Source organism: Papaver somniferum, chromosome 5 (assembly GCF_003573695.1).
Source record: "Papaver somniferum cultivar HN1 chromosome 5, ASM357369v1, whole genome shotgun sequence".
Lineage (NCBI taxonomy): Eukaryota > Viridiplantae > Streptophyta > Magnoliopsida > Ranunculales > Papaveraceae > Papaver > Papaver somniferum.
The window spans coordinates 125,441,084-125,513,172 of NC_039362.1; the positions used below are offsets into that span (position 1 = coordinate 125,441,084).

A 72,089-nucleotide genomic window follows, 5' to 3' on the forward strand; every position below is an offset into this window, starting at 1 on the left:
TTGTGTTTGATGTTCTCGCCTTTGTCAGCTTTGGAAGACTTGTGTTCATCCACATGCGCCTGGTAGCCATGTTCCTTTTTCAATTTCATGTCACAAACTTCGTTTATACTCTGACCACGGACACGGTAATTTCCCAATCACCTAATACACCATATCTCACAAACCTTAGTTCAGATAAAATATGAGTTTTGAAGATAATATCTAGATTTATAAACTTCGTTTAAACCACCATATCAAAAAACTCATGGTTACCCCATAAAAACTACTTTAGTTAACAAAATTTTGCCCGTCAGAATTTTTCAGGAACGTTTCTCAGTTTTGTAAAATATCAAAAAAATACTTTTACAACTCCAAAATTTCTGAAATTTTACGCGGGTAACTATCAGAATGTTTACTACTTTTTTTCAAAAGGGTTCATCGAAATTCCTTCTAGGTTAAGAGATAAACTCGAAACTCTACAGCTGACCAAAAATTCGTTTTTGTTTTTCACTCCACAATTAACATCCATGATTTACAAACCAACCAAACATTTTTTTATTATTACAAATACTAATGTCTTAAGATTGTTGGGTGCAATAATCAAAAACAAGGAAAAATCAAATAAGCAAAAGTTATTGATACTTAGCTCCTTTATAATGGAAGTGATCGATTTGATGAAACGAATGAGCTCCCCATATCTCCGCAACAGCAACAAGGAAAAACTTTGGAAAAACAGAGTGAGTCACGTGTTCAACACGTTGCCCTTAAGACATTAACGCCCGGCTATACTCAAGAGTGATGCTATAGCCCTCACAGGACGGATATCTCCAGGATAAAACACCCTAATACACCTACTACTAACATATGTAGTAGATGCTCAACTTGAGCTTGGCAACTCCGAAAAAACCATAAAGGAAAATCTCGAACGCTTGAGAAAACAATATAAAATATTTTTTCCCCTTGGGGGGTCCCTCTAAATATAGATCAACCCCTTTCCCATAGATTTTACAAAAAAAGTGAATTTGTTTATATAATTGAGAAATACAACTTAAGAAGAAAAACTCCCCGATGTGGGACTAAAAGGTTTATATAGTTTCTTAAAACTACTAAAAATTGGAAACTCCACGATGTGGGATCAAAAAGTTTCATTCACAAAATAAAACAATAAATTATAATTTTTATTAAAACTTTAAAAAATTATTTTTTTATTAATCGTTTTCCAACACTTCTCACGTCCAAATTCGTTAACAGAGGTAGTTTGAATTTGAAGACAGGTGGTTGTTGGAGATTGGTGGGAACAGAGGAATAAAGATATTTCGTAACAGAGGATCCGGAGTCGGTAGACAATGTCAAGGGGAGTGTGGGAAACTAGACATTCCCCTTGACATTTTCTCCATAAAGTCATGCATACATTGATTTATGACATCCGGGGTTGGATAATGAATTTAGAGAAAATGGATGTGCATCCTAGGTGGATTTTGACATTTATCTCCACACGCATGCCATTGGAGAAGCTCTTAGACTGAATTCCGTTATTTGATTTTTTTTTCTTTTAGTAAGTATTGCATAAATGTCGACAGTTTTGGTGATGATGTTTGGTTCATCAACTCTAGTTGCAAACTAACTCTAGTCGTCCAAATGTGTTGTGAGAGAAAACCAACTGTGGACCACTAGTGTTATTTGCTTACAACTATGGTTGATGTACCTGACTACGTTACCAATATTATCAGCATTTTTGCAATATTTGACTAAAAGAAAAAACCTCACTAAGAAAACCAAGTAGTGGACAGTCAAAAAAATTCTATGAAAAAAGAAAAAGATCACGATATTTGACAGAGTGCTTCAACTGAATAGTAATGTACATAGCTTTCCCTATAGAATTTGAATCCCAGAAGATAAAAAGATTGGGTAGTGTAGATGGGGAAAAACGATTTGCTAGTTTTTAAGGAATTGAGGAGACGACCGTACGGAGGAGACTCCTCGAACCGAGCGAAATGTTAAACCTCACACAGATGCACCGCTGCAAAGGGGGTGCTTTAGATTCGAGAGATCAATATGTAGTACTCCGACCTAAATCAAGACAATGACCGTTCCGGAGTAAATTCGGTCACAAGAGAGGATGGGTTGATCTGTAGGAGGGAAGCTGGAAAATGTGTGGAATCAATGGTAATCAAAGATTTTGGGTGTGTGAATTCTGAATATGATAAGCTCTGAATGATTGAAATTGCTTAATTGAGAGTAGTTTCTCAATTGATGAGTTGATGATCTCGTGTTGTCGATGAGACGTGATATTGATGATACTGTTGATGCTGATTCAATCATGATTCAGAGACTTATTTATATTGTTGGAATTGTAGACACCATGATCCCATGAAGTGTGACAGTTGACAGAATCAAGGAGTGGGGAAGTGGAGATCGTGTTTGAAACCAGTTGCTCAACATGTGGAGACTTGGTCGATTTTCCACCCACTACCTCGTGAATTCCTTCAACTGATTGCACGACTTGCTCACATTCCATCGTGTGTTTGAACACACGTGCCGTAGACTGCCAGACCAAAACCCTAAGTGATATCCCCCAAAGTGACACGATTGACGTCTTGTGGTTTGTTAGTCAATTGATGACTTCGTGGTTTGATGGGACGATGAGTCCATGTAGTTGTTGAGTTGAACATGATGTTCTGAAACTCATGAATTGAACATGTCATGAGACAGAGGTATTGTTCTTACGATGAAGTGAGCAAGTATTGCTCATTCGATGGATCGTTGAATATCGGTTGTTGAACCAATATTCCTTGGTTTGAGAAAATATTTATCATCTGAGCAAGTGTTTCTCATGTGATGAATTGTTGAATATTTGATCGTCTGAGCAAGTGTTGCTCATCTGATGGATTATTGGCAGGGTGACCAAAATATTAATTAGAATACTGGTCGTTGAACCGAGCATAATTAATAAAATTAATGACCATGAGGACGTCGTAAAATTATTAAGTTTCAAATCTCGAATGATGATCCTTGGATTCAGAAACCCTAATTTGATCAATTGATGATCAATTCATGGTTCTTCAGAAGTTTAACCATGGGACGAAGGAGGGAGCGACTACACGGGACCTTGGATCAACCATGTAGTGTCCATATGCTCAAGTGAGCAAATACGAAGAACTCCTGAAGAATTGACGATTTGTTGGTGGAAGAATGATTAAATGCTGGCTTAATCATTTATTCAAAAATGCTCGTCTGAGCCTTAGGTGAGAAAACCTAATTAATTATGACGAGGCGAGGGACCAACCATGGAGTCATGAAACCGGCCCTGGGTTGTCACGTGACTGCCTGACGATCACTTCATGAAAATCCAAAGTGTTTGGAAGAGTTTTGGACCTAATACGAGCGATTGTGCAAATTAGGTCCAAACTGTGAAAATTGATGGGACCGGCCCCCGTGAGACAAAGATCCAATCTTGGTCGGTCAAGATAGCGTGCTCGTGTCCCCAAGGCGTCCGCGTCTCAGTCCTGAGAATTTTGATATTTTATGGCGTGTAATTGAGCATCCATTCGAGAAAATATGCCAAGATTAGGGTTTCGACGAAACTGAGGAAAACACCATGAGATGATGAAAAATAATTATAAAATAAGGAATGAGGAGGCGTTGGACCACCGTGGTCGGACGGTCGTGACCACGGTCCCGTGGTGCCTTTTCCTTAATTTTATAATATTTTGATGATTTTATGAAAAATTCATTAATTTTGAGAAATTTGATGAATTTAGGGAGTTTCCATGAATTGAAGGAGTTTTCATGAGTTCATGGAAGCAAAATATTAAAATAATAAAAACACGGGTGTGTGGGACCATAGAGGCATGGCCGGACGGCTATGGCCCGGTCCCACGAGTTTTTTATAAATTTTTAGGTATTTTTGATGATTTGAGGGAATTTTTCCTAATTTGAGAGAAATACCATAAAATCAAGGAATTTGATGAATTCAAGGAAAAATAGGATAAATAATAATACAATAATAAAGCAAAGGGCGTGTGGGACCGGCTATGGCATGGACGGCCGGCTAGTGGCCCGATCCCATATGTTTTCATTATTTTATTTTATTTTATTATTATATGATGATTTGTGCAAAAAGTACCATGAAATCAAGGAGTTTTTTCATGAAATTAGAGAAATAATAATAATAATAAAACAATAAGGAACCGTGGGGTGTAGGGCCGACTGGGACCAAGGCATGGCCGGTTGTCCAACGGTCGCGCCGCACACTCCTTTCCTTAATTTTATATTATTTTTTATGGATTTATGGAAGTACCATGAAACTGAGGAGCTTCCTCGAGACGAAGGAGATTTGATCAGATGAGAGAATTTTCATCAAATCATGGAAAATAATAAAAATGTATTAAAAATATAAAATTGGCGTGGAACTGACCACGACACGGTCGGTAGGTCGTGTGTCCGTGTTCCCAGTACCTTGGTCAATATTTTTAATTATTTATTATTTTCTTCCCTATTTTGCATAGGTTCATCGTTTCGTTGTATTTTGAAATACTCGTTCGTATGGTGACTATTAGTGCGTCGTCGTTGAATACACTTTCACCATTTGAATCCGGGCATACTTAGAGGTAGCTCAGACGCCCGGTTGTTGATTATTTATTATTTATTGTGGAATTCAGTGAAGAATAATTCGCAAAACTGAGTAATAAGATGTTTATTATTAATTCATATGATCAGCTGAGGATTCAACTATGAATTCAGAATAATAAAGTGAGCATTACCATTCCATGGGACCAGTCGTGGATTCGACCATGGAATAGGAGCAATTGTTATTGCCGTTCCATGGGACCAGTCGTGGATTCGACCATGGAATAGGAGCAATTGTTATTGCCATTCCATGGGACCAGTCGTGGATTCGGCCATGGAATAGGAGCAATTGTTATTGTCGTTCCATGGGACCAGTCGTGGATTCGACCATGGAATAGGAGCAATTTTTATTAGGAGTAATTAACTTTGTGGCTCTATACTAGCAGAGCAAGCTGTCTATGAGCATTAATTATCCCGATATGAGCTTGTCGGTAAGTCATATCCTTTATATAGTCAGGGTAAACTCGTTGTTTGTTCTTGAAGACGTTATCGCTCTATACTAGCAGAGCAAGTTGTCTAGGAGCCGTCCATCTCGTGATACTATATAGAAATAATAACTGAAAGTATTTAGTATTCATGAGATATGTCGTTGTCCAGTCATGAGACTACATATCTACATGTACTCTGAGAGAAAGTACTCTCCGTTGAGAATTCGATGAGAGACCCGTGTCTCGATACTCATGTCTGAGTGCTGGATCAGAGCTTCGTATAATTATGAGTTTACAATTTTATCCCTTGTCGAAAATCCACCATCTACAGGTAGGGAAGATCTTTGATCCAAAATTTCATAAGCAACTTTGTAGCATAGAGAAATCAAACGAATTATTTAGAGGACCTGATTCTCCTGAATGAATTAAGTAAATGTTGGATAAAAGAGACAACATGGATAAAAGAAAAAACACACTAAAGCTCTGTTAACTTTCCTTTGGTGCATGGCAGTGTCGGACCTATGAGAGGACTAATCGGGATTTTAGTCCCGGTCGCCCTCCCAATCCACAAGCCTAATTTCTTCCTTTTTGGCCAAATTTTAAGTTAACCATGTGCATTAGCCTAGGTCTAAAATGAAAAATACGTCCTCCTAAGTCCGTCACTAGTGCATGGCTTGCACAGTTTTGTTTTCTTATTCAAGGCAGAGTACAGCCATGAACACTGTACATTTTTTTGCGAGTTTATTTCACGTTAACAGAAATATAAATTACTATTGAATGATGCCAAATCTTAAAACACTCTTTCTACTAAAATATTAATAATAATAATCTCGGCTCATCTTTGATTTCATTGTTAATAGTCCTAGGACTGCACAACGGGTAGGGGTAGGATATTGCCTATTTCGCCATCATACCCGCTTACTGGCGGGTAAGAAATTTTTTACCCGCCACCCTACCCGTCATTAAACGGGTAAGATCCTACCCGACCCATTAATTAGCGGGTCGGGTAGGATAGGATGGCGGATATACCCGTTTTTTCTTTTTTTTTTTGTTTTTATTTTAGTTTTCTATGTTCTGGTTAATATTGTGTATACAAAAAATACTTCCTAAAAAACAAAAAAAAAATCTTGTAACAACACAGCAAATAAGAGCCAGCCTATCTAATGGTACTGCCAATCTAACAAGGGAAAAATGAACAAACAAAAGCATCTTGTTAGGCAAAAAGCCATTTGTAGTCTCAAGATCAAAAGTTCTATTTTTTTCAAAATCATGTAACCTTGTTCTTCATATAAGAGTATCATCATCAAAAGCTCTTCATATGACCTTCTTCTGCAATCATCATCTACAATGATGGAGTTGGAGTACGTACTAAGATCACCAAATAAAGTTGCATAACAACAGATAAAGCCAATCAACATCAAAATCTCCTTATACGCTACATATCAAAGCTGATTAACAAAGATTACTTAAGAGTTGTAACATATCAACAATGCAGTTGATATTAGTACATAAAAAGAGAACGAGGTTCAAAAGACATTAGTACATACTGTATATTACTACAAACAGTTGAACACAAACGTAAGATTTTTTAAACAACCTCAATGACCTCTATTGGGGCTGGCTGACCAATTCTATAATGATTGGTGCAAGATCCTTCTACTATGATCGTGTTACCATTTCTCATATTATCAGTAACTCCTCTTTGGGTGGAGAAAAGGTACTGACTACTTCATGAACCTGCCAGTACCTTGAGACCACATAAAGTAGAAACCACTAACCGTGAATTTATGGTGTTTAGATTCAGCAAGGGAGAATCGGTTTTAACCACGAGATTTTATAAGGTTTGAAATTATTGTTAGTACTCAGACCTGCTAATCAGTTTTAACCACGAGATTTTTAAAATCAATCCTTACCTCTCATACTGCACCCAAAATTGACAAACCTCAAGATTAAATTTAGCTGAAATCCTGAAATTCTTGTGTTTGGAGGTAAAGAAGATACTTCGTTGGATATGGTTACTTTAGATTTCTACTGATACATGAGTTTTGATTTCGAGGTTATTTAGATGAACGATTTGTGACAGTGATTTTCCATATTTGATGTGAGAGTCATGTTCGTCTTCGATTCCTAACATTGATTTGTAATAATGAAGAACTGGATTTTTCAATCTAGGGTTCTAGTGCAGAGAGGAGAAGTATGAAGCAGAACGACGAGTGTGTTGAGGGAAAAAACTAAGTGAAGTTAGGTTTTAGGCGGAGTTGATTAATAAAAAAATAACGGTAGAGATGATTAGTATGAGAAAGATCAACGGCTACTATAAGTCGTTATATAATTTAGCGGATAGGCGGGTAGGATAGGATAATGTGGTGTTTTACCCGTTATCCTATCCGTTTAACGGCGGGTAAAAGATCTCTACCCGTCACCCTACCCGCCAAATAGTGGGTAGGTAGGATACGGTTAAAAAACTGGCTTGTAGGGTAGGATTGGCGGGTATGGGTAGGGTATGTGCACCCCTAGTTAATACCAAAAATCGGGGCATAAACGAAATGAAAAGAGTAGAGTTTATTCATTAATGAATAATACATGATGACCGTGCCTGGCATAGTGAACCTCTCATGGTGATACCTATGAGTAGAATTATCGGTCTGCACCAGTTTTTTATTTTCTCAACTGTAACAATACGAAACAAAAAAAAAAAATCAACCTCTGATGCTAAAAGCAGATCTTTGATACAAATGTAAAGGCAAATACAGGCTCCTGCAAATGTCTGCAACTAAATATCTCGGTATCTCCATAATAGAGAGGCGTAACAAGAATGACAAACTCTTATCATGTTTGCCATATCAAGAAACTAAACGACAATTTAAGAAGCTGCATTAGAAGCCAAAACAGTGTAATTGATCACATCAAAGCTACCGTAAATTCGTTTAAAAGGAAACTGCATGTTCATCGTTGTGATTACTATATAAACCCCATAGTTCTTCTCCATTAAGCACAGAAAAATCAACTAGGAAACAATATACACACAAACACATACACATCACTTTAGTAAATTCTTGTAAAAGAAAGATGATGAAGGTGTTTTTCTGTGTTGTTGCTGTTCTAGCCATGGCTCATATGATGGTTGAACCAAGCCAAGCAGCCTTTACCTGTACCGATGTTGACCGGTGCCTTGTGCAATGCATGCCGTACTTGGTCGGCACTGCAACTGTGCCTGCTCCAGCATGTTGTGATGGAGTTAAGCAAATCAAAGGGATGGCAGTTACCATCGAAGACAAACGCCAAGCGTGCGGCTGTGTTAAAGATGCGGCTAATAAGTACCAGAACATAAAAGAAGATGCAGCCAGTGGACTCCCTACCAAGTGTGGTGTTCCTCTCTCTTACCCTATCTCCAAAAACATTGACTGCAGCACGTAAGTTATCCATCATAATCTCTGTATATATATCTCCAGAATTTCATAATACCAGGTTACTCAGCTGAGATCCCAAGGATTTTCGCTTAACACAAGAAATTTAACATACGTACTAAACTAAACTCTCTGGGCACTTGCAGGATAAACTAAAGTTGGAGACGCTTTGCTGGAAAATAAAAGGAGGAGAGTATCTGATGTCCCTGCAACTCTTGATCTTTAGATAAATGCTTAATTTGCCAGTTTCATTTAAGAATTATGGCTTTGGTTTTATATGGAATTGCTTTGTAATGGAACTCGAACCATTTCTCGCAGTATAATATTATAAATAAAAAGGACCGTTAAGTCTGCAATGCAGACACTATGATTTCTAGTCTGAAAAAGAAGTGCAGTACTGTAATGTAATAAGGTGGCATGAGCCTCATACATATTGTTGTTTCTGGTATCATAAAAGAGAGATGCTTAACCTAACCTAAAATAAGGTGGCTCGCAAATTGAATTAAAAGTGACTGAATCTGAAACTAAGTTAAAAAACGACAATGCGATCTATAATATGGTGGCTTCACCAGATTTCCCTTGACCTGCAGATTTTGACGCCGATGAGCTAAGAAACGCTTACATGTTGTTTCACAGTAAAACTGCTTCCTTGAGTCTTTTAATAACCGTTCCTTCTCCATCAGTGTGCTGAAAATTGCTTGACAAATTTGTGTGTGTTGTGGAGTAGAAGTACGTCCAAATTCATCAAAACTTATACCAAGCCAATCATAAGCATCTCTATGAATCGCATGGTACTTATCACGAATCTCCTGTGGTGTACAACCTTCTTCTATGCCTTTCGTCTCAGTAGCTGTTCCGTATTCATCAGTTCCGCCAACATAAATCACATTATAACCGAGGCGACGGCAGTGACGAGCAAACACATCCGCACTCCGAACACATCCAATGATTTTTCCCAGATACGAAACGTTATACACACAAGGCAATACCCTTGTAATCAAAACGTTTCCACGGCTGGGAATTGGAAGTTTTGGTGCTTCACTTTCTTGGAGATCTTCCATCGGTATAAACCACGGCAAAGAAAACTACAGGAACTTTGGATTTTCTTGTCAGAGAAGAGGGCAAACTGTTATCTTGATGTTGGAGAAACTCGTTACCTTAATATTATACAGTAACCGTGCATAACAAGGTGTTGATACTTGTCCTAATTTATATTGTCAAATTTGAGGGGACTCAGTTTGTTTGCATCATACTTTGTTATTTAGGGATTTTAGTGCTGGAGTATTACAATTCACTACTTCACTGGGAAGATTTTGTTAGGGATTATAGTGGAGCTAAACTGTCCAAAAATAGCTTCTTTACCAGAGAACCACATTTATATAGCTAATCAGCCACCTCAAGTTTGAATGTCTGAGGCAGAATTACATTCCCTCAATCCAAGGAATGATTTTAATTTTTAGACGGATCCAAAATTTGAGAATATGAATGAATGACTAAGTTGAACAAGATTTGTGTGCAAATAATCATAGTACCATAATGAGCACGTAATGTATCGGGTAATTTGAAATGTTTCTTTTTCTTACAAATGCCAACTAGTACCTCCTCAAGTGTCTATTGTTGAGAACAGTTTACACCTAGTTTCATTTCCTATTAGTATTGGAGTTTTTTGGTTTCCTTGACACTTTCTCGCTTTTCGTATGTACATTTCTTTCACTTGTCATACTCATGGTTCTAGTGCTGGAATAACAACCCTAAAGCAGTTTGGCCAGAAGAAGTTGTTGTGCATTAATTTTTCATGAGTTTGGTCATGCACTCCAACATATGCTCACTAAGGAAGATGAGGGGCTGGTTTCTGGTATTTGGGGGATAGAATGGGATGCTGTTGAATTGCCTTCTCAGTTCATGGAGAATTGGTGTTACCAAAGGTGATGACAATTTTCAAATTATTGTACCTGTTCTGTTATTTCCGAAACTACAATTGATGATTTTTTATTATTCTGTTTAAGCGGAAAAATATATATTATTGAAAAGAAAGGGTTAAAACAGAAATGAATTATTGGAACTGAATTTTGTCAAAGCAAATGTACAGGCCTTGTTTACATATGAACCGTTTCATTTTATGCTATAGGGATACGTTGATGAGCCTTGCGAAACAGTATGAAACTGGAGAGACGCTCCCAGAAGAAGTCTACTTGAAACTTCTTGCAGCAAGGACTTTCCATGCAGGGACACAGAGCCATAGTTGGTACAAATACATGTCCATTTAAAATTTATAGCCATTTCGGAGTCCTTAATATTGAGCCTCACGTATTTCATGAAACAATCAGATTTGGAAGAGACATGTGATTCTTTTCATATATATTAATGTTTGCAGACAGCATTTGCAAGTACAGATTTGGAGCTTCATGGGAGTTACATTCATGGTGGGTCAGAATCCATCTTTGATATTGATCGAAGAGTGGGCGAGAAAACTCAAGTTATTGCACCACTGCCAAAGGATAGGTTTCTTTGTGGTTTTAGTCACATCTCTGCAGGTTTGGAATTTAAGTTATTTGAGGTTATTGCCTTAGTAGCTAGATTTCCTTATCTCCATCCATGTGTTTGAATATTTATTTTTGGATGTGGCAGATGGATATGCAGAAGGACACTACACTTACAGGGTGTTTTTTTGTTTTTTTTTGAGTAGATAACTAGATGTGCAGATCTTTTGTCTAAATTAAGAACTTGCTAGTTTTATTTGTATCTAAAACTGTAAGTTGATCTAAGTTCTACCCCTTATATTACTTGCTTAAACTTACTTGTCTTAATTAAAATTTGCAGAGGAACTCCTTGAAAAGCTTCGAACTGCTTCTTGAGATGCGGCAGTTCAAGGTAAATTTACACTTGTTATTTTTCCAATATTGCATGTTTTGAAGGTTTTGTCTTCTGTTGCATTTTCATGTTTTGAAAGGTTTTTTTCTTTTGTGGTTCCCTTGCAAGTGTTAGGCTTTAAGTCCTTTATTTTATGCTCCCAATGTTAGAATCAGTTATAGAGTACTATTGAAGTATCTTTACGATTATTTATAGTTTACAAGACTTGGTATCTACTCATAACTGAAATATATACGATTTGGGCTGATTACGATTCTCATTTCCTTTAATGCTACCTAGATCTGCAGCATGCCAAGAAGATTATAGTAATTAGGATGGCACACCTTTTGTAGTCTGCAGGAAAATGCATGTCAAGTCGGAAACTTTCTATTCTTTCTTAACTTGTAGAATCCTAAATTTCTATTTTGAATCTATGTATGAAGAACGAACTAACAGGTAAGCAAGTGCTTATCAAGTTGATGGAAGACCTTAGAAAGTTCTCCCAAGAGCAGGGTGCTGTAGAAGCCAATGATTTAAGTCACTGGGACCTCAGCTTTTGGAGTGAGAGACTGCGTGAGTCAAAATATGACATAAACGAGGTATGTGTAACAGGTCTCTCTGAATCTGTTTGAAAATTTCAGCAACTTATTTGGTGTTCATACTATTTGACTTTAGTTTATCTACTAAAGCTTGAACTGGTTGCTACTCACTATTTTGATGTTTCACTAAGTGTATATATACTGCTCCATACATATTGTTGGTTCTTTTTTGATTTTGCCATGTAGCATTTAGAAGGGACATTTTTTAGCATTTAGAAGGGACATTTTTGGAACTCTTATATACGTTAGATTCCTCTAGCATGATCAAAGTCTAGCGACTGGCTAACAGATCAGAAAGGGTAAACTGATTAAGAAAAAAAGGCTTGAAACTAGAATTTCCTTGTGCGTGAGTATTTTATGATATCAATTAGCAAGTAGGCTCTGTAGTGCAAGCTTGATTGAAAATTCGTTACAAACTCAGATGCTTGTTGCTTAACTTCGCTTGATATACAGGAGTTGAGCCCATATTTTTCATTGCCAAAGGTCATGGATGGCCTTTTCAGCCTTGCAAAGAGACCGTTTGACATTGATGTTGAGGCATACCTCGTTTATGAGCCTTGCAAAACACTATGAAACTGGAGAGACACTCCCAGAAGAAGTTTACTTGAAACTTCTTGCAGCAAGGACCTTCCTTGCAAGGCCTTCGCCAGGTCAGCTGGTTCAATACATGTCCGTCTAAAATTTATAGCCATTTTGGAATCCTTAAAATTGAGTCCCCGATCCGTCGCGTATTTCCTGAAACAATCAGTTTAGTTCTGATAAAAATTTACCTATGGACCATAATGTGACGCCATGCCCTTAGGTATTGGGTGAACAAAAAGGTGGTGATTGCATTTGTTACTAGCTAGGGTGGTAGACCGACAAACAGTTAGTGAAGATGGAGAGACATGTAATTCCTTTCATTTTTCTTAAATGTTTTGCAGATAAAATTTGCCAGTACAGATTTGGAGCTTCATGTAAGTTATTTATATCAGTATCTATGTTTCTTATTCCTAGTGTTAGAAATGGTTGCTTTGCAGTCTGTTTGTGTCAAGAAACCTTGTGATGGTAGTATGGGTGTGAAGGTTGCAAAATTACTTAAATAACTTATACTTGCACATCTTGCAACAGGCTGTCAAAGAGACTGACCACAAGTTCCGTGAAACAGTTCTTGCTGTTTGAGGCGGAAAACCACCACTTGAGGTTAGTATTTGTATTTGCAATACAATATGTATGCTTCATTGCATTTTCCTGTTTCTGTTGAATAAATGAAGTGTTTGTTACTATCATCCACCTGACGTCCGCCTTTAGTACGCCAAATATACTTTTTCTTAAGATCTCTCTTTTGGATTTCACAGAATTGTGTTGATTTCAACTTCCACAGAATTTTTCTCAGTCAGTTTCTCCTAAATGAGTTGTATCTAATTATCTTTTTTTTCCCTGTCAGGTCTTTGTTCAGTTCCGAGGGGGTGAACCTTCTCAGGCACAATGGCTTGTTAGTAGCAGCTACGGCGTCTGCTCAGATTGGCATCTCCCATCAATTTCTCTTTTTCATCATACATCAGAACTGTACTCAAGAGTTGGGGTTGTGTTAGAAACCTTTTTATTTACAATCATTTTCCCAACAAAAATCTCTTATTGTCTTTTATTTTCTAGGCTTCAGCTTACTTTCTAGGCTCAACTTACCTGGTGTATATGAATATTTAGTAAGTTTACAGAAAGAAAAAAGGGATGTATGAAAGAAAAAAAATGTTGTTCAAACTGCTGCTAGCTCTACAAAATCGTTGATGCCATTTTCTATTGCTATGCTAAAAGTATGAATTCCTCTTTCAGCAGAAAAAGTTCTGGTGTTTTGATTTCCGATCAGAAAAAGAATGAGCCCATCCATGTTTCTGGTTCGCAAATTGACAGGAATAGAATCATGTTGCATTGAGCTGAGATGCCAATGCAGCAGCAGCAACCTGGTTGTTACAACAAAGAGTAGTAACAAGAGAAACATTTCATTTCTGAACATATATCGTACTCTCACAGTTCCAAGAAATTAACAAATAACTATTAAGAAAAATGATTCAGTAACAGATTTAAGTTACAAAGAGGAAACCATATAGCACTACAATAATATTATGGAACTAGTTTCCAAGCATCTGATAACCAGTAAAGCTTACCAAATGTTATCTTTCCAGTGGACAAGGTTTAATAAATCAAAGTAACAATGCAGTGAAAGCTCATTACTTGCAACTTTCAATTTGGAAGAAAATAACAACAAAATTTTCAAGAAGCATTAACAGAAAGGGACTGAATGCTCACTTAGCAGCACTGGTAGTACTACCAGAATTTTTTTTATGCACTTTAACCTTTTTTACCTTTTTCGGTTTTGGTTTCAGTTCCTTCGAAGCCTCTTTCACTTTTGCTTGAAGTTCCTTCAGAGAGAGAAATAACTCCCCAGGCCGAGATTGCCACTCAGAGGCCTTCTTGGTTAAAACTTTGAGGAACTCCTTGATCAAATTAGGCTGAGATTCAGGAGCACCAGAGGCTTCTTTGCTTTGAGAATATTCTTTTTCTTTGAGAAAATACTTGATCAAATTAAGCTGATACTCGCAAGCCTCTGAGTTTTCATAGCTTTGAACTTTGAGAAAATCATTGATCAAATTAAGATGAGATTCACTAGCATCTGTAGCTTCTTTGCTTAGAGCTTTTAGAAACTCCTTTATCGCATTAAGCATCGAAATCACCTTGAATATCTTGGCACAAGAACGACGGACTTGAGCTCTCCAAGACTGCTTTTTTGGCATATTGGTGATCAGCTTCCAAATCAATTCTGCTAATAACGACATTTGGGCTATCAAGTCTTCCGCCAGAGGACTCTCGTACTCCCCATTCTTTTTGGAAACCAGTGACTTCAAAATTACAGCGAACACCTCGAGTGCTTGGGTTTGCCTGAACTCTGATTTCGCACCAACACATTTCTCTAAGATGAATTTGAAGAGTTTATGCCCAAGCCATGTATGCCTTTGGAAAACTTCTTTTACGAAATCAGGTTTCAATCCTGACTTTTTAGAATCCAAGTACTCCACGAATACATGCTGGAATAGTTCTACAACCTTTTCCAGTTCAGACTTGGAATAATTTCCCGCATGAATGATTTTCAAAAGCCAAAAGGTCGCCTGTTGAGAAAGAGATGTAACCATTTTGTGTCTGGCTAAAGAAGCCTCTTGCTTTTTCGTTGACACATCCACGGAAGAATTCTTTTTCTTGAATAGTTTTGCTGCCAATCTCAAACTTCCACTCAATAAAGATTCTAAAATAGAGAACTGAATATTTTCACCTTTTGGATAATCCTTTGACTTTAAAATTTTCTTCTGCAGAATTCCCCACATCCTCTGATCAAGCTGATCGTTACCATGGCTAGAATGTGGGCTCACAAATGCCCGGGCTAAATATGAGTAAACTGTCACGACCTGGGGATTACCTGAGCGGCAAGAAAACAACAAAAGTGTTAAGAAATATTTAATAATTACTCAACAGGTAAAAAAGGTTAAGTGAGCTATCGTGTGACTTCTATGGAACAAAAACATGACATCCTGATAGTACGAGACTACCATTGTTATCAGTAAAGCTTTGTGTTCTGTATTTGTACCCCACAAAGTTGCTTTATGAAACAAACAGCCCTGTTGACATCTGCTTATCACCAAAAGAAGAAACAAGACAAATGGTTCAAAAGGACTATGAACCATTTGCATTTCACAGTCTCACCTAGAACCAATGCTTGACTAGTTTTACAAGTGAAAAGTTACCTAAGGGCATCTAACTAGCAAGCCGCTAAACAACGTCAAAATATCCTATCGGTTACCAAAGAACAGTAAAAATCTGAGACAAGTAGTCGAGAAGACCCAGCTTGCAGGAATGTGAAAATTCAACACACTAGTAGGGCCCGTACTATCCAAAAGTAGACGAGCAACTACGAGATAATTACCAATAGCTTTGGTAAAAAAAAAAAAAAAACTTTTTCTAAACCTAATATGTGTTCGTGATAGACCATAGACGCAAACCTACTAGGATTCTACCTGCTTATAAGTAAGAAGAATAACACTTGCCTGGATTTTCATGTAGGTAAATTTCAAGCAACGAGAGGACACGAAGTTTGAATGACACAAGCTGGGACTTAGCAGTTTCACCACCATCGAGCTGATTCTTCTTCTCCTTAAAAATTTTAACAAGGTACGAATCCATCCGAAACATTGCATCATCGTCCATCCCGCTATCAGAATCATCAGAGTTATCAGCTAATTCTTTACTAGCAGCTGCCTTAATGCGGGCCGCTACTTCGGAGTCATCAGCAGAGTCATCACTGTCAACAGTCTCTTCTACCTCATCTTCATCTTCACCATCATCCTCTTCTTCTTCAATATTTAAGAAATCTTCCTCCTCATCATCCTCATCCTCATCGTCAGCGTCTGCTGCCTGATGCCTGGCTGGTTTGAGATCTTTCCTGATTACCTGTAACATCCGAAGAAGACCATCTTCTGTAATGTCATTGCAACAGTGCTTGAAAACCTGCACACAACAAACCCAAAATGATTACATGAGGTGGAGAAAGTTACATAGTTTAACATGTATTCATTCTTTTGAACCAGTAAGTTAGTTTTTAATTTTATTCAACCATATTGTTGAACCTACCTGCTCAACAGCCAAACGCAAAGGAGGGGAGGATTGAGGTAATAAAGACAGAAGAGCATCCACTAGAACATCAAACAGTTCTGGTTCTGGAGTCTCACTATCATCCATAACATCGTCTACCGACTCAAGAAAATCAGGAGAAGGATATGATTTTCGGCAACAGATAACGAGTTGAAAGGCAGCTTCAAAGAACTCCTCAGGTCGTAGAAGTACTTGGAGCAGCAACTGTATAAGCAAGTAACGCAGAGCATGAAGTTTATCTGCCTCTTTCCTGGGACCGATTTTTTTTTCCTGCATTGCACAGGACACAAAACTTAGAAAAGAAAATCTATTTTCCCAGATATAATGTATAATGGCATTTTACTTTCTAAGACGTAGCAATTCCAATGACAAAAATCCATCTAAGGACACATTAAACCAGAACCAGGTTCACCACCAGGTTCACCACCTAATAAACACAGATAAACAAACAATCTTATCCAACCTGAGTTGTTCAAAAATTTTATTTCAATATTACACAACTATTTAACTTGAATTGACTGTTGTTGTCAATAGTAATGCTCCTATAGAATCACAATTACCCTAATTCACGAACCCTATTACCTACCAAAACCATGTTGCATTTGCATCTTAATAACAGAAGAAAATGTGCCGAATCAGAAACAGAAGCTTAAATAATGGCAAGAAAACCACTTGCAAGCTAAAAACTAAGATACCAAGCATACAAGACATAAAATGGCAGCTTACATTCACAACAAGAAAAGCAGAAATAGCAGAAGTCCTAAATTGAAATCAAAGTATACATGTTCAATCCTAAACGATGATACCCATTCGATGAAACACTAAACTTAGTTTGCTGAATCACTGAACTAAATACAATCATTGGTATTGAAAGATGCTAAACTACACAGTATATCATCTTCAGTATTGAAAAATGACACCAATTACCAATTACTAAAACTAAATACAATCATTGGTATTGAAAGATGCTAAACTACACAGTATATCATCTTCAGTATTGAAAAATGACACCAATTACCAATTACTAAAATCCATCTGTGGACACATTAAATCGAAATCCCATACTCGTGATAACCTTAAGAATCATCAAAAAAAAATTAGATGTACACATTCTGCTTCCTAATACTAAACTGAAACATCATTAGTCATCCAAACCCAAGATTGGGCATAAGTTCCAACTAACCACCACCAGTTGATCTGTGTACTTTTGGTATCAACTCAGACACCCAAGTCAACCTTATGTATAATACCTGAGTCGTTCATATTCTACCTGTACACAACTATTCAACTTGGATTGTTGGTATAGTAATCCCCCTAAATGTATCACAAGTTACCCTAATCACAAGCCATATTTGCACCTTCAATACAGAAGATAATTTTCAAATCTGAAAAAAAAAAAAGTTCACAACAGAAATAAATTACCTCTTGAGAAAGGTGAGTTTCCATTTCCTGCAGTTTCTTGAATGCTTTGCCATCCACGTCATTTAAGGGCCTATATATTGAAATAGAAGGGATATTGCATAGTGTACTGAGGAATCGCATGAAGTATAAACCCAAGTCATTTGGCTCAGAGACACTCAAGGGAGAGGGCGAGTCTACTCCTTTTTGAGAGGACGAGGCTTCTCCTTTCTGAGTGTTTGCTAGTAACAACTGCAGCTGCTCTATACAAAGCCGGCGCAAAGCAGTTGAGGTAGCAACCTTTGGCCATTTAAACTTCTCCTGCAACTCAAATGATGTCACTTCGCAACCAAGGGACGCAGAAAACAAACCCTGGATGGCTAGAAATTTGAGAATCTCTTTCCGCACCCGAAACTTTGCCTCCGTATCTAGTGTCAGATCCTTGATAACCCTAGGAAGAGAATCTACAACCCAACTCTTTAAAGAATCTTGGTCCCCCATTAGAGCAGAATCTCTATCCTCAATCGAGCCCATGTCAGAATTGTCATCTGTTGTCTGGTCCGAAGGTTCTTCTGATGCCGCTCCTTCATCCACAAACATGCTAACCAAATTTTGGACAAACACCATGCAACCCGATTCTGAATTGAACTCTCCGACCAAATCTTTGACTGTTCTAGTTCTGGTTATGCAATCAAATCTTCCATTGCTGTGTTTCTGTAGGGCCACGATAACTGCAATTCGGCGATCATCATCATTCTTCACCCAATCAGCTATCTCCTTCAAAAAACATTGTGCACTCTTATATAGCCAGGAACCTTGGGTTGAGAGGATATCCATCAAACAGTGCACTAGCTTATGAGAGAAGACAATCTGGATACACGATGCAGGTAACCTTGGTAAGAGAAGTAGCACAGTACTGAAAGCCAAGTTTTTTCGATCATGGGAAGATAGAAGCAGAGATCCTTCTATAACAATCTCGCAAAAACATCGAAGATTCTTCACGACCTCTTCCTCTGAAGAACTAGACTTGCGACTCTTTTTATGCTTTTTGCTGGAACTTGAACTGGAAGTTACATCTTCCTCTTGTGTTAATGTATCTGGGAGGAGTACATTTATTAAAACAGACCACAGACTGTGAATTCGAGGCTGACAAAAGGTTGATTCCTACAAGATTCACAAAATAAGGTCAAGACTGACGAACTCTATTCTTCTCACAGGCACCTAAACGACCCACTATGCTTATATATTCTACACATCCATATTTGCAGGATAAGCTTTTGGAATACCTTAAAGCATGGGACGAGAGAGTTCAGATGCTCAGCGGTAAACATCTTGTTTGGGCCAAATGGTTGTGGCAAAAGTCCACCGAATATATCACTGTCCGAAGAAATCTTTTCTCTTAACTTCAAGGCTAGAAGTAATGCTTCAGGATTTCCAACCTCCATTGCACTTTTGAACCACTCCATCATGCCTGGCGCTTCAACAACATGACTAGACAATGCTACAACAGGCAACTGCAAGACCAGAAGAAGTATTAGTGCATTTAATAAGAACAAGAACAGACGAACATAATTGTGCTCCCATAACCCACGGAACAGAACTGGAGTAAAATTTGTAATGCATGACAGGAGAAAAAAAAAAAACTTTTGGCTGCTGCAACTTGAAACAAAATGCACAAGTGAGTGTCTAATCAGCTAGGTTAAAAGGGAACACCAATAGGAATCTTGGGCACAATTAGGAGGACAATCCAGAAAAAAAATAATTAACAAAGAGATAACACGTCTCCTATTAGTTTTAAATCAATCAGTTCTGCACTAAGAGATAACAAAGATAATTAACACTTCTCTGGTCATAAAACATGAGACTTCAAAATTCAGCCAAGAACAAACTAATTTAATTGGTTCGTAAACTCCAGTTTTCTTTTCGAAAACAGTCAACATTTTCCCAGATTTTGTTATTTTCTTTTTTCTAACTAGCCTTACTCGGAAAGGACACAGAAAGCAATTTGAACTACTAATAAATCTCTTCTACTGTCATGTCATAAACCCATCACACCTAATCTAGTACCATCTCTACAAATTTAACCTGTCAAATTCCGGCACAATGAGATAAAAACAAATTGTAAATTAAATTAGGGCAAACCAGAACTGAATTTAACTAGACAACAATTATACGGCTCAGGGTTTTACCTGAACAATTTCCTCTGACATTAATACACAGCAAGGCAAAGTATGGTCTCTAGGAAGAATCCTTATCTGGGTTTTTGTTTCAATCCTCATTTGTTCAATAATTCTCCCACCTTTCCCCAACAAACTTCCTACATCCCATATATCATCCAACTTCCTACATAGTTAACATCATTCTTGCTAACTATGTAGTTTTCTTAAAACACAAATTCCTAACTTAAAAGAAGAGAACTTTGACTAACCTTGGCTAATTTCCTTGGTTCCTAAATAGAATTTAAAGGTTGAGCCCCGGACATAGGCCGGGGGCTAGTCTATTTTACAGGATATAACACAGAGTTAGATGCATGAAATTCTCGCACGTTACAAATAGAAAACAAGAAGAGGCAGTCAGATGAAATCTATTTCCGTGGACAAATGCTGAAAACAGAAACGTCTACCTTTTCAGCTAAATCCAAAATCAGAGAGACAGCTGGTTCCCTCAAGTACCGTTTCTTAGAAGCAAGAGCAATAACCAAGCTAGTAAATTCTTTAACACAAGGAGTATCGTTATTAGAGATCCATTCTTCAGCTACACGTCCTGATCTTGTAACAGCACCATAAGCAAAGAGTCGACCCAATAGACAGTCCTTTGCTTCCTAAAAATCCATAAGTAAAAACTCTCAAAAATCTTTCTCACATGTAAGACAATATCAACCTGATCAAATTATTGTTAAAAGAAAGAAACTCATGCCGTCAAATTACCTGTCCCTTCATTGATGAATTAACTTCTAGTATATCTCTTATTAACTTCATCAATGCATCCAATTTAACATCAGGAATTGTTTTAAGAACAACAGTCAACCCCAGCGCAAAGCCTTGTCTAGCACACTTCATACACAACACAGAACATCAAACATGCCACAAGTCAGTAACAACTAACAAGTACCAGTAATATCCAGTCAAAGATTGTAACAACAAAAACGTGTTTCCAAGAAGAGTTGTATCAACATCGTTGAAGCATATAATATTTAGTCGTTAAGCTCTCTCAATCAGCAAATGCACAGAACATTGGCTCCAAACAAACAAAGAATTGACAAAAGCGACACATGTAATCGCCAAATTGTCTACAACACCATCCACTAAACAGTTTCTGTTCACAAAAGTGAATTGAGCCTTGAAACAAAGTGGCTAACCATTCAATATTTACTGTTACGGAGTAAATAGACATGCTAATCACGGATAAAAAAAACAAGAAACATCTAAGCCGAACCAGGATGCACCAACAACCAACACAAAGAAACGAGAAGAGTTGTTAACTCAGAGCATACACATTCAGACTATAACCCACTTGGGAAACAACACCTATGTGATAAGGCCTCAATGGTTCTCCCTATTCATAGATTAAAGGTGGAGGGGGAGTACCCACTCGGGAAACAACACCTATGTGATAAGGCCTCAGTGATTATTCTCCCTATTCATAGATGAAAGGTGGAGGGGGAGTTTTCCACTTCCTACAGCAGAGGCTGTAAGACATCAAATCAAGACCTTACACAATTTTTCAACACAATGCTCCAGTAAGTCACGATTACGTTACTAATATAGTCGCAGAATACTGTAACCATTAAAATTGAAAGTCCCTGCTAAAACGTTAACTAAACAATGCCAATTAACAGTAATTTATAGTCATCTATTTTTAATATATAATCTCCCCCCATCATTAAAACAAAAATTAATAAGACTGTAGCTTAAATAGGTAAAGCCACTAATACAACTACCTATGCAAGATAAAAAAGACCATGAGCCAACTGTATAAAAATGCAACAAATTTAGTGATGGTACCATGAGCCAACTTCTTAGCAAAGACATCAACAGGGAGATGCTAGTATTAAAATAACTACTGATTACCAGGGCAACTAGAATACTGGTGACGTTGGACTTGAATTGCATAAACCATGTCAATTAACTAAAAGTTCTTGTTATCATATATGGTGCAATTGTATTTCCTTAGCATGCCATTAACTAAATTTAGCACATTCATTCATTTAGGCATTAAAAGACCTTGCGGAAGAACCTCAAACCATTTTGCATACCTCTCTAGAAGAAGAAACTCCACGAATAAGACGACGAATGGCATATCTCAAAGAAGAAGCACAATTATCCAACCCATCTTTCTTTTCAGCTTCTAATTGAGACCCATCATCACCCCCTTTCTTCTCCGCCAAATTATACTCCTTTTGAACATCTCTCAACTCTGTAACCAATGTTTCAGTTGCTGCCTCTCTAATCGATGAATCAACAGCTGCTAAATCATTAAAAACACTAATATGAAACACCGGTTTGGAACTCGATGATGATGAGGCAACGGCCGCATCAGTGTTTGCCTGCACTTTGGGAACTTTGACCTTTTTTTCTTCAGTTTTGTGTCTCTCTTTATCCATCTGTTTTCTTTTCTTTCTTCTTTCCATGGGTTTAACAGATACAGGAGCTGCAGCTGCTGGTGATGGTGATGGTTCTGCATCATCTTCTTCTTTTGTTTTCAATGATTTTTTCTTGGGTTTTGGAGAAATAGTTTTAGGTTCTTCTTGTTCATCACTAGAATCATCATCATCATCATCTGAAGTGAGAATTAGATCTTCTGCTTCTTCTATAATTTCATCATCAGAACTAGATTCAGAAATTCTCTTTTTACCACCCATTTTCAGCTCGGAATTCTTCTAATCTGAGGAAAAAAATTAATTGAATCGAAAGAATATTGCTGAAACCAGCCGAAGAGATTAGGGTTTTAGACTTGAGAGTTATGCCCGACGAAGTGGGCTAGGGTTTATAAGATTTTATATTTTGTATTTTTATTTTCCTAGAGTGAAATTCCTATGTTAGCCTTTGGGGGACATAACCGTCTCTGTTTGCCCTTGTGTGTTCGGTTCCGAAAGACAAACTTTTATTTGGGAATTAGACTCGAAATGACTTCGATTTTTGAAGCAAAGTGCCACAGTCTCGCCAAATTTGCTTATGCAAAACAAGATTGCTGGTCTCCTTTGTTTCGTTTACCCATTTCTGTTTCTGTCTGGAAGACGAATTAGTTAGAAGCTGTAAATAATAGATGTATGTTTACTTTCTGGACACAAGGAACCAACGAATCCCCAAAGAAAATTTGATAAGAATATTAAAACTTGGATACAGAAAGCGCAGTGTACAAATTGAAGGGATACTCATGTATTTATGCTCCGTTCTTTTTTACAAATAGTGAATTGCATTGTCATGAATTACATCATGTAAAAAGAGATGGGTTGGCTGATGCTGTGCCAACTTGGACTTCCAGAAGTTCCAGACGCCGCTCCAGGGTATCGAGCTTCTCATTCAAGGAGGCTAGCTTGCTTTTTGTCGTTGCCTCTGAAATGAAGGAAACCATAAGGAATCGGTTTTACATAAAAACAAAGAAAGATGGAACACATAGCATTGGCAGATATTAGCCACTAAGTAAACTGAAGTTTGGGACATTAAACATCCACATCCCGATCAGGAACCATTTAAGAACTGAACAACGAATTGATGGTTTGCGCCGTTAATGGTAAAAGTATATAAAATCAATAAGAACTTCAGAGAAAGGGCATCTCCAAGTTCAAAGACGAATGAAAAGGTAAAGAAAATGAAATTACCTAGTATCGACTTATAAGTAATTCAATATTCTTCCCAAATCAGATGAAATTGAACGAGCATCTCCAAGTTCTAAGGGAGTTTATCTATTGCACTACTACATGCCTAAATACATATCTCTGTAATAAGAGTTTGGTCCTTTGAGGTGTTACATTCAAATCAGTTCTCTTCTTCACAGTTTTCTTAGTTATGCTATTGAATCAAGTTTAGTAAAAGTTGACAACTGATAAGTACACTACATAAGTAAGGAGCCAAGTTCAACAATTGGGTTCTTACGCGTTTTTACATATGAGACGAGACATACATTCTAAAGAAACTTATACATAATCTACATAATATTACTCATTTACAGATGTTTCTTCGGCTGCGTTCTAGCTTTCTTAAAACTAGACTACTGCTATTCATATTGGGTATCTTAAAGTCCTGGACTCACAGCAACTTCCTTTGAGCAAAATGCTTTAGGGTTGTTATTCAGCACTAAAACCATGAATATGACAAGTGAAAGAAATATACATCACCAATCTGTAAAAGTGAGGAAGTTTAAAGAATAAAAAACTCCAATAGTGATCTCTTCTATGATATGCAGTGCTGCAAGGAAAACATCTTGTTTGTACTTTGCAGTGGCTAACATCACCAATCTGTAATAGAACAGTATCGAAACCCTGGTCATCTAATCAGTTCAGGTTAATCTCTGTTTCTCCTTCTTTATTTTACAATCATCTGTATCTGTAATGTATTAAATTGAGGTTCTTGATTACTTTCACTTGTAGTTATCAGTCTTTTGGTTTATCCTGTTACTGTCTTTGTCTAGGGATTGAATTCATTTCATCTGTATTTGTCTAGTGGTCAGGACATTGGACTCTGAATCCATTAACCCGAGTCGAGTTCAAGTCTAGGTAGAACTCAGGATTTGGAGTTCAAGTCTAGGAAGAACCTCAGGTCTAAATTGCAACAAATAGATACTTGAAGAGGTAGCAGTTAGCATTTGTAAGTGAAAGAAACATTTCAAGTCGAAACAACAAATTATCAATAACATTTCGGAGCACCCATCTTTTTACTCTGACCAATTATGTGCTCGCTATGGTGTTGTCATTCTTTGCACACAAATCCCATTCCCCTTATGTCATTCATATTCTCAAATTTTGGAACTGTCCTAAAACTAAAACCATTGTTTACCTTGAGAATGTTATATCTGCCTAACTTGAAGCGGCTGATTAGCTCTATAAATGTGGTTATCTTGTGATGAACCTAGTTTTGAACAGTTTAGAACCACTACAAGAGCTTGTCTAATTGGGTCTCTAATCCTAAGATTAGACCAATTCACCTCCCTAAATCCCTCCTACAGCACAAAATCCTCATAATGAAGTAATGACATTTTAATATTCTGGAATGGTGCTTTTCTAAGGGAGTTTGTATATTGCATTACCAAATGCCTGTATCTATGTAATAAGAGTTTGGTCTTTTGTGGTGTTGCATTCAATTCGGTCCCCTTCTTAACAGTTTTCTTGGTTATGGCATTGAATGAAGTTTAGTACAAGCTGACAACTGATAAGTACACTCGACACATAAGGAGCCAATACATGGGAGTTTATCTACGTATTATCATGATCTCTATGCATCCTAGCTTCTAAAAGTAAAATAAAGCATGGCCGCTACCTTCACCAAGTTCAGCAGTTGGGTTCTTACGTATTTTTACACATGAGACGAGACATACATTATTTAGAAACTTATATCATATTTTACATAATATTACTCATTTACAGAAATTTTTTGGGTCTTTTGCTGTTCGTGTCTCGCATCCTTACAGTTAGACTACAGCTATTCATATTAGGTATCTCAAAATCCTTGACTCACAGCAACTTCCTATGACCGAAATGCTTTTAAGGTTGTTACTCAGCACTAAACCTATGAAAGGCTAGGCAGTTTAAAGAAACAAACAAAAAAAAAAAACTCCAGTAATAATAGGAAATGAAACCAGGTGTAAACTGTTATCAATAATAGACACTTAAAGCAGTACTAGTTCGCATTTGTAAGAGAAAGAAACATCTCACACTGAAACAAGAAATTATTCGTAATGATCCATTACGCGCTCACTATGGTACTGTGATGCTTTGCACATAAATCCAACTTATGTCATTCATATTCTCAAATTTTGAGACTGTCTAAAAATGAAGCTTGGGGGAATGCAGTTCTGCCTTAGACATTCAAACTTGCGGTGGCTGATTAGCTCTATAAATGTGGTTATCTAGTGACTAACCTCCATTTGGGCAGTTTAGAGCCACCACAAGAGGTTCTGCAACCCTAAAATTAGACTTACCAAAATCAACACAAATCCTAGCAGTGACATTTTAATACTCTACGAATGAAAATCCCTAAATAACAACGCATGATGCAAACAAATTGAGTCCCCACAAATTTGAGCAGGACTAGTATCAACACCTTCTTCCCTAGATCTATAATATCAAAGAATGGAAATGAAAAAATGAAAAACAGTGAAAGAAAAGAAGAGGAATACCAAAATTGATGAGGAAATCGAAGAGACGACGAACATTGATTGAGATATTAGAAATGAATTCACGATTCTCCCAGTCTGCTTGAACTGCTATTCCAACGTTTACTGCGTTTGTAATCCCAACTCCTCCACCTCTCGACATCTCTCTCCCTCTCTACTCAATTCTCAATTCGTTTTCTAGGATTACATACAGTTCTAGTTTTAATACGTGGATTGATTGCTTGTAGATCTGGTTTGTTTTGGAGAATTCACAAGACCTTTCTTTCTTTTCAGAGTGAGACAGAAGCTGATGATGAACGAAGAAACTCAGGAGTCAAAATGATGCTGCTATCGACTAACACGAAATGCATACCAAAAAAAAAACAAAAAAGACTAACACGAAATACCGGTGGCTTAAAGCCCGAGCCCATGTGTGCCCGAGGTCAACGGCACTCTATAGTTGGCTGTGACCGCCGAATATGTGTACTAGTCAGGATCCGGGGTCGGTCAGAAAAACCTGTATAGTTTCGAAATTATACTTGGATCCCAAGATTAAAAACTTGAGAATCAAGGAAAAAACAACTTGGGGATCAAGTCATATACTTTCTAGTCCACGTTTCTATTCAGTTTGCGTTTCCTATTTCAGTTTGCTTTCGGTTTCTCGAAAAATCTGTCTAATATCTTACTCAAATTTTTCTTGTGTCTAAAAAACGGCTGCCTGACAACCCTAGTTTATTATAACTATGGAAGATCTGCAAGAATGTAAAAGAAATGCTGCCCCAAAGCTTCCGATTCCCGGCCGTAGAAACGTTTTGATTACAAGTGCGTTGCCATATGTGAATAACGTGCCGCATCTGGGGAACATCATCGGATGTGTTTTGAGTGCGGATGTGTTTGCTCGTTACTGCCGTCTCCGTGGTTACAATGCGATTTATGTGTGCGGAACTGATGAATATGGAACAGCTACTGAAACCAAAGCCATGGAGGAAGGTTGTACACCGCAGGAGATTTGCGACAAGTATCATGCAATACATAGAGATGTTTATGAGTGGTTTGATACAAGTTTTGATGAGTTTGGGCGCACTTCTACTCCGCAACAGACACAAATCTGCCAAGCAATTTTCAACAAACTCATGGAGAGGAAACGGTTACTAGAAGACTCGATGAATCAGTTTTATTGCCAAAAATGTGAGCGTTTCTTAGCTGATCGGCTAGTGGAAGGCACCTGTCCTAGACCAACATGTGATTATGATTCTGCAAGAGGTGATCAGTGTGAAAAATGTTGAAACCTTTTGAATTCGACAGAGCTGAAGGATCCGAAGTGCAAGGTATGCCGAAACACTCCGCGGATTCGCAAGACAGACCACTTGTTTCTAGACATTCCGTCTCTGGAGGAGGAACTGGTTAAGTATATTGACACAACATCCGTGGATGGATCGTGGAGCCAGAATGCAATTCAAGCTACAAAGGCATGGCTAAAAGAGGGACTGAAACCAAGGTGTATCACCAGAGATCTTAAATGGGGGGTTCCTGTTCCGCATGAGGATTACAAGGACAAGGTTTTCTATGTTTGGTTTGACGCGCCTATTGGTTACATTTCGATAACATCATGCTACACTTCTGATTGGGAGCAGTGGTGGAAGAATCCGGAAAATGTAGAGCTTTATCAGTTTATGGGGAAGGACAATGTGCCATTTCATACGATCATGTTTCCGTTGTGTCTTTTCGGAACTGGCGAGAACTGGACGAAAATGAAGACTGTTAGTGTTACAGAATATTTGAATTATGAAGCAGGGAAGTTCTCCAAGAGTAAAGGTATCGGAGTATTCGGTAATGATGCGAAAGACACAAGGATTCCTTCAGAAGTATGGAGATACTATTTGTTGACGAATAGGCCGGAGGTGTCAGATACTGAATTTACATGGACGGATTTGCAAGCAAAACTCAAAAGCGAATTGCTTGCTAACTTGGGAAATTTTATTAACCGTGTCTTGAGCTTCATTGCCAAACCTGCAGGGTTAGGTTATGGTTCTATTGTACCTGATGCTGCAGATGCAGAATCACACTCTTTGACAAAGGCGTTGGCGGAGAAAGTTGGAGACTATGTGGAGCAATATGTTGAAGCTATGGAGAAGGTTAAACTTAAGCAAGGCCTGAAAACTGCAATGAGCATTTCAAGCGAAGGAAACTGCTATCTGCAAGCTAGCCAGTTCTGGAAACTTTACAAAGAAGATCCAGCCTCGTGTGCCGTTGTTATGAGAACTTCTGTTGGGTTAGTCTATATTCTAGCAACTCTTTTGGAACCATTTATGCCATCCATTTCTGTTGAGGTAGTGAAACAGCTCAATTTGCCTGGTGAAATATCACTCTCACTAAGCGATGAAAATGGAGATATAGATAGGGCAAGAAGACCCTGGGAGATTGTACCTTCTGGACACAAAATTGGGACGCCTAAGCCACTTTTTAAAGAACTGAAAGATGAAGAAGTGAAGTTCTTCAGGGAGAAGTTTGCTGGAAGTCAAGCTGACAGAAAGATTAAGGCTGATGAAGCTGATGAAAAAAAAGTGGCCGACCAGCTGAAGAAAATGAAGCTATCTGATGCAAAGAAACAAAAGGCATCAAAATCTGCAGGTCAAGGGAAATCTGGTGAAGCCACCATATAATAGATTGCGATATCGTTTTTATTTTATAACTAAGATGTGTCTCATATTTTACCACAGTGGGTGTCGAACTACTGTTTGGAAAATATTAATGAAATTTGTACTACTTATGCTATGCGTTTTTCTTACTTTACGGCTTTGTTCCTTACTTCTCTTTGTTGTTATATGCATCATTCATTATTTTTTACGGTTTGTGCTATCACACAGCCAATTAGCTGATTATGATCCATATTACATGTTGGAAAATCTCAAGAAAGAACTATTTAGTTTTTCTTAATTTCTTGTCAGAAGTATTTCGGTTCAACTTAAGTTCAGTCACACAGCTTAAATTCTCCCTCCTTGTAAGAATCGCATTGTACACAAGCGCATATGGACAATGTTTTTGTTCAACAGCTTGCTAGTTCTGTAACTCCAAATTGCTGTTGTTTCCAGGGATATATGTGCTGAAGAATTGGTGAAGCGCAAGTTACCAGGGTATGTCATACTACATTACTACTCTTGCAATGGTTACCAATGGATGTGTGAACCTATGTGCACCTTCGTGAGCAACCGACAGAACAATGAGATTTTTCAGAGATGTGTTAGAGGCTTGGTGGCTAATATAATTTATACCTACTATTCAACCTGCTCTACAGGAGATAACCCTTCAATCTGTCTGACGTAAATTTGAAAACACACACGCCATGATACTCAGTTTTTATCTCGCAATAGATAAGGGCACAGTTTGTTCAGTTTTATTCTCATACCTCACCTGCCCTGTCCTCAATGCTGCTATTTTTTCAATTGGCACTTCAGAATTCTATTCCATTTGTGAAATATTCATGAAAAATGTAAATTCTTGTCAGAACTATTTAGTTTCAAGTTCAGTCACTGCTAATTTGATAAAATGTAAGGCGAACTAGGTTGCTGCTGCGTTGGCATCTCAGCTCAATGCAACATGATGATCCTATATTCATGTCAAGTTGAGAACCACCATATGTTTTGGTTATGCATCTCTCTTATGATACCGGGAACAATATGTATGGGGCTCATGCATAATGCACTTCTTTTTCTGATCGGAAAGCAAAGTGTCTACAATAATGCAGACTTAACAGACCTTTATTTATAATATTTTACTGGGAGAGATGGTTCGAGTGGACCGTAACTCCATTACAAAGCAATTACATGTAAAACCAAAACCATACTGAAATAAAACTGGCTAATTAAGCATTTATCAGATACTTCTCTTCCTTTATTTTCCAGCAAAGAGTCTCCAACTTTAGTTGATCCTGCAAGTGTGCAGAGTGTTTAGTTTTAGTATGCACGTATATCGAATTTCTTGTGTTAAGCGGAAAAAAAATTAATCCTTGGAATCTCAGCTGAGTAGTATGATATTATGAAATTCTGGAGATTATGTGTAAGATATATACAAGTTAAGATAACTTAATTAGCTGAGATTATGCTCGATAACTTACGTGCTGCAGTCGATGTTTTTGGAGATGGGGTAAGAGAGAGGAACACCGCACTTGGCAGGGAGTCCACTGGCTGCATCTTCTTTTATGTTCTGGTACTTATTAGCGGCGTCTTTAACGCAGCCGCATGCTTGGCGTTTGTCTTCGATGGTAGTTGCCATTGCTTTGATTTGCTTAACTCCATCACAACATGCTTGAACAGGCACAGCTGCAGTGCCGACCAAGTATGGCATGCACTGCACAAGGCACCGGTCAACATCGGTACAGGTAAAGGCTGCTTGGGTTGGTTCAACCATCATTTGAGCCATGGCTAGAACAACAACAACACAGAAAAACACCTTCATCATTTTTCTTTTAAGAAAATTCGCTAAAGTAGTATACAGTATATGTGTTTGTGTGTATATTGTTTACTAGTTGATTTTGCTGTGCTTACTGGAGAAGAGCTATGGGGTTTATATAGTAGTCACAACGACGAACATCCAATATCTTTCTGAACCAATTTACGGTAGCTTTGGTGTGATCAGTTATGCTCTTTTGGCATGTAATTCAGCTTCTTAAATTGTCATTTAGTTACTTGGTATAGCAAATATGATAGAGTTTGTTATTCTTGTTGCACCTCTCCATTATGGAGATACCTTGCTTTTTTATTGCAGACATTTGCAAAAATCTGTATATGCCTTTACATTTGTATCAAAGGTCTGCTTTTGAGGTTGAATGTTTTTTCGTTAACCATGACCAGAGTAAAAAAATAAATATTTCTATAAGGCATTATTCCCCCATCATATATAGACAGATTAACTGTTGCTTTCATGCCTTTTGATTCACACATTTTAATCCTTCAGTGTCTATTCATTTAGAGTTTGGTGATTCAAATTTTTGATTTTTCAATGTTGAGATTTTTTACTTTACCTTTGCGATGTTCATTCATTGGGTCTTCCCAAAATACTTTTACTTCTTGTTACCGCAAGCATTATTCGAATAAACAGAATAGACAGGTTTCATACAAGCGTTTTTGCAACTTCGCTGCTCAATTCATTTGCCACTCTAGTCTAGCTCTTGCAAAATTCAATGATGCTTATTGTTGAGTATGGGATCTCTAAAAGGTTCTTCTGCTGTTTTTCGGTTTTTTACGAGTATAGTTTCTCTTTTGTCCTTCAATTTACATGTATGGCTGTATTCATCTTGCAGGCAATTCATTAGAAGCATTTTCACCCACATAGCTATCTTTCAGAATTTGCTTTGCAGGGTCTGCACATGCTTTATATGCGCATGCACTGGTATCATGCGTCTAGATTTGCGTTACAACATTTCAAGTGTCAAGTAATGGATATTTTATCTCTGACCCAGTACCTATATTTGCGGTTACTCCTCCGATAACTGATTTATTCAATCCGTAACATAGTCTGGCGCTCCGTCAGTAACTGCTCTCGCATAACTGCTTTTACGTTCTTAAATAGTCTCCCGTTCTCTCCAGAACACATCAAAATCAGTGCGAAAATGGAAACAGAAAAAGCTGATGCGGACTCATCGTTATTAGAGAAAATGCTCAACATTGAAAAGATGTATCAACTCTTTCAGAATCAAAACTCAAGCTATTCTCTAACAGTAAGTAAAGAATCCCTGGAATTTTCTTAAGTTTTGAATTTATTCCTCTGAAACCCTTTTTTCTTTCTGTTTGTGTTGTTCCAGTTGGATGAGGAAACAAGACATAAAAAAGATTATAGACAATCTTACCCAACAGGCCATTGTCACCATTCAGTCTCCCCTTAAGGTACACACATTTCTTTTTGCTTATAGCATTCAAAGATGATATTATCAAGTTAAGTATTGGTTTAGAAATTAACAAAAAAAAAATCTGGTGATCAAACAGGCATTTGAGGAGAAATATTACAAACCTCCTCAGAGAAAATGCACAAAATGCGGGAAACTGAAGAAAGCCGGGAGGCAGGTGGTGAATGTCGTGGATGCAGTACGAAGGTTCAAATATTTTGGGACTCAACATCAACAACCTTCGTCAACTAAATTTAAATTTATTCTGGGATCCAATAGAACAGTATAGAACCAACGTTGATGCACTTTGAGCCGGATAGAGTAAATTCAGGATCGTTTTAAGATTCCTCTACTGGTTCTGGAAGTAGAAGAACGAGATCTTGTTCCGTGGTTGTAGAAGCATACCAAGGAGTAGATCACCATCCGAAGATTACTCATGTAGCTCGAGGATGTCCACATCACGTAGTAAGTCGTTACTCTTAAGGTTTTCGTCCTGTGTATTTACTTGCAGAAGTTTCTTCATCTTACAAATGGGTATAAACACAATACAGTGGCAAGATGAAGAAACTTTGTGTAAGTAAATACACAGGACAAAAACCTGGGTTCTGTATGTACAATGTTGGTGTTTTCATTTGCTGTTAGTGTTTTCATTTGCTTCTTTTTTGTATTAGAATTTCTTTTGTAAATACACCATTTTTGGAAGCTTTTTCAATCTTATCAAGTGTACTTACGAGCCATCTTACAAGTCATTGAGCAATTTGTCATCTTACAAGTCATTGAGATGTCTTTAGTTTGTACCTGTGCTATGTTCACACAAAAGACTGGATTACTTTTAGCATTCTGTGGAAGCAAATATAGAGGAATTCATATTTCAGCCTACTTAAAACCTGACTGCTTCATAAGCATAGCAATAGGAAATGGCATCAAGGATTTTGTAGAGCTAGCAGCAGTTTAAAAAAACAATTTTTTTTTTCATATTTCCCCTTTTTCTTTCTGTAAAATTATTAAATATTCATATACACCAGAGTAACCTGAAGCCTAGAAAATAAAAGACAGTAATAGATTTTTGTTGGGAAAATGATGATAGCTAAAAAAGTTTCTACACAACTCCGAATCTTGAGTATATCCTGATGTATGATGAAAAGGAGAAATTGAGGGGAGATGCCAAACTAAGCAGACGCGGTAGCTGCTAATAAGCCATTGTGCCTGAGAAGTGCCTCTGGAGAAGGTTCACGCCCTCGGAACTGAACAAAAACCTGACAGAAAGAATATATAATTAGGAGAAACTGAGGGCAAAAAATTATGTGGCAGTTGAAATTAACACAACTTTGTGAAGTCCAATGCAGCTTGAACAAAAAAAAAAGAGAATTTCTGAAAAATCTGTAAGAGTGGTGTGTACTAAAGGAGGATATGAGGTGGATGATTGTAACAAACACTTCATTTAATCAACAGAAACAGGAAAATGCAAAGAAGCATATATATAAGGCATTGCAAATATAAATACTAACCTCAAGTGGTGGTTTTCCGCCTCCAAGAGCAAGAACTGTTTCACGGAACTTGCGCCCAGTCTCTTTGACAGCCTGTTGCAAGATGTGCAAGTACAAGTTATTTATGTAATTTTGCAACCTTCACACCCATACGACCATCACAAGGTTTCTTGACACAACACGGATTGCAAAGCAACCATTTCTAACACTAGGAATAAGAAACAAAGATACTGACATAAATAAGAATTATCTGCTATTTACATACATACTTTCAAGAAAAGGCAATTTTAAGAAATGGAACCGATAACAATTTTAACGATCCTACAGGTTTTAGCACTCGTACCTTTTCATTGTCCAATCCAGCATCCTCAAATGCTGAAAAGGCATCAGCTGATAACACCTCTGCCCACTGCAAAATTTTATTAAGACGGGTCAGTTTAAGCAAGTCATATAAGGCATATAAGGGATAGAAATATATCATTTAAAGCTTTAGATAGAAATCAAACTAGCAAGTTCTTAATCCAGCCAAAAGATCTGAACATTAGTTATCTACCATGTAACATCAAAAAAAAAAAAAAAAAATTACCTTGTAACTGTAGTATCCTGCTGCATATCCACCTGCCATGTCCAAAAGTAAAAATACACACATGGATGTATACAAAAAAAAATCCAGCAACTAAGGAATAACCTCAAATAAGTTAAATTCCGAACCTGCAAAGATGTGACTAAAACCGCAAAGGAACCTATCCTCTGGCAATGGTGCAATAACTGAAGTTTTCTCGCTCACTCTTCGATCAATATCAAAGATAGATTCTGACCCACCAGGAATGTAACTTCCATGAAGCTCCAAATCTGTACTGGCAAATTTTATCTGCAAAACGTTTAAAAAATATGAAAAGAATTACATGTCTCTCCATCTTCACTAACTGTTTGTCAGTCTACCAGACTAGCCACTAACAAATGCAATCACCACCATTTTGTCGACCCAATACCCAAGGGCATGGCGTCACATTATGGTCCTTAGGTAAATCTTTATCACAACTAAACTGATTGTTTCAGGAAATACGTGATGGATCGGGGACTCAATTTTTAAGGACTCCAAAATGGCTATAAATTTAAGACGGACATGTATTTGTACCAACTGACCTGGCGAAGGCTCTGTGTCCCTGCACGGAAAGTCCTTGCTGCAAGAAGTTTCAAGTAAACTTCTTCTGGGAGTGTCTCTCCAGTTTCATAGTGTTTTGCAAGGCTCATCAGCGTATCCCTATAGCATAAATGAAAAAGTTATATAAATTTGCTTTGAGAAATCTCATACACGATAATTCATTTCTGTTTTAGATCGGCGTCGCTATCTTTTCAACCTTTTCTTTTCAATAATCTATATTTTTTCACTTAAACAAAATAACAAAAATCATTTATTGTAGTCTTGGACATGACAGAATAGGTATAATAATTTGAAAATTTATAATCACCTTTGGTAACACCAATTCTCCATGAACTGAGAAGGCAATTCAACAGCATCCCATTCTATCCCCCGAATACCAGAAACCAGACCCTCGTCTTCCTTAGTGAGCATGTGCTGGAGCGCATGACCAAACTCATGAAATACAGTCTCAACCTGCATTTATGGTGTGTTTATAACATTCAGCCAGACCTCTTAGAAAATCAATGGATACACTTCCATATCCTCGTTAAGGTTATGGAAAAAATCTGAACATGGGTTTCAATAATGCAATTCATCCACTGATTTTCAGATAGCACGGTCAGTCCACTACATGAATATCAATATATAGGCCTATTTGTATAGACCCCCAACACCTACACCACAATTCAAGGTTCACATAATCTACGATGGTCTCTGGTTCCACATTATATAAAAGGAACTTTGAGGCATTGTGTTTGTACAACCCTTAAAGTGTAGATGTCTGTATGTTAGATTTGGCAGTGATTTCATCAATCTTGAAAACTATCCATGTTAGCTATCAATTAGACCACCACCATGATTTACAAAGACCCGGCAAATAAGTGAAGGGCCAATTTAGTTTATCTGATACTTGTCTGGAGCGAAAAGTTTGTGAGATTTACCTCTCGGAAGGTCATAAGGCTTGGCTTATCCCCAACCGGGGGTGATTGATTGCACACCATATGAGCAACAGGCAATCTAGCGGAGGCACCATCACGTGCAAGAGCACGACTTCGCGCAACAACCTCGTCCATCCATGCCCCTCCACGTTTTTCAGAAGGACGGGAATATGGATCAAAATAGAAATATGCAATGGGATTACCTACGGAATCTTTGATCCGGTAGAATCTGACATCATTGTTCCAGACCTAAAAACAACAGTCACATATCAGTTAAACGCAAATTATATATGGTACTACAGCCTACAAGAATCAAATTATCAACCATATGAAAAACCAAAACAAGTGCATAAACATTACCGGGGCTAAGCCATCAGCTGCCTCCACATCAATGTCAAACAGTGTCTTTGCGAGGCTGAAAAGGCCATCCATGACCTTTGGCAATGAAAAATAAGGGCGCAACTCCTCCTGCAAAATTAAAGCGAAGTTAAACAACAAGTGTCTAAGTTTGTCGCGAATTTTCAATCAAGCTTGCATTACAGAGCCTACTTGCTAATTGATATCACAAAATACTCACGCTGTCACGCATAAGGATATTCTAATTTCAAGCCTTTTTCTCTTAATCAGTTTACCCCTTCCGATCTGTTAGCCAGTCGCTACACTTTCATCATGCTAGAGGAATCTAACATAGGTAGGAGTTCTAAAAATGTGCCTTCTAAATGCTACATGGCTAACCGAAAAAGAAACCAACAATATGTAGTATATATACACTTACTGAAACATCAAAATAGTGACTAGCAACCAGGTCAAGCTTTAGCAGATAAACTAAAGTCAAATAGTATGAACACCAAATCAGTTGGTGAAATTTTCAAACAGAATCAGAGAGAGACCTGTTACGCATACCTCGTTTATGTCATACTTTGACTCACGCAGTCTCTCACTCCAAAAGCTGAGGTCCCAGTGACTTAAATCACTGGCTTCTTCAGCACCCTGCTCTTGTGAGAACTTTTTAAGGTCTTCCATATCTGAAAAATAAATAAAATGAACTCAATCAAATCCTCCACCAACTTGATAAGCACCTGCTTACCTGTTAGTTTGTTCTTCGTGCATAGATTCAAAATAGAAATTTAGGATTCTACAAGTTAAGAACAAAAAGTTTCCGACTTAACATGCATTTTCCTGCCGACTACAAAGGGTGTGCCATCCTAATTACTATAATCTTCTTGGGATGCTGCATTTCAAGGTAGCATTAAAGGAAATGACAAATTCTAATCAGCTCAAATCGTATATATTTATTACGAGTAGATACCAAGTTTTATAAACTATAAAGATGCTTACAAGAGTTGATAGTAGAGATACTTTGATAGTACTCTGTAACTGATTCTAATATTGGGAACATAAAATAAAGGACTTAAAGCCTAACACTTGCAAGGGAACCACAAAAGAACCAAATTTCGTATGAAAATGCAACAGAAGAAGAAGAAAAACATTTAAAACTTTTGAAACATGCAATAATGGAAAAATAACAAGTGTAAATTAGTCGTGCTACCTTGAACTGCAGCATCCCAAGAAGCAGTTCGAAGCTTCTCAAGGAGTTCCTCTGCTTTTTCAACGGTAGCCATTTTCATTGCCATGCTAACCTGGACAGCAAATGTTTCACTTTAAGTCTCTGAAATGAAGAAGTGTTACAAACAGATGATAGATTATGTACCTCGGCATAGTTGTTGTAAGCAAGAAGTTTAGCCTTCTCCAACCTAAGCTTTAAAATTTGGTCAATAATTGGGGAATTGTCCAGATCTCCACTAGATGCACGTGTTACATAGGCTCGATAGACTTCCTCTCGCAATGAACGGTTGCGTGAATGTTGCATAACAGGAAGAAAGCTTGGAGCATCCAATGTTATCATCCATGGTCCCTCTTCAGCAGTAGCTTTTTCATGCCCCTAATGAGAGAAAACTTTAAGAATGCGCGGTACTTGAAACAAAACAAGGTAAAGCATGAAACGCTACTAAACAGGCTAGCATTTCAACATGAGATACCTTGGATGCTGCTGTTTGTGCAGCTAGACCAAGTGCTGAAGCAGGCAATCCTTCAATTTCCTTCTTATCAGTAATTAACTTTTCAAACTTTTTTGTGGCATCCAAAACGTTTTCCTCAAATTTCTGGGATAACTTTTCTAACTCCTGAAAAACCATGGCAATGTTAACAAGAGGAAATGACCAACACACATCAAACAAAATTTTAACATTAACAACTCATTGTTCTTAAACTTTTCAACATTGGACGTTTTAAATGAGTTCACATGTTACAAAGGAGAAAAACAAAATGTGTCACAGTAGTTACAAAGGAGAATAAATATAGGTGTTCATAAAGAGATAAATTAGATCAATCGTGTGCATCACAACAAACCTGTTGCACTTTATTAAACTGTTCCCTTTTATCATCTTCCAGCGACACACCATTAAGAACAGCCTCCTTTAATTGGCCTGAACAACAAACACAGAAACTAAAATCTCAAAGAAAAACTCACAGGACTAACGTCTTACTCTTACAGTCTGATAACACAGTTAAACTGTTCAACACTAAACAAACAAGTATAATCAGTAGAAACTGACACACAGTAGCTCCAGCTCATGTCCTGGCATAAGACATTCATAAAATGTACAGAGAAACACATACAATAGCCAACAATTCTACTTAGGGGTACAAATGAACAGCAATTACCTTCAACAATACGTTTACGAGCATCACTCAATGTTTGCCAATCTGAGGACTCTCGAATGGCTTTGAATGCATTATAAATAGGTTTGCTCTGTCCCAACCTAAGATTAAATTTAACTTTCTCTGGCTACAAAATAGAATAAAAAAGAAACATGTATCATAATCTAAACTCCTGAAAACTGCAATGAAACTAAATCTCAAGTAAAATCAAACAAAACAGTACCTGAACTTCTTCAATAGCGGAACGGAGATCAGCTGAATCCTTAACAGACTTAAGATGATTCACAACTCCCCACACTACTTGTAACCGATCTACAAGCTTCTCCAATGGATCTACTAATTTCGGCCATGTTGGTTCTACTGATTTCTCTAATTCAACCAATTCAGTCTCCTGCAAAATAAAGTCTCCACAAATCAATAAAAATCCAAAATCCAAAAATAAATAAAATAAAAAACCTAATCGGTAGCAATACTTACAAGCTCACTCAATATAGCTCTAATCGCAGGACGAACATGTTTAGCTTCAACAACATCAAAAGGAGGAAAATCAAAATCTTTCAACAACGGATTATCTTTCAATTCAACAACTTCTTCTTGTGGAGAAGAAACCACTGGAGATGGATTCTGAGAAGCCATTAATGGAGAAAAAGTACAGAAAGGAGCAGCGGAAAAAGAAGAACGAGATAATGATGATGAGTGGAGTTGTTGAAGACAGAAAGAGAAAGAAGAAGACCAAAGAGGACAAGGTAGGGATTTAGTAAGATGTTTAGGAGAAATAAGAGGATAATGGAATTTAATAGAGCGACGTAATTGAGAAAGTGGTTTTTGAAATCGTATCATAGAAGAAGATGAAGGGGAAGACGATGATATAGGGATGGATGTTGTTGCGGATGTTGCGATGAACAACATGTTTATAAGAATTAAAATTGTTGCGCCAACGGCTTGATTGTTTTGGGGGTAACTTTTCTCATGGGGACTACAACATTTTTTGGTCTTTGTAAACATTGTTTTTTTTGGCTCAATCTGGGATTTTTTTGTGTGGATAGGTAAGTTTATCACTTGCGTAGGGAAAGAAATCTAACAAGTTGGGACCATGGGAGGAAAATATAATGAAATAGTTCATCGTGAGAGAGAGCGTTATGTCTATGATGATCCTTTTTTCTTGGCTTTGGCCACATGTGTCCCAGTGGCGGAACCAGAAAATGAATAGTGTGATGGCGTGAAAACAAATTGGCTTGATTTGGGTTGGCTTAAGCCTATTGTTTAGGCTTGATTTTTTATAACCAGACACAGTTGCACTATAAAATGGAAGTTTTTTTTGGACTTTGGGCTGCCTTAAGCCAGCCCAAGTTACTACATAGATCCGCCCCTGATGTGTCCAATAGCAACTACCATAGTTTTGTATTTTTCTCATTTCTTTTGGATAGCCAAGCGACGGCTAACTGATACTACAAATCGAAACTGAGTACTCGTCTAAGGCGAAAACTCGTCATTCGTAAAATAGTCTTTTTAATCTATCATTAGTCACTACACCATTTTTTCCGATTAGCAACTAAGTTTTGCAACAACTCTTAAGCAGTTGCGAATTCGCAACTAAATTCGCAACTGCTCAAAAATTAGCAATTGCTGTTTGCGGTTACAAATTTCGCAACTGCAGAAAGCAGTTGCGAATTTTTTAGCCTTGTTGCAATTCGCAACGGCTGACCTTTCCACATATGTTGCCTGCTTGTGTGCAAGGTAACACCAGAGTTTCAAGTGTGCGATCCAGCTGAGTGGGTGGTCACACTAGTTCTATTTTTCAACCCAAACATATGAAATTGGTTTACATGGGAAAGATTATTCCACCTTTTTTCATTATCTTATATCCAATCCTAACTCCCTTACTTATCTTTCTTTTCTTCTTTCATCGACCAGGAGCAGCGCCTCCATCTTCTTCTTATCTCCATCTCTATTCTCTCCATCAACACCTACTGAAAACGAAGATTCGTCTACAAAATCCATCAATACCATCAGATTTTCTCTATTTTTTTCACCAACACCAACTGAAAACAAAGATTCACCAGCAAAACCGATCAACATCATCAGTTCTTGAAGATTTGTTTTGAATCGATGAATAATAGTCGTTGAGGGTCATCAACGATAATCGAGAGTAATTTATGTTGTCCAGGGAACTCTTGACTAGGTCATATGATGATTGACTTGACTTATTTTTTTTAGTTGCAAAAAATTAGCAACGGCTAAAAGTTGTTTCTAAATTTAGAACCAGAATAATAAAATCGGGTTCGGCTAAGATTAGCCGTTCTAAGTGTTTTTGGTTCTAAATTTCACAACTGCTACACAGCAGTTGCGAATCCTCCACTTCGCAACTGCTTGAAGCTGTTGCGACAAGAATATAGCAACAGCTGGCCGTTGTTGCTAAACCTGTTCGCAACGGCCGAAACAGTTGCAAAGTCGAGGAAAAGAACAGTTGGCTGAACCGAAAACCGTTGCGAAAAAAGTTCGCAACGACTTAAGAGTTGTTGCAAAATAAATGCAACGCCACGTTTCGCAACGGCTGGCTGTTGTTGCAAGTGCCTTTTACAACAGCAGGCAGCCGTTGCTAATCCCGAAAAATGGTGTAGTGAGTGTTGAAGTAGAAGAGTTGGCCTTGGCCTATTTGGAAGTCCGAGACTCAACATTGCTTAAGTCGCGGAAATAGAGTTTTAATTATGGAGAAGTTTGTTAGATTAGTAGCTTTTTTAGTTCGTGTTTTTAGAGTTTACCACTTATTAGCATCTAGATAAAGTTCATTTTATCCTAGGTTTATCTTTATCTTTTCTTAGCTTACAAGTTTTAGGATTCTATTTAAGCTTATGAACTTATGTTTAGTTGGCGGTTGGATGAATAAGAAGAAAAGATTGAAAACTCAGAGAGTTTTATGTTTAGTTTCTATCTTACAGCTATAAGCTTGCATCAGTTTTGCCGCTATAAACTAATCATGTCCATGGCCCGAAGAAGAGGAAGAAGTTGAATGAATACTCGTGCTAACCCCCAAGAGGAGGAGGTGATGGAGTATGTGAGGATAACGGAGATCAAACGACGGGTTGAAGTGCTCACCCATCAGTCGGTAGTTATACAGGAACAACAAAAGCATCGTCAAAATCCAAATCGGCATGAGTCTGGGGAGGATGATGATGAGGAAGACATTTATAATGTCTTTGTTGGTAGCAAAGTCGATAGTCAACATGTTGTACATCAATCGCGTGATTCTAGAAATTCGAATCCAGATTGAAAGTTGACATCCCTGACTTTAATGGTAGCTCGCAACCAGATGAATTGATTGATTGGCTTTATGTTGTAGAAGAAGTTTTAGAGTTTAAGAGGGTTTCCAGAAAATCGAAGGGTTCCATCAGTATCAACGAGGTTTCGAGGAACTACTGCATCATGGTGGCAACACTTGAAATCTCATCTACAAAGACTAATATCAGACTTCAAACTGAAACGAGGTTATAGAGATGCCTAATCGATTCTACCTCAAAAAATAAATTTAATGAATATGAAACTTGTGGAATTACAAAGTCTGAGACGAAGAGTATTTTGTAAATTTTATCAATCTTATTTACTGATCAATAATTTTTGAATGGGAATATAAAAGAATAGACGGATCTTTAGAATAAATAAGAATTATGATGATCAAGATAAGATTAAGGATATCAAGAACTATCAGGTAAAAGATAGTCTGACCGGGATTTACGAATCCCTTAGTGAAGACTTTAAAATTCTTAAGCTAATATAGTTTCACAATGAAACATAGATCTTTAGAGGAATACTCTAGCCTCAACTCGACACAGAGGTGCCCGGATTGAGAGTTTAAGATCCATAGAGTCCTCTATTTATAATTATGAACAAGGCTAAGTAGCTTGCAATCAAAGCTGAGTTCGTGAAATATTTTCCATGTTTACGAGTTACTTTGACACAAAGTAAGCTCAACTTCTCAATATAGATTGATCATGTAAGCATGTGAGAAGTTTTCCTTAAATTACAAAAAATAATGTGCACCCGCGTATTTATCGATATAAACTTTATACACAAAATGGTTAGCCGAGAACAATGGTTGAGCTATTCGTGAACCGTCAAGCATCATTGGAGTTCAATAACTCTCAAAGACTAAATCAGTTCGTGAAAAAACTTTTCATATTCATAAGCTCGCGAACTTTCCAAATCAGTTTGTGTATTAAAGTCACAAAAAGTCTCCAGAAACCTCTTAAAATCAACTGGTTCGTGTACTGACTAAATCAGTGTTTGCACTTGAGGACTCAAAAGTGTCCACGAACATTTCAAAATCAACTAGTTTGCTAACTGACCAAATCAGTTCATCTACACGAGTTAATAAGAGAACAGTTAATCAAGTCTTATTATTTATAAGTTTTAAGTTCGTGTACTGATTGAACCATTTTGTGAACCTAAAAAACCAACTTTATGACCCATACAAATTTGCACGCAATATCGATATGTTGAACAATAAATTGCTTTCAACCTATCATACGATAAGTTCTTCACTGCTTAAACATATGATTTGAGATTTATCAAGTACCAGCTTGAACTCGAGATTTCTTCCTTGCAATATCCATCATAATACTAAAGTCATACGAGATTATCTTAGTAGATAGAACGATAGAAAATATGAGTAAGTAGGACAGTCAGTTTTCTCATATACCTTTGTTGATGAAGTTACAAATGGCTATGTTGTTCTCCAGTTTTCAAAATCTTCAAGGTCAATTAGTGATTTCTGATACTCAACTACCAGGCTCTACTCTAGTCCGAGACGCACCTTAGTAGATTATAAATAAAAATACAGTTTTGATCAACTAAATTTGACAACAAGTTGACATGCCAAAACTTATGGGGTTGTCCGAGTGATGCTCTAACACCAACAAAGTTCCAAAGCTTGGTCTTTTGGCTAAAGGCATATCAAACATTAAAGAAAAACACATTAACAACATGAACACACATTTCCGAGTTGGTTTTGTACATCAAACCTGTATCAAAAATACAAGGTACTACACAAATTGACTTAAGTACGTAAAAAACAGACATGTGGTTATGTTACGTGTAAACCAGTCCTGACATATTTCTTGCGCAAAAAAAAAATCATAAGGAACGTAAAATTTCAAACCGCCAGTCTCTAAGCATATAAAATTTACACCATAAAGTTAGATGGGAATTTTAATAAGGTGCCGCATTTTAAATTTCATATTTAAGAAAGTGCCACCATTTTTTTTCAGAATTTATTTAATGCCACACATTTGATCTTTTCAATCGTATTTTTTTCTTTAAACAGTTAACATTTGTTAGTGCATAGGTGACGACTATTCAACCTTGTAAAAGACATATAAGCCCTCGAATCATTTTCATATAACTGAGTTAAATCGACTCATTGTAGTGAGTCACGAGTCCTGAACTAGCCATTTACACAAGCAATCATCCTTCACTGTCCTGCAGCTTGAAAACTCACTCAAATCAGAGAGTAATGTATGCCCAAAGTCCTCCAAACTCCTCTCTGTTCCAGCAACTGCTCCGTAGTTTCCGTCCTCCCCGAAACAGCACAACTCGTTCTTTCCTTAACTGTCTCTAGAACCAAGGTTAGACTCGAATCAACCCAGACTCAAGCATAAACTTGCACCACCAGCTTCGTTCAGTACCATACCATAGCTCCTCAACAGTTCAACCAAGCACCTTCGCAGCATAGCCAAATTTATCCAACTGCCGGACCTTTGGAATCTCGTCACCAGCAAGACATAATCAAGTTCCTGACCATTTCAGCTCCTTTCAAATTCAGTCCACAGCCTCTAAACACCTCCACCAGTTAAACCAGTTCAACCATGTACCTGAACTTCTTAATTCCGCAAACAACACCTCCACTGGACCACTTCCATTCTCCCTAGCCTGCTAAATTGATCACCCACTGGTTGTCTTGGTCGGAACAAGCCTGACTTCCAACTTCAGACCTACTACCAAAGTCCATACGCCAATCTCCATTTTGTCCATGTAAGCATTCTTGTTATTCTCCATCTACAGACTACATCACCACCAATCATCTTGATTCACATCCGAGCTTCCTCCATTCTCAAGAACAGGTACCCTTCCTTCGCAACTCGAATTCCTATCGCAATACCTCTCGCATTTGAACTCAAGCACCACTGATCACCCACAGGACAGAGACAATACTCTCAAGTCACACTCCATTGACGTTAACCATTCAGGATTCTAACCTTCGCACAACCAATTTCTCAAACAACATGCATGCGATATCTTCGTTTTCTGGAAGTTGCTCTCAACTATTTTCTAACCATCTCAAAACCCCACTGGTTTCAACTTGAATTCAAGCCAAGCCCTAGCTTCTATTTTCTAACCATCTCAAAACCCCACTGGTTAATGCAAATAGTGGGCGAGAGAATAACTGGTTATAGAGTTTTCACAAACAGATGATGTGCAAGAAATTAAGAGATGATAAAAAGGTGCATCTTGGTTGTTGTATTCAATAATCAACACCTTCTATAACTTTCATCACCTGCAAATTCGAATTTAAAGATAAATAGATAATCCATCTATTATAATAGTACCCGGAGTCGAAATACACTTCCATTAGCTTATGTGTACTTTCTTTGGATACCCACTCTTCATTCATATATTTCCAACCCACCAAGCACAAGACTATGTCAAGGAGAATAGTGTCGAGCCATAACCACAGTGGGGATACCAATCCCAGCCAAAAGATTCTCACAATCTTAGCCATAACTCCGCATAAATTAAGAAGTTATGATTAACGAGAAACATTTGATTGAGAAGAAGAAGAACTGGAGAAGATAAAGATGTTTGGCAGTGCTGGCAGTGGTGATGTACGAGAAGATGAATTATTTGTAGATGTGTTGATTCGATGGAAGAAGAATATTCTTGCAGCATCCCTAGCTTATCTCTATTTGTTCGGTTTCGAATGAAATTGAGATAACTGGATATCATCCTCGTTGTACACAAACTCAGAAACAAACCAAAACCCTAACTCACTGAATTCTCGATTCAACCTCCTCCTAAACTCAAACAGCGACAAAACTTCCACCATCACCTGATTCATGATCAGACTCTTCTTATCTCGATCTCATAACTATATTTCATCTCCCCAAAACAACCAGAGCAGAACAGAGAGGAGGAGCAGAAGAAAGAGGAGGAGCAGAAGAAATAAGAAGGAAAGAGAAAAGAGAAGAGAAAATGATTTCTGTTTGACACGTTTAGGAAGACCAAAGAAGAATATTAAGGCAGCCATTGAATTGATAAGGGAAGCCAGGCGGTTTAGGTGTAAAATGATTATTTGCCCTTCATACTAATCCAGTGATATCTTCTTCGTCCGGTGTCTGAATGATACGTTCGAGTAGTCTATTCCGCATAACTTTTCTAGATCTATCTAGTGATACTAGTTCCATATCTAGATCGTTGTTAGATTAATTTCTAATAATTAACGTCCGTCTCTGATTAATCGAGTCAAAAGCGGTTTAGTCGTCTCATGACTGGTCTAATCGCGTTGACGAACTTGAGAGTCCTTACAGTTAAGTAATTGTATCGTGGTAAATTGACCAGGTAAACCATAAATGACCAATCATGCGGGCCTTGACGGAATTGATAACGGCAGTGGCATTTATAAATTCTGGAAGAAAAAAAACGGTGACACTTTATTAAACCGGAAAACCACGTTTGGGAGACAATAACAAATGAATACCTCGAGTCAATTATTTTAATTTTTGTACTTTGAACCCCATAAAATCTTGTTTAAACCACTTCTAAAATGTAAGATATGTTCTAATGGTAGGTATTGAAACCAAAATTTCCAAAACTTAATGCAAAGAGTTGTGTAACAGGATCATACACAAATATTAAATAGAGATCTTTGGAAATAAGTATCTTAACAAAAATGGTAGGTATTGGTGAGTACTTATTCAATCTTATGCATTGAAGTTGTAGGGTTTAGAGTTACTCCCTGAAAAACAACATCACATCTATCCTTCCAAATCATCCAAGCCCCTATCATGAATGTATACAATAGTTTTTCCTCTATAGTTGTATTGTTTGAGAACCAACTTATAACCCATTTTGAAACCGATTGATAATGCTTTCTGACTGAGTCGATGTTAATGTTAATCTCCTTCCAGACTTTCCTTGCATGGATACAATCAAATATAATGTGCTCCATAGTTTCATCATAATGACTACAGATGTCACATCGAGTATCCATGTCCACATTATATTTGGCTAAACTGTGTTTAGTAGAATTAAGTTCCCTGATACACTTCCATGAAAACAACTTGATTTTGTGTGTTGCTCTGCATCTCCATAATCTTCTCTACACAGTGTTGTTGACTGTCACTCTATTGACTTGAACCCTTCTATTAGACATAGTTAGAGGCTTGTATGTACTTTTAACTGAGAACTTGCCATCTTTAGAAGGCATCCAGATCATGACATCCTTCTTTGTTTTATCAATGAAAAGATTTTGTATACTTCTTGAAGTATCAACATCAAGTAAATGATCCAGTAGGGTAATGTTCCATTGATTTGTGAGTTCAACAACTTCTCCATAAAATCTGAAAGAATCATTTTGAGGGATAAGTGGATGATTCATACTTGGGATCCACTTTTCTAACAAGATTTTTGTATCTTCACCATTGATCTCCATGAACTAATGTTGTTGTAAAATCTTTAAACCTTTAGTAATTCCATTCCAAGTGTAAGAACAGTTTTTTGCTTCTATCTTTTGATGGATGATGTCTCTGGTTTTGAAGTATTTGATGCTCAGTATTTGAACCATGAGATGACTTGACTCATTGCAGATCCCGCAAACTAACTTAGTGAGAAGAGCTAAGTTGATCTTTTCTAAATATCTGAAGGCAAGACCACCTATGTCTTTAGAAGTACAAACATTATGCCAAGCAATTGGATTGGATACTCTATTAGATTTATCACCCAAAAGAATTTCCTTTTTATAGTGGTGAGTTGACTTATGAGATTATTAGGAAGCTTAAAAGTACCCATCTGGTAAACATGGATAAAATTAAGGACATGCTTGATCATAGTACCTCTTCCATATTGAGAGAGATTGATGGAGGACCATGTAGAGAATCTTGTTTCAAATCATTCCTTGATACTTTTGAAAGTCTCTTGTTTAGAGTGACCAATAATGAGCGTTGAACCCAAATATTTCTCCTTAGAATTCATTATCTTGACTCCATGAATATTTGTAAGAGCTTCTGCAACTTCATGCTTAGTTTTTTGCTAAAATGAACTGCAGATTTATTAAAGTTGATAACCTGACCTGATTGAGAACTGAAATTATGAAGTAACTCCAATAAATTATTGACTGAAGTAAGATTTGCTTGAGTGAAAAATCAAGTAGTCATCTGCAAAAAGAAAATGATTAATGGATGGAACAAGTGCATCCACTCTAATACCTAGTATTGTTTTTTTTTCTTGAGCAGCAGTGAGATGCCTAGAAAGAAATTCCATGGCTAGGATGAAAAGATAAGGAGAAAGAGGATCTCCTTGTCTGATTCCTCTCGTGGGTGTAAATTTTTCACAGGGGATTCCATTGAGCATAACTGATAAAGTGGTAGTGTTGATGCATTGTTGAACCAAATTACAGAAGTCCTCACAGAAGCCAAAATATTGAAGAACTTTCAATAAAAATGGTCATTTTAGCCTGTCAAAGGCCTTGGACATATCCATCTTGAGTGTCAACCATCCAATTTGTCCTCTTTTCTTTTTCATGGAGTGAATAATTTCATGTGCAATAACTGTATTATCCTGAATGAGTCAACTAGTTACATAAGCAGCCTGAAAGGGAGACACAATCTTGGTCATCAGTGGTTTCATTATGTTCACAAAGATCTTTGATATAATCTTGTTGGAAGTATTGCACAAACCTATAGGTCCGTAATCAGCTACACGCATGGATTTCTTCTTTTTTGGAATGTGAGAAATATAAGTCTTGTTGATCTGTCTTGAAATATGATTAGACCCAAAAAACCTAGCAACCATCAGACAAACATCATTGCCAACTATATTCCATTGGCTTTTATAAAATCCATATTGAAATCCTTCTGGGCTTGGAGCACTTCAATTTTCCATACTTTTATCAAAGATTTCTTGAGATGAAGGAATACGAGTGAGACAATTATTATCATCTTCAGTGATAATTGCTGGCAATATGTTGTAAAATCCTTCTTCAAGAATAGGATTAGATGTTGAACTGATTTGTTTGAAATGATGAGTAAGATGTAATAATATTTGATCTCTTGTTTGAAGCCAGTTGCCATCATGATCTTTAATGGAATCAATGTTATTCCTTGTTCTTCTTTTATTTGCTTTTGTACGAAATATTTGTTATTGTAGTCCATCTCTTTCATGAAATTATCTTTTGACTTTAATTGATGTTGATGATGCTATCTTGAACATTAGAATTTTGAGGACCTTCTTGCAGTAACTTTAGATCCTTTTGAAGATTATCCACATTTTGGTTAATGTCACCAAAATGCTCCTTATTCCACAAAGATAGTTTCTTTCTTGTAATATGAAGTATTTGAATTAACTGAAATGCAGGAGAACCATGGCCGCTATATTTCCAAGCATTAACAATGACAATAACACAATTTTCATCATTTAACCAAGTTAAGAAAAACTTAAAAGGTTTCTAGCAGTTTGGGACTGTGGCATCAGTTACAAGCATAATTGGGATGTGGTCACTTCATACTTGTGTCAAATGCATGAACTTAGAATTAGGAAAATGAATAGACCAATTACCTTTACCTAGGGCCATATCTGTTCTACATTTTTTTTGATAATGTACCTAGATTGCCATTGTTCCAAGTGTAGTTTTTTACTATAAAGCCAATATCCTCTAAACCACAATCATTTATAATTCCATTAACTAGACCATCAGAGGAGGAAGAAGCCACATTATTATTATTATTATCAAAGAGATGAAAATTAAGATCTCCTAGGACTATCCAAGGATTATTGTTAACTATGTTAATCTTATGTATAAAGTCTCATTGCTCTTTTTTCTTGTTATAATTGTTATAGCCATACATGCACGTTAAAAGAAATTCAGGTTTATTAGGGTCTCCCTGAATAACCACATTGAAGATGTTATAATAAGAGTCTACCACATCCACATCACAAGTAAAGCCATTCTTCCAAAGTAAAACAAGACCACCTGAAAAACCTACAGGTTTTATATAAGCAGTATTTGGGTATTGATAGGGAGACATTTATGTTGGCTTATTTTGGTTTCACAGAGAAAGATAATATCTGGATTTTGGGTCCTTATTAAATCTCTCAGATGATTTATAGTATTAGACTTATTAAATCCTTGAACATTCCATGAAATGATCTTCATTATAAACACCTCACTTTTACTATGAATTAGGAAAAAATTATCAATAACAAAAACAATAAAGATATGAAGGACTAGCTTGTGAGAACATTTAATGTCATGCAGAGATGTAATATGTTTACGTAAAAAAATCCTAAAAAGAATGTTTAATGAACTACAAAATTTAGGATAAATTAAGAGGTTGTAAAAGAAAATGCAAGGACTAGTTGAAGTTTTATATATACCTATACCTCTGTCTGTGAATTAACAACTTGACTATCCTTCTCTATGATCTTTTGAGAAGTTTGATTGTCGGTGTTGATATCAGAAGCATTGATAATGGAAGTTTCTTATTGGGCCTCTTAGTAGTAGAACTTTTAGTGATTCTAATTCGTTTTCCAAGTCTTGTGGCTTTTGTGTCTTCACTCTCACCCTTTTTCAGCAAAAAATCCATATTGATAACTTCATCGTCTTTAGGAGGAATAAAAGATGCAGTTTTGATAAAAAAATTTGGGTTGGACTTTGCTACTGGAGCTTTACTGGTTGTGATTTGAGATATATTCTTCCTTATACTACTTGCTTTTCCAAAAAAGTATGGCTTTTCATGAGCTTTGAGTAAGAATTCCTTTGCATCTTTACAAGCAACCTTGCAATGTTTAATAACATAACATTCAGAACATATTCCAGCTGGTTACCTTTCATAAAAGAATTTGATCCAACGGCTTGTCCCAGCATTAGTGATAACTTTCACCCCTCTTCTAAATGGATATGAGAAGTCTATGTTAACACAAACTTTCACCGGGTCGCTGCCTACTGGAACTGCATCTTTTGGCTCAATAACTATTACTTCACCCATGATACTACCCATCTTTGAAACTGAATCAATGTTCATGTGTTCTGGCAATAATAATTTGAGTTGAATCCAAAAATGTTGGAATCCCCGGTGCTTCTCTGTGTAGATCATTTCAGGGATATAATCATGAACCACTAGCAAATGTCTGTTATGCTCCATCGAGTTTGGCTATGGCGCTTGCCTCACATCGAGTTTCTTCCGCTTCATCACTATTGCTGACTTTTTGAAAAGTCACGACTTCAAAAGTATCACCTAGATCTAATGTAGCTTGTTTGACCTTGTTAACAAGATCTCCGAGTTGGCTTGAACTACCCTTATCCATTGTACTGATGAGTTTTTTTCTTAGGGTTTATGCTTGTTTTGCAGAAAAATATTTCATGTTTTATGGGTAAGGTATAAGTAATTTCTACATACGTAGGAGAGCTAAGAATATTTTTTGTAATGAAATTCCTACAAATATGGAATATGAATGAATAGGTACTGACTTTTTCATGGTAGGTTTTGTAGCTGGATAATTGAATGCATAGCAAAAGTAGGTAACAAAAAATCCATTCAACAATACAATTACGCTTGAATTTTTTTTGAAAAAGTTTCAAGGAGGGATAATCTTCCGATCTGAGCTTCTGAGTTAACCCGATCCATAACATTGTTCTTCTTCCATTTCATACAACTGATATCATCACAGACATATCCTGCTATCAAACTCTTAGCAACTTTCTCAGCAAACGCTTTGATCAAAACAAACGAGAAGGCAAACGCCACTAATGATAAAACAATCTGTAAACACATATTGGAGACACGGGAAAAGATTTAGCAACTCATGAATAAGTGAAAGAAACAAAACTTAAAAATTAAAAACTTACGATTATAGAGAAGATAATCCTGAATAATATAATCCTAAAAATGAAAAAATTTAGCATAAATAGTTAGCAGCAAGGTTAAAGAATGAATTTAATATAAAAAAACTAGAGTGAAAACATTAGTAAAAGTGGTGAAGATCAGATCATAAAATGGAAGAACAAATGCTGAGTCAACTCATTTTTTGTCGCCCGATCCTCGGAGGTTTCGAAGTTTCCAGTCCTTGTTTCCTGCAATACATTATCACTTATTTTATTATCTTTTTGATAATAACATTATCATTATATTAACAATTGTAAATACAAATAAAACGGGAAATTGCCGCACTCTCGAGGGATATTGATTTTTTTTTATCTTCGGAAAAATAATATCAAATATTTCTAAACCTTTTCTACTTAGCATTGGAACATGGCATGACACAAAAGATTAGAAGGTCTAGCTGTACCCGGCTTGTTAGCTTATATCATTAGATTTAGGTAGTTGAGTCTGAGAATTCACTGAATACCCTTGATGATTGAAGACTGAAGATCACACGAAGACATCAATGAGAACTTCATCAACAAAGGTAAGCGAATACTGACTATCCCATTTGACTCAGTGTCTTCTACCATTCTATCTTCGGAGACATGTGTCGTTGTCTTTATTAATTGATGATACACAAAGAAGGAGTTTCGAGTTCAAGCTTGTTCTTTACGAATCTCTACAATTGAATTAAATCAATGAAATAATTATCATATTTGAGGCTGAGTTGTTGAATGTACTAGGTTTGCGCATGAAGCTCCTAAAACTCCAACTTTGCCTAGAGTTTGCCAACCACTTTTGGCAGTTCACCAGCTGTGCAATTTGAAGAGTTTTATGTTGACATCCAACTTTCCTAAAGTTCGTAATCCACTTTTCTTAGTTTGCAAATTGTGCAATTTGGAGAGTTTTCTATTGGTATTCCACTTTTCTTAGAATTTTTGAACCACTTTTCTTAGTTCCCTAGCTGTGCAATTTGGAGTGTTTTCTGTTGACTTCATAAAGCTTCTTGAGTTTGTGAACCTTGTTTTTCATTTCACAAATACGTGTAAATTGGATGTTACAGAACCGTAATTAACTTGCTTGCTTGATTCATGAACCATATGCGTTATCTCGTGAACTTATTGACAAATGCGCACATGCACCATTCTTCTTTGTATTACAAGAAAAACTTCTTGCACACCTATTAGTTTTCATTATTGGTATCATGCTATTGTGAGTAAGTTAATTATTTTCCTAGTTATATGGAAGCTAAACTTTAAAAGTATCTTTCTTTCGCAAGTACGTTATCATTCTTACGGCTTTTATCAAAGAAAAGAAACTTTATTGCTAAAATTTTCTAACTACAAAAACAAGTTTACTTGACCAAATAAGAAATCTATTAATCTAAGCAGTATTGAGATTACTAGGAATCAAAGTAATACATAAATATGGAAAATAGTTCACGAACTTAATTAGGAATGCAACTATGCAAGTAATAGTTTCTTGAACTTTGAGCAACCTAGTTATATTCATCATTATGAATAAAGGACTCTTTGTCAGAATGATTCTCAAAGGTTGCACGTTGTGCATCCTTGTTGTTGTAAGAGTCGTCCTCCATAAATATAGGTTTTCTCGAGAAACATAATTAGGTTAAGAATTTTAAAATCTTCAGTTGGGATTCGTGAAACTCGGTCAGACTATCTTTTACCTGATAGATATTTGTTATCCACGATTTTATCTTGATCATCGAAGTTATATTTTATTCTAAGGTCGGTCTCTTATGATATATGGTCATTCAAAAACTATACTTTATTGAATAAGATTTATAAAAACTACAAGGAGTTATTCCTCTCATATATATCTTGTTACTTCAACAAGATTACAATTTACATAAGCTTGACTTAGATACATCTTATGAATAATTAGGTATCTCTATAAACTTTGAAGAGTATAATCATACTTGTTGAGGTTTGCTTTGACACCTTTACGTGGAGATCCCTCAAACCAAATAGATTTCAATTCCATTGGTTATCATATCTTAAGGAAATCAAATAGGTAATTTGTTGGAGACAGGGTAGCGCTAGTCTTCACGAAGGACTATGGAGCAACTCCTACGCTTGTAGAGAACGTCAGTTGGGGAATAATGTACGTATGGTATGAGAGATCTAAGAAATGTATGGGCACAACTACAACTAATAAATTGGACTAAACATTTGGTCTCAACTACATTCCAGGTCGAATATTGATAGAATGCCAATATCTGTAGCGGCTTAATATAGTGTTCAAAACTGGACGAGGTCCAGGGTTTTTTCTGCCACATTACAATTTTCCTTCTCAGCGAAATTTCCGGTTCTTGCATTATTTTTATTCCATAGTATATTATTTATCATATAATTAAAATATGACAACTAACACATTAATTAACCTAGAAAGTTTCTCTCGTCAGAAAAGATCTAACAACACATTTTCTTTATTCTAGTATATTATTTATCATATAATTAAAATGGACAACTAACACATTAATCAACTTAGAAAGTATCTCTCGTCAGAAAAGATATAACAACACATGTTCTTTTTGAATTCAGTTCTTGGAATGTAGATCATACAAGAGCCTAACAACAATCATACATAAAAACAACCCACAAAAACACAATACTACTCAACATAGTAATCTAGCTACACTATGTAACTAAAAACTCTTACTTTATACACAAAACTTGAAAATAAATAAATTGTAAGATTGTCTTACAACTTTGCGGAGACCTGTGTTTTTGGTAAACAGTCGCCCGGGCCTGGTCACTGCGACCCCCTTTGTAAACTCTCATTTCAATCATTGAAACTTTCTTAGAGGATGTTATATAGTTGTTATTCACAAACTATTTTTCATCAAAGCGATTTTCAAGTTATTGAAATAATCAACATGACTTTCGTCACGAGTAAAGATGAACTTGGCCAAAGCAAAAGCTTACCAACACATATTTCGAGAAATAGATAAGCGAGATAAACTCGGCTCGAAATAGCAAATTGTATAATCGAAGTCTATATAACAATGCGACTTTTATCTCAAGATAGGAGATAAAGTAGATAGACTTTTGAGTGATAAATAAGTTCAAGTCTCCACATACCTTTTTGTCGATGAAGTTCCACCAGTCCCTGGAGGATTTCTTCGTCTTTGCATGATGAACGCCGTGGAGTCCAGAGCTCAACTACACTTACTATCCTAGTCCGAGACTTAGCTATAAGTAGAATAGAAATCAAGACTTATAGTTTTGGCAACTAAACTTGACAAACAAGCTTGAGATATCAAAGCTTGCAAGTTCGACCGAGCAGTGCTCTAACAATCTCCCCCTTTGTCAATTTTAGTGACAAAACTATCAATACATATGGAATACAAAATAAATAAACTTTGCAGCTTCTCATCCACATGCTTGATCTCCTTGGTTCTTCAACATTACTCGAAATCTTCGTCACTTCCAAGTACTCCAATGGTTCCAAAGATGTTCAATTCAAAATCATCGTTGTTGAAGATCCTTAGCCATAATAATGAGAAAATAATAGCTCTCAATCATTGTTACACAGTGTCATAGTATTATCACACAACATCAAAGTTCAATTGTATCACAACTTCGACAACAATACTATGGTGATATGTATAAGTCCCCCTTAGTCAATACTTCATCTCACATGAAAACCACTCCCCCTTACATAATGATCCGAAAACCATATGTATTTGTAGTATGAACTACACATTAATTCTCCCCTTTTTTGTCAATAAAATTGGAAAAAGTAAGAAAACTAGTGGGATCCTAATAAAATTTCCATAGAGACACTTCATGACCAAAAGAAAGCACATATCAACTTTTTTTAGATGCAATCATATAGCCGAAACTAAATGCATTCATCAAGGAGTTTATAAAGATACAAGATAACCCCTATAATATTCCACAACCGCACTCCCCACAAAGATTTGGCAGTTAAGCACAAGTTCAATTAAGAACTCTCCCCCATAAAATGTCACTCCCGAAGAACAACAAGAGCGACCTTACTTTCACAAGAAAAGAAGGATTTCTTTGGACATTAACAAATATCATGAAACATGAATTTGTATCCAAAAAACTCAATTAAATTAACCACAAGAGAACCTATGATTAATTTAATCGGAAATGCTCACATAAGAGAACTTACGGAGCCGCACAGTATTTTCATAAAAATATGGATCAGGGAAGATCAATACTGCGGAATAAACAAAGATTCATTCTATTCTTTATCACAATTTGCACAATGACATATAATAGGCTTAATCTTTGTAAGCAAAAGCTCATCATATCTTCCATCAATATTTTCATAATGACATAATAGGCTTATCTTTTGTTTGTCAAAAGTTCATTCAATCTTTTATCAATACTTGCATATCGACATATGAAAGACTTAACTTTTGACCACGTATGGGACAATCATATTTCACGGACGCAAACACACATATCACATAACAAGTTGCAAAATAAAAAACCATAAAGACTAATACTGCAAAATCATCTTCCAAACGAACTTTAGAATTTAAATCAATAAATCTAAAAACATTGCAAGATGAAAACATTGGATATAGATATATGTAATCACAATAATGGCTATTCCAAACCCTAGTTATCCTTCTTAAAAACAAGAATAAACTCTCATAAGAAGTTTCTTAAACAAGAATAAATTCTTTATCGTCCAGTCCCCGAACTCCTTGTCGTCAACATCCATGGGAACATACGGTTCGCGAAGAAAGGAGTCAATTCCAACAAACCTTATGGGCTGATGATGTCGAATCAGGGCCTTCTGAATTTCAAGAGTTCTCATAACAAAATCCTTTATTTGTTGAATATCCTTCCTTGTCTCCTTCAACTCTTCAAGAACATCAGAAAACTTCTGAGAATTTGAAGGAACAGCTCTTGGCTTCCTCACATTCCTTCTTTTTCTTTTCAAAGTTGGAGGTAACAGAGATCTTTCTTTTTCTTTCATGATTGATGGATTAACAATCATATTAACATATTTTCCATCAGAAGACATGATGCTTAGAGAATCCATATGCGTACGGGTTTGTGATAAGAAATCACAACTTAAACTCAACAAGCAGTCTTAAGTTAAAAAGAGTTTCAAAGAAGGAAAAAGGAATGTAGGGTTATGAAACCTTTAAACACAGGTTCGTGCACGCACAACTCACAATCCTAAGAGGGGTAGAATTGTCGAGAATAACCCTATTTTATTGATTGTACAGAGAAGTCCTTTCCAATATCAATTAGATATGGAAGAATTCCAATCTTGAAGAATTTAAAACCATTTCTCTTTTTCTAAAGCCTGAGATGTGAAGAATCTTGTCTCTTTTTATCAGGCACATGAGACAAAATGTACTAACCAAGATAATTTAAGTTGTGCTGGGGTGAACAATAATCTGTCCACCATATCCTTTTCGATCGGAATTCATAGAACCATGTTTCTCGTAGTGTTTAGACCATAAATTTCTTTCTAATGGTCTTGTCTTATCATTGGAAACTAACTTCTTCGACGAAGATAAAATCTTACATACCTCAGCGGTCATTTGAACAAGTTTGAGCTTGCTTGTTAATCGATTCGCTCATCGTTGAAGTTTGTTGACATGCCTCAATTTGTGTTTGTACTTGAAACACTTTGAAAATTCATGACCTTTGAGTGAAAAATAGGAGCATGTCAACCTGGAATATGATTCAGACACCCGAGATGTGCAAGCTGCTAGACACATAGTAGAACCTAAAAAATTTGACAGAGAGTTCCAACAGTTCATGACCTTTCGATTTGGACACTCATTTGAAAAATGACCAAAACCTTTATACTTAAAACTGTTAGAGCATTGCTCGGTCGAACTCGCATGCGTTGCTATCTCAAGCATGTTTGTCAATGTTAGTGATCAAAACTATAAGTCTTGATTTCTAGCCTATATAACTAAAGGTCTCGGACTAGGATAGAAAGTATAGTTGATCTCAAGACTCCATGGAAATCATCATACAAGACGAAGGACTACTCAAGGAACTGGTAGATCTTCATCGATTAAAAGGTATGTGGAGACTTGAACTTATCTGTCACTCAAAAGTCTACCTACTCTATCTCCTATTCTTGAGACAAAAGTCGATATACATTTGCTATTTCGAGCCGAGTGTAACTCGCCTATCTATTTCTCAAAACATGTGTTGGTAAGCTTTCGCTTTTTCCAGATTCATCTTTACCTAGTGACGAATGTCATGTTATGTTTCAATCACTTTGTAAATTGCTCTAACGAAAAATGGTCTGTGAATAACGGCTATATAATGTCCTCTGAGAATGTTTCAATGATTGAAATGAGAGTTAGATTACATAACTATTGGTATGATATAAGCATTGTTGTGGAAACACATATATGTATAAGTCCTTATTCCTTGAACCAAAGTTTGCAAACTTTGTTAATCAAGAGAAACGGAATGTGGCGTGAGCTAAGTCCGCGAACTCAATCCGCGAACCGGCGGAAGTTCTCGACCCGAGAATTTCTGTTGGAGTTTGTGAACTCCTTCTGTGAGCTTAAGTCCGCGAACCCAGTCCGCGAACTTGAGCAGGTTATATCTAAAATCGGTTGTTCTTGAACTCATGTTTATATAAACTAAGGAATGCTTTTGCAAACCGTGGCTATAGAGTTCATGAACCGATTCGAGTGAATCAAACCGTTTTTGCTTCGATTGTGTATTGTGTAGTTACATAAGATCTAAGTAATTGAACAACTCTCTAACTAGTTCATTTGAGTCATTTGAACTAGTTATGGTGAAGAAGAATATGGTGGATATGAAAGTAATCATATGGCTAACCATTTGGTTAACTATTATTGAACCAAGAAATGTTAATGTTGGCTACATAAACCCAAAATTGGACATTTCATTTGTGTGTAGCAGGCTAAGTTTTCGATCCAACGGTTGAGAAATATTAGCTTGAATCTAATCAGGTTTTCATCTAACGGTGAATATTGAATGCTTTGTTACCAAGCTAACATTGATTGCAAACCCTGATTTGAAAGACTATATAAAGGAGAACTATAGCAACTGGGAAACCTAATCCCCACACCTTACGTGTGATACTAGTTGCATAGCTAGAATCGATTCTCCTCTAACCTTTGGTTTCTTCTTCTAAAAACCAGATTAATGACCTAAAGACTTCATTGGGATTGTGAAGCCAGACCGATACTACTTTTCTTGTAGTTGTGTGATCTGATCTTGCATCTTCTATCATTACGATTACAATTGTAATAATTGGCTCGAGATTTATATCTCCGATAGAAAAGATAGAAAAGTAATCACAAACACTTCGTCTCATCGTTTGTGATTCCACAATATCTTTTTTCGCTGCGTCGATTATGATTATTGTGAGGTGATTGATAATACTAGGCTTTTCTTCGGGAATATAAGTCCGGTTTATCAATTGGTTCCTGTTTACCTTGATTTATCAAAGACGGAAAAAAACTCGTAGGTGTATTCGTGGGTGACGGATTTATCTATTACCGTTGATTTTTTTGTGTGATACAGACTTGTTTATTAAAGTCTTCGACTTTGGGTCGTACCAACTCTTAGTTATGGGTGAGATCAGATAAGAGAATCAAGTACGTAGCATCCTACTGGGATCAGAGACGTATGAGCATAACTGTACCTTGGATCAGTGTGAGATTGATTGGGGTTCAACTACAGTCCAGACCGAAGTTATTTTGGAGTAGGCTAGTGTCTGTAGCGGCTTAATACAGTGTGAATTCAATATGTACTAGGTCCCGGGGTTTTTCTGCATTTGCGGATTTTTCGTTAACAAAATTCTGGTGTCTGTGTTATTTCTTTTCCGCATTATATTTTGTTATATAATTGAAATATCACAGGTTGTGCGTTGTTCAATCAATTAGAATATCCGACCTTTTGGTTGTTGATTTAAATTTATTTACACTTGGATATTGGTCTTTGGTACCATCAAAGTTATCTCTTTAGTATTTGATAAAGACTCGCAGATTTCTATTTGCTTGAGTATATATCAAATCGAGAGATTGAGATATAAACTCTTTGATATACTTTTTTATCTAGATTGAGTATGACTGTCTAGTTGATTCTCTAGAAAGTATATTGGAGTTTGTCCATACATATTGATAAGCGAAATGTTGGGTGTGGTTGTTGTACCCTCACTTTTTCAAATGGTATCAGAGCAGGCAAACACGTTTAAGACCTTACAAGTCTGTGTTTGTAGTGATCTGAGGATGAACGATAGTATCTCTGATAAACGCATCACCAGAAATAAAGGCTCTGTCTTGTCTAATTCTATTAAAGAGAAAGATTCCTCAATCTCGAATATAGACGAACCATGTGTTCCAACAAGAAAGATATGCTCCGACATGAGTATTTCCGATTACCCTTCAAAAGAGTTTATCTCTCTAAATAAACGGGAAACAACTGAAGAGAGTGTCTTGATTCTAAATCTTGATAGAATCCAAGCTTAAAGATTTAATCGGTTAAAACACCATGTCGATGTTCTTCTTGGTGTAATAAGAGACTGCAAATTCAAAGAAATTACTAAAGATCATTCTTCATGTATGACTCTTGAGGCTAGCCTCAAAAAGGATGCTTTGGAAATTGAACATCACTTGAGTAAACTCTCTATTCAAGGATGCTCTAAGCAGTCTAATATACCAAGCACTTCGGCTACGCCTGAAAACCTTCCAGCTCCAGAAGTAAAATTGGAATCCCTTCCTGTCAAAAAGAATGTGTCTGAATTTCTCATTGATCAAAGATGTTCCACATCACATGGAAGGAAGAAATCTCCTAACGAGGTTGTTAAGACTACCTTGCCTAATCACACTTGTGATAAGAAAGTATACCTCTTTTGTGATGCAAAAGGCTCTGCTAAACAAAAAAGAAACTCTAGGTTGAATAAAACCTCCTTGGTTCAAATTCAACACACCTTAGACTTAATTCTCAAAGGTGTAACTGACATTTGTATGCCTAAACCAGTTGGTTTTCGTACTTACCCTGTGTACGTTACCAGGAAGGTCAGTTCAATGAGTTCCTTAAATGCCCTAAAGCAGATTAGGAGTCTTAACAAGAATCGTCCAAGGAAAGATCATGTCGTTTCCTCTGGAAATAACATTTCCCTTAATGTGAACAAAATTCCAGAAGAAAGAAAAAAAATTGATGATATGAGAAATAACCTGATGGAGATGATTGAAGGATATAAAAAAATTGTCGACAAGTTGTCATCCTCCTCAAGTCAAAATTCTTCTGGTAAGAACTCTAACTATGTCTCGCATTTCGACGACAGTAAGTTTTATGATAATTTCTCACATAAAAAGGGATCTCTTTCTAGATTCAGAAGGAAAAAGAGACTCGATCATAAACACAATTCTTTTAATGAGCTTAGAGCTTATACTTGTGCTAATTAATCTCAAGGGTTAAGAACTTGCTCATGAAAATCCTGTTGAGCAAGTTGTGTAAAAATCATGTGTACTATGGCAATTTGGTGTTCTGCTTAGTTGAGTTATCCTCTTATCGTTTATATCTAAACTAGTGTTTGCAGACAATATTGCCTAAGAAGTATTGTGTTGTCTAGTATCGTTTCTCTCTTTTTGAAATTCTTTTGCAACTTTGTGGTCTGCTACATTTATGCTCTAAATTACTCCTATGGTAAGGAATTTATTGAGCCATTTATGAATTCTCATGTAGCAAAAGTTCTTTTTTTGTTTTATTCTTTATGGGCCATGTTGTATTCGTATGTGTACACGGGTTACCATCACGAGTCAACCTTTTGCAAACCCTAAAGGTCTTCTTCCCTAAGAAACCATATAAATACCAAACCTCTGAGTCACGTTTGCGTACTCTAGGTTATTTTGGTTCATCAAGAATGTCGTCCTCTTCACAATCGTGTGGTTTTGCTAAAGGCTTTCTTGATAAAGGTATTGGTTTTGAATACGAAGGGAGGAAGAAAAGGACCCTTGTAGATGAAAATCATCCCAATGCCTCGTGTTACTATGCGTATACTCATGAGAATGTTGAGAAGGATGATATGATTTCTGCTGAAGTGGTCCATGACTTTCTTAAGTATTTTGAGGAAGCTAAACTGCAGCTCGTTGATACTCTAAAAAGTTTTAATGTGTAGAAAACTGAGTTGAAAAAGGTTTCATCTGACCTGGATCTCATAAAATCTCACATCAATGATCTTCACAAAGAGAATCTCTTCTCTGAAGATGCAATGGATGCTGCTAATCACAAGCTGAAAAATGCTAAAACTCGTGAGGATCCTGAACCATCTATTTGACCTTAGTTCGTGTTCGTCCATGGCACTGGAGTCTGCTTTTTTTCCCTAGATTGTTGATTTTTTTTATTTGTCTAGTAAATCTTCTATTCTCTTGTTTTTATTAGAAGAATAACTAGAGTTTGGAATAGCCATTATTGTGATTACACATAACTATGTCCAACATTTTCATCTTCATGTTTTTAGATTTATTGGTTTAAATTCTAAATCTGTTTGGAAGATGATATTTGCAGTATTAATCTTTATGGTTTTATATATTGCAAATTTGTTATGGGATATGTGTGTTTGCGTCCGTGAACTATGACTATCCCATACCTTATCAAAAGTAAAGTCTTTCGTATGTCGATATGCATGTATTGATAAAAGAACGAATAGACTTTTGACAAATACAAAATTTAAGCCTATTATGTCAATTATTGATGGAAGATAGGTTAAAATCTTTTGTTTTCAAGGATTATGTCTGTTAAATATCGTTATGCGAATAGTGATGGAAAATAGAATGAATCCTTGTGTATTCCGCAATAATTGATCTTCCCTGATCCACATTTTACGTATTATTGTGAGGCTCCGTAAAGTGTCTTTTGTTGAGCATTGAACGACCAAGTTGATTATTTTCATGATTAGCTATGTTGTTGTTCTGTAAGGTACTTTATGTCGAGCATGTTCAACTAAATTAATCATCTTGTTTGGTTATTTAGTTGTTGCTCCGTAAGTTTTCTCATGTCAAGCACGACCAATTAAATTGATTACTTTTTTGATTAGTTTGATTGTGTATTTCGATTAGATTAATTATGGGTTCTCTTGTGATTAATCTAATTGTATATTTTGAGTCTCCATAAGTTCACTTATGTTGAGCATTTGTCGATTAAATTAATCATGGGTTCCCTTGTGGTTAGTTTGATTGAATATTTTGGATTCAAATTCATACTTGTATGTGATTTGTTATGTCCAAAGAAATCCTTCTTTTCCTTCGAAATTAAGGTCGCTCTTGTTGTTCTTTCGGGAATGACATTATGGGGGAGAGTTCTTTTGAACTTGTGCTTAATTTCCAAATCTTTGTGGGGAGTGCGGATGTGGAATATTATAGGGGTTATCTTGTATCTTTACAAACTCCTTGATGAATGCATTTAGCTTCGGCTTTATTATTGCATCTAAATTAGATGATATACCTTTGCTTTCTTTTGGTCAGGAAATGTCTCTTTCGGAAATTTCATTAGGATCTCGTTCTTGTACCTTTGCCAATTTTATTGACAAAAAGGGGGAGAATTAATATGTAGTTCATACTACAAATACATATGGTTTTCAGATCATTATGTAAGGGGAGTGGTTTCCATGTGAGATGGAGTATTGACTAAGGGGGAGTGATACATATCACCATAGTATTGTTGTTGAAGTTGTGATACAATTGGACTTTGACGTTGTGTAATGATACTATGACATTGTATAACAATGATTGAGGACTATTGTTTTCTTGTTTTTATAGCTACGGATTTTCAACAACGATGATACTAAACTTACAACCTTTGGGATCATTGGAGTACTTGGAAGTGACGAAGATTTCGAGTAATGTTGAAGATTAGGCATGTGGAATAGGAGCTACAAAAGTTTATTTATTTATTTTTTGTATTCCATATGTATTAATAGTTTTGTCACTAAAATTGACAAAGGGGGAGATTGTTAGAGCATTGCTCGGTCGAACTCGCATGCGTTGCTATCTCAAGCATGTTTGTCAATGTTAGTGATCAAAACTATAAGTCTTTATTTCTAGCCTATATAGCTAAAGGTCTCGGACTAGTATAGAAAGTGTAGTTGAGCTCAAGACTCCATGACAATCATCATACAAGACGAAGGACTACTCAAGGAACTGGTGGATCTTCATCGACTAAAACGTATGTGGAGACTTGAACGTATCTTTCACTCAAAAGTCTATCTACCATATCTCCTACTCTTGAGACAAAAGTCGTTTTGATATATAGACTTTCATTATACACATTTGCTATTTCGAGCCGAGTGTAACTCGCATATCTATTTCTCGAAATATGTGTTGGTAAGCTTTCGCTTTTGCCAAATTCATCTTTACCTAGTGAAGAATGTCATGTTATGTTTCAATCACTTTGGAAATTGCTCTGAAGAAACATGGTATGTGAATAACGGCTATATAACGTCCTATGAAAATGTTTCAATGATTGAAATGAGAGTTTAGATTACATAACCATTGGTAGGATATAAGCATTGTTGTGGAAACACATATATGTATAAGTCCTTATTCCTTGAACCAAAGTTTGCGAACTTTGTTGATCAAGAGAAATGGAATGTGGCGTGAGCCAAGTCCGCGAACTGGCGGAAGTTCTCGACCCGAGAATTTCTGCTGGAGTTTGTGAACTCCTTCCGTGAGCTTAAGTCCGCGAACCCAGTCCGCAAACTTGAGCAGGTTATATCTAAAATCGGTTGTTCTTGAACTCATGTTTATATAAACTAAGGAATGCTTTTGCAAACCGTGGCTATAAAGTTCATGAACCGATTCAAGTGAATCAAACCGTTTTTTTTTCGATTGTGTCTTGTGTAGTTACATAAGATCCAAGTAATTGAAAACTCTCTAACTAGTTCATTTGAGTCATTTGAACTAGTTATGGTGAAGAAGAATATGGTGGATATGAAAGTGATCATATGGCTAACCATTTGGTTAACTATCGTTGAACCAACAAATGTTAATGTTTGAGAACGACTACATAAACCCAAAATTTGGACATTTCATTTGTGTGTAACAAGCTAAGTTTTCGATCCAACGGTTGATAAATATTAGATTGAATCTAATCAGGTTTTTATATAACGGTGAATATTGAATGCTTTGTTACCAAACTAACATTGATCGCAAACCCTGATTTGAAAGACTATATAAAGGAGAACTCTAGCAACTGGGAAACCTAATCCCCACGTGTGATACTAGTTGCATATATATAGTCGATTATCCTTTAACCTTTGGTTTCTTCTTCTAATAACCAGGTTAACGACTTAAAAAATTCATTGGGATTGTGAAGCCAGACCGATACTACTTTTCTTGTAGTTGTGTGATCTGATCTTGCATATTCTACCGTTACGAGTACAATTGTAATAATTGGATCGAGATTTATATCTCCGATAGACAAGATAGAAAAGTAATCACAAACACTTCGTCTCATCGTTTGTGATTCCTTTTTTCGCTACGTTGATTAGGATTATTGTGAGGTGATTGATAATACTAGGCTGTTCTTCGGGAATATAAGTCCGGTTTATCAATTGGTTCCTGTTCACCTTGATTTATCAAAAGATGGAACAAAACTCGTAAGTATATTCGTGGGAGACGGATTTATATATTACCGTAGACTTTTCTGTGTGATACAAATTTGTTTATTAAAGTCTTCGACTTTGGGTCGTAGCAACTCTTAGTTGTGAGTGAGATCAGCTAAGGGAATCAAGTACGTAGCATCCTGCTGGGATCAGAGACGTAGGAGCATAATTGTACCTTGGATCAGTGTGAGATTAATTGGGGTTCAACTACAGTCCAGACCGAAGTTAGTTTGGAGTAGGCTAGTGTCTGTAGCGGCTTAATACAGTGTGTGTTCAATATGGACTAGGTCCCGGGGTTTTTCTGCATTTGCGGTTTCCTCGTTAACAAAATTCTGGTGTATGTGTTATTTCTTTTCCGCATTATATTTTGTTATATAATTGAAATATCACAGGTTGTGCGTTGTTCAATCAATTAGAATATCCAACCTTTTGGTTGTTGATTTAAATTGATTGACACTTGGATATTGGTCTTTGGTACCATCCAAGTTATCTCTCTAGTATTTCATAAATACTCGCAGATTTCTATTTGCTTGAGTATATATCAAATCGAGAGATTGAGATATAAACTCTTTGATATACTTTTATTTAGATTGAGTCTGACTATCTAGTTGATTCTCTAGAAAGTATATTGGAGTTTGTCCATATAGATTGCTAAGCGAAATATTGGGTGTGGTTGTTGTACCCCAACTTTTTGAAAAACACCGAGGCATATCCTCGTAATCAGTTTCATCATTATCCCTGTTTTTAGGAGGAACACGATTATGGGGTTTATCTGATGACCTGCTTTTATCTCTGGGGAATCGTTTACTTCTTTTCAAAAGAAGGTCCCTAAACTGTCTTGTGATCAACGAGACTGACTTGTCAAGATCTTCATCTGATGAATCAGCCTCAGAAAGATCATCTTCAGAGATGCAAACACTTTTACTTTTATCAAGTAATTTAGTATTCTTTTGTACTTTGAAAGCAACATCCTTTCCAGATTTGGATGTATGCTCATGATCAAAGATCTTTAACTTCCCAAGAGTATTTCTGGAAAGCGTTGCGAGATTATTTCCTTCAACGATGTCATGCTTCTTAGAATCGTATTTGGATAACAGAGATCTGAGAATCTTCATCACAATGTCCTTTTCAGGAATAGTCTTACCCAATGCAAAGGATGCATTAACAATTTCAGACACTTTGTGATTAAACTCATCAAATGATTCTTCATCTTCCATACAAAGGTTTTCCCAATCAGAATTTAGGTTTTGAAGCCTAACTTCTTTTTCACAGGTATTCCCTTCAAATACGGTTTCTAAGATATCCCAGGCTTCTTTAGACTTTTTGCAAGTAGTCACATGATGCTGAAGGTCTGGGTTAATGACATGTATGATAGCATTTAAGCCGTCAGAGTTTTGCTTTGCAGCAAGGATTTCTTCTGGAATATATCTACCAATATCCTTAGGTATCGATTCACCGCCTTCTGTATTAACCGAAGGATCATAGACATTAACAACACGTAGCCATGTTTTAAAATCACGAGCTTGAAGAAAAGCACGCATGGCGATTTTTGATAGGCGCATTTATGTGCCTAAATTGTCCTCAATGTTTCGTATTGTTGGTACTCGTTTTCGTCCTTATTATGGTGTTTTGTGTATTTTTAGGTATTTTTGGAAAATAAATATTGTTGGAAAAATCGGCTCGAAAAATCACTCGGAACACCCCCGGAGGACACTTGCTATACGGAGCCCAGATTTGGTTAAGGGGCACCTCAATTACTAAGGGGCACATCAATTACTAAGGGGAACCACGGGTCACCACCAAAACATGCAGCTGCTATTCACACTCCACATATGGTTAGGGGGACACCACCTTCTTCTTGGCGGGAAAAAAAAAACAGCTCTCTGGTGAATTTTTCGATCGAAATTTGAAGGATTTCTGGGTAGACTAAAGGGCTGAAACTTAATGGATAGTTGTGATATGTCCTAACAAAGCTGGTATGGGTGTTTTTTTCGATCAAAATTGGATGGAAAATACGTGACAAGAAAACATGACAGCCCGTGCATGAGAAGAATAATTCACGATTTTTTGAAGATTTATGCGTGTTCTGCTCGTGTATGATGACTCTAGCAACACTCTGGACCGTGTAGAAGGAAAATAAGGAAGGTTGGACAGCTGCAGATGCTCGGATGAAGAAAAAATATCCGGAAAACATTTTCTTTAACTGTCGAGTTTAATGAAGAATATTGAGAATTTTGGCGTAATTAAATGGGGCTAAGGAGTATAAATATGTTGAGGGGATCATAGAGAATCGGGGGGGAGAGATTGGGAGAAGTTTAGAGCACCACAGAGTCAAAAAAATCGAATTTGCAGAGAGACCACCTGCTGCTGCTGCCATTGAAGAACACTGAAGAAGAACACGAAGAACGGACCTGCACCAGCAGTCGTTTTTCTACAGTAATAACGACTCACACCTGTGGGTCGTACATCAGGCAGACTTATTTGCTACAGCGTTTGCGACACAACTGCAGCAGTGTTATTTTGTCACTGAGGGTCGTAGTTCTCTGGTTTGTAACAAATATAATTGTTACAAACCCGGTTTTATTGTATTTCTCATATTCTCATCATTTGTAAACCATTTTTGAGCATCAATGAAATTCTTTGAGAGGTTTTCCAACATGATGAGCGGCTAATTCTCTCGTAACCAAGGAAATGGATGAAGCTATTCACACATGAACAATGGGTAACTATTTTATTTTCTTTAATATTTAATTATAATTCACTCAATCACTGCTTTTGCAGAGTTCTTAAAAGTTTACATAATTTTATTCATTAGTTGTGATTCAATTAGATAGGTTATACTTTGGTTAGATAATCTATGCTTAAGGGATACAATTAATTTTTGAGAATATGTTTGATTATTTGTGGATTAAGAAATAAAAGATTAAAAGGATAATTAGAGTTATGAAATATTTGACATCATTCATGTGTAATAGTGGATTCTAGTGTCTTGGTTACCTCTCGCCCACTTTGTTAATATTTTTGTATATAATTTTACTAAATCTTTAAATTTAATCTTCACAAGTCCGAGAGTTTGAACCTCATTACTACAACATCATCAAAAACAAAATCATTTTGGCGCCGCCGACGCGGATTTGTGCTTAGGTAGAATTTTTAGGTTTTTTTATTTCATTTGTTCTTTTTACGTTTCTTTGGGTGTGTCTTTGTATTACAGGTTTGAAGTTGGATACTAAAGACTTGGAATCAAAGCTTAAAGCTAAAAGAGAAGGAAAAATACAAAGCAAAAAAAAAGAGAGAATTTATTTATTATTTTTTAGAGACCTTCCATTTTTCGTAATTATTATTTTTTTTGTATTTCTTTTCTTTTGCACTTTATTTGGACTTTGGACTTGTACAATTATTATTTTTATTTTTTTTAAACCCTAAGGAAGGGTACATTAAATATAAAACTGTTTGCAGGGAAGGACGACGATTACAATATCGTCTCGGCCCCTCGGGTTCGCACATGACATAGGAGTCGTGGCCCGAGTCGACTTCAGCGGTTCTGCGCCCGTCTGGTGCGGGAGGTAAGCTTTTGAAACACCCGCGAATCCCCTGTCAGCGGGTTTATTGTATGCATTAAGGTGAATATATGTTGAGGATTTGAATACGGTTGTTTTAATTTCCTAGTAAAGGGCAAGGCCTGGCCAAATTAAGATAAGGACTCGGATTTCATCACCGTTTCCTTCTTGCCCGCTTTAGGAAGTCGAAACCAAACGCGAACCTAAGCTTAAAATTTTGACTAGAACGAGACCTATAGGGTAACGATCTTAGTAAGAAAGTCGTTCGAAAAATATTGGTTACTCTTTTAGCATACTTCGAAGTTCATGATGGTTTCTGTGAGTTGAATGCGTGACTGCACCGCCTTGTGATAGCGGTGAGGCATTGGGTATCAAAGCTCCACTGAGCTTCCCTCGCCTCAATTCAACTTACTTTGACTCGGATTGATTCCATAGGGGTTTGCTTAAATTGTAAAGAATTCCCTTTTGAAGGATTAGAAGCTGGTCTAGAAACAATCTAAGTGGAGTCATCATGCTTGTTGTTTGCTAGATTTTATAGGTTTGATTTGGTCGTGTCAGCCTTGTTTGTGATTGTGTAGATTTCCCTTGCAATTAAGAATGTCGAACTGGTATGATAGAAGCCAATACAATGATTATCGACTTGAATTTGAATATGGACATCATCCTTTTAATGACCATGTTGGGAATAGTGGTTGGGAACGCCATCCTTTGGAAGGATATGGGTCATACCCTGGTGAGCCCAATTACTATCCACACATGCATCAGTCTTACGAGCAAGAAGATTATAGTAATAGTTCTTCGTCTCTAGAGGATACAATCAAAATATTGAAAATTAGTCCTTTTTATGATCCCTCTGTTCCTATTCCTCCTTTAGAAGAGTCCCCCAGGGAGTTAGCTGAGTCGACGCGTAAGTTAGCTGAGATGAATAGTGTATTATAGACGAAAGAACTACAATAATGAGTGAACTTTCTATAGAGGAATCCCTCAAGATGATGGCTGAGACGAACGAAAGACTTGCTCGAAATAATCTTACTTTCCAATATAGTGTTTCCAATAATACCCTTAAAAATGAGGATAGTTATTTTTATAATCATGATGACGAGGTTAGAATTGGTAACACTACTTGTTTTGATGAGGTTCGATCTTTTTCATGTTATTATGATGAGGATAGTGTTGATGGAGAATCATACTTATGTAGGAATAGTGATCAGGAAATGGTTACTCCAATTGACCTTTACAATGATAATATTATTTCTAGTTCAAATCCAAATAATTTTAATAATTATTCACCTATTCAAAAGGACGAGGATTTGACTAGAGATACCCTCGTTTTAGGCGATGTAGTATTTCCTGTTTACAAAGCCGATAATGATTTAGAGGAACGAGTTTATTCTGAGAATAATGTTTTAGAGTCTAGCGATTTAGAAACAATAGTCTTAGACGAAGAAGATGAACTCGTAGAGCTTTTAAATATGAGTGAGGATGCATCACCTGAGTATAACCTAACAGAAGCAATTGACCATTTTCAGGATTCCGATGATCAGAAATTAGGGAAATTGTAGTTAGTCTACCTAAAGACACACAAAACTCTATGTTTGGGGTGATTATCATTCTCCCTGTGCTTTACCTTTAACTCTTAGAAAGTTCCCTCATGTAGGGATTGACATTTGTGCCTCAACCATCGTTCAAGATTATCTCCATACACGTTTCCCGAACCTAATAATGTCCAGAAAGAAGTTAAGTCATTAGAAACCCATCCTCTGGTTGATGTGGTTTGCCCAGGCTATGATACCCTTATTGACTTTGTTTTCCCACCAAATAGTTTTCTTCCAAATGTGGGAACGTTTATATTTCAAATGTGTCGAATATTTAGTTGTGAGACTAAACCTAAATGCTTTAGGAAATTAGAATCAACACATTTTCTTAAGAATGACTACTACCCTCACTGTGGTCAATTTTGTAAGTCAAACCTGATTGACTTAGAGGATCCTCAATTATTTAGGTTATTATTATGTGCTTCTAAATTTTTATTTGAGTTTTTACAGACTCTAGGACCTAATAATTCGGATCTCACTTTTGAGGAGTTGCAGCCTAAAGAAATATATTTAGACCCTTTTATAGAACCTGAACCTGAACCACAATTAGATGTAGTTGTCTTAATCAGAAAACTAGGTAAGGGCATGCTAGTCTTGTTCATTTTCTTGGTTTACTGCAGTTTCCTTTGGTCAGCTCTATTTGGTTTTGTAGACCCGCAGTTATTCCGGCTACTGTTATACGGTTCGAGTTGACTAATCCTTTCCTAAGTCTGGCTGAAGACTTTAAACTTAGCACTTCTTGGGAGGCAACCCATGCTCATGCAACATGGTAATATCTTTCCTTAACTCTTTTTCTTCAAGTAGTAACAGTTTCTCCTTGTTCATGCTTTTAATTTTATCTTTAGAACATCGAGGACAATGTTAGATTTAAGTTTGGGGGTGGGGAAGAACTTTTTAGTTTCACTTTTGAAACTTCTAGCGTCACATGGTATCCGGTTAGATAAGTTTACATATTGTTTCTCACCGAAAAGATAGAAATTGGAATGCTAGGGATAACAACCTTTTGAGAAATTAGAGGAAAAGACATTGAGATCCTTGAAATTCAGGAGAGAACTTGTTCCTTTTAGAGGGTAACCGTGATGGACCTAACCATACATGATAGAAAGACAAGTAGGTCAGGAAATGCCAGAAAGACAAAGCAACCTCACAATGTAGTCTTAGTTACTGGATTGCGACTCTCTCTCAGTAGAAACTTATCATCATCAACAAGCGGAGCGACATCAAAATCTATGAAGAAAGTTGAAGACGTTTTAGGTTTAGAAGCAACAATAGAAAAGAATGATTCAAAAATCAAAGTTGAAGTTATAAGAGCAAATGATATAAGTTGTTAGAATCCATGATACCAAGACATCACAAGTTGCGAAGATCCAAGTTTTGAAAGTCCTACTCTCATGGCCATGTAAATTGTTGTCTTGTAATTTTTGTTTCAAAAAAAAAAAAAAAAAGAACACAAAGGAAAAAAAAATGAAAAATGAAAAAAAATCATCGTTACGTTTTGTTCAATAAGGCCAAAGGGAAGTAGAAATTTATAAGTCAAGAAAGAAATCGAAGAGAAGAGTTAATTGTCAAGGTTCTATAAGGTTCGATAGTTTATCATCAACAGTTGAAGTCTGAAGAAGACGTTGTTTCTACTGAGCACTATGAGAGAGTCGAAGAAAGATACATTTGGTTGCTTTGTTAGTCCGCTTTCAATCTGGCACAAGATCTTTCTAGCACTGGTTTAACTCATCACA

The 72,089-nt window shown here is 36.6% G+C and overlaps 5 protein-coding genes, 1 long non-coding RNA gene and 1 pseudogene across 6 annotated transcripts; 3 read left to right on the forward strand and 4 right to left on the reverse strand.

Moving 5' to 3' along the window:
- The first annotated feature begins 8,105 nt into the window (after positions 1–8,105).
- Positions 8,106–8,599, forward strand: LOC113279551 (non-specific lipid-transfer protein B-like). Its single transcript, XM_026528240.1, has 2 exons — positions 8,106–8,449; positions 8,590–8,599. The coding sequence occupies exons 1-2, from the start codon at positions 8,106–8,108 to the stop codon at positions 8,597–8,599; spliced, it is 354 nt and encodes a 117-aa protein (XP_026384025.1).
- Positions 8,600–10,192: 1,593 nt separating this feature from the next.
- LOC113277774 lies at positions 10,193–10,970 on the forward strand. The gene is made up of 3 exons (XR_003325137.1): positions 10,193–10,368; positions 10,572–10,688; positions 10,818–10,970. It is a non-coding gene; the product is annotated as an uncharacterized LOC113277774 (long non-coding RNA).
- Positions 10,971–13,902: 2,932 nt separating this feature from the next.
- On the reverse strand, positions 13,903–22,929 carry LOC113282614 (rDNA transcriptional regulator pol5-like). The gene is made up of 8 exons (XM_026531658.1): positions 22,223–22,929; positions 20,895–21,020; positions 20,591–20,788; positions 19,254–19,481; positions 17,992–19,131; positions 16,549–16,839; positions 15,966–16,425; positions 13,903–15,340 (listed from the first exon to the last, which is right to left on the reverse strand). The coding sequence occupies exons 1-8, from the start codon at positions 22,826–22,828 to the stop codon at positions 14,175–14,177; spliced, it is 4,215 nt and encodes a 1,404-aa protein (XP_026387443.1). The 5' UTR covers positions 22,829–22,929; the 3' UTR covers positions 13,903–14,174.
- Positions 22,930–23,267: 338 nt separating this feature from the next.
- Positions 23,268–26,651, reverse strand: LOC113282617 (protein BRICK 1-like). The gene is made up of 2 exons (XM_026531660.1): positions 26,302–26,651; positions 23,268–23,522 (listed from the first exon to the last, which is right to left on the reverse strand). Exons 1-2 carry the CDS (start codon positions 26,438–26,440, stop codon positions 23,401–23,403), a joined length of 261 nt encoding a protein of 86 aa, XP_026387445.1. The 5' UTR covers positions 26,441–26,651; the 3' UTR covers positions 23,268–23,400.
- A 337-nt stretch (positions 26,652–26,988) lies between these two features.
- LOC113282616 lies at positions 26,989–29,065 on the forward strand (annotated as a pseudogene).
- A 1,322-nt stretch (positions 29,066–30,387) lies between these two features.
- LOC113279552 (non-specific lipid-transfer protein B-like) lies at positions 30,388–30,696 on the reverse strand. The gene has a single exon (XM_026528241.1). The coding sequence runs from the start codon at positions 30,694–30,696 to the stop codon at positions 30,388–30,390; it is 309 nt and encodes a 102-aa protein (XP_026384026.1).
- A 2,412-nt stretch (positions 30,697–33,108) lies between these two features.
- On the reverse strand, positions 33,109–39,457 carry LOC113282615 (probable cytosolic oligopeptidase A). The gene is made up of 17 exons (XM_026531659.1): positions 38,926–39,457; positions 38,672–38,839; positions 38,452–38,575; positions 38,137–38,213; positions 37,767–37,910; positions 37,439–37,669; positions 37,277–37,367; positions 36,631–36,752; positions 36,088–36,195; positions 35,731–35,976; positions 35,118–35,263; positions 34,792–34,909; positions 34,357–34,516; positions 34,232–34,263; positions 33,989–34,054; positions 33,667–33,738; positions 33,109–33,414 (listed from the first exon to the last, which is right to left on the reverse strand). Exons 1-17 carry the CDS (start codon positions 39,451–39,453, stop codon positions 33,328–33,330), a joined length of 2,520 nt encoding a protein of 839 aa, XP_026387444.1. The 5' UTR covers positions 39,454–39,457; the 3' UTR covers positions 33,109–33,327.
- Between the last annotated feature and the right edge of the window lie 32,632 nt (positions 39,458–72,089).

Excerpts from the sequence above, each read along its gene's own strand:
- LOC113279551 (XM_026528240.1), top strand. The coding sequence starts at position 8,106 with ATGATGAAGGTGTTTTTCTGTGTTGTTGCTGTTCTAGCCATGGCTCAT.
- LOC113282614 (XM_026531658.1), bottom strand. The coding sequence starts at position 22,828 with ATGGGTGGTAAAAAGAGAATTTCTGAATCTAGTTCTGATGATGAAATT. Across the intron at positions 19,482-20,590 it reads TTTTGGATTTAGCTGAAAAG|TTGCCTGTTGTAGCATTGTC; the intron begins GTAGACGTTTCT and ends CTGGTCTTGCAG. Across the intron at positions 15,341-15,965 it reads TTACCTACATGAAAATCCAG|GTAATCCCCAGGTCGTGACA; the intron begins GCAAGTGTTATT and ends CTTGCCGCTCAG.
- LOC113282617 (XM_026531660.1), bottom strand. The coding sequence starts at position 26,440 with ATGTCGAGAGGTGGAGGAGTTGGGATTACAAACGCAGTAAACGTTGGA. Across the intron at positions 23,523-26,301 it reads CGATTTCCTCATCAATTTTG|AGGCAACGACAAAAAGCAAG; the intron begins GTATTCCTCTTC and ends CCTTCATTTCAG.
- LOC113279552 (XM_026528241.1), bottom strand. The coding sequence starts at position 30,696 with ATGGCTCAAATGATGGTTGAACCAACCCAAGCAGCCTTTACCTGTACC.
- LOC113282615 (XM_026531659.1), bottom strand. The coding sequence starts at position 39,453 with ATGTTTACAAAGACCAAAAAATGTTGTAGTCCCCATGAGAAAAGTTAC. Across the intron at positions 34,910-35,117 it reads GAGAATTGGTGTTACCAAAG|GGATACGCTGATGAGCCTTG; the intron begins GTGATTATAAAT and ends TTTATGCTATAG. Across the intron at positions 33,415-33,666 it reads GCGGAAAACCACCACTTGAG|GTTTTTGTTCAGTTCCGAGG; the intron begins GTTAGTATTTAT and ends TCTTTCTGTCAG.